Source organism: Gossypium arboreum, chromosome 13, assembly GCF_025698485.1.
Source record: "Gossypium arboreum isolate Shixiya-1 chromosome 13, ASM2569848v2, whole genome shotgun sequence".
Lineage (NCBI taxonomy): Eukaryota > Viridiplantae > Streptophyta > Magnoliopsida > Malvales > Malvaceae > Gossypium > Gossypium arboreum.
The window spans coordinates 8,757,620-8,826,129 of NC_069082.1; the positions used below are offsets into that span (position 1 = coordinate 8,757,620).

At 31.9% G+C, this 68,510-nt stretch overlaps 5 protein-coding genes and 2 long non-coding RNA genes across 9 annotated transcripts; 3 read left to right on the plus strand and 4 right to left on the minus strand.

The window, feature by feature from the left end:
• Nucleotides 1-219: 219 nt before the first annotated feature.
• Nucleotides 220-3,852, plus strand: LOC108463904 (serine/threonine-protein kinase SRK2A-like). Its single transcript, XM_017763896.2, has 9 exons — nucleotides 220-709; nucleotides 998-1,072; nucleotides 1,179-1,280; nucleotides 1,549-1,602; nucleotides 1,725-1,817; nucleotides 1,907-1,999; nucleotides 2,443-2,547; nucleotides 2,634-2,732; nucleotides 3,185-3,852. The coding sequence occupies exons 1-9, from the start codon at nucleotides 590-592 to the stop codon at nucleotides 3,506-3,508; spliced, it is 1,065 nt and encodes a 354-aa protein (XP_017619385.1). The 5' UTR covers nucleotides 220-589; the 3' UTR covers nucleotides 3,509-3,852.
• Nucleotides 3,853-3,998: 146 nt separating this feature from the next.
• LOC108463903 (thiamine biosynthetic bifunctional enzyme TH1, chloroplastic) lies at nucleotides 3,999-7,964 on the minus strand. The gene is made up of 10 exons (XM_053023849.1): nucleotides 7,783-7,964; nucleotides 7,334-7,651; nucleotides 6,272-6,346; nucleotides 6,040-6,115; nucleotides 5,884-5,959; nucleotides 5,593-5,727; nucleotides 5,408-5,472; nucleotides 5,137-5,264; nucleotides 4,808-5,064; nucleotides 3,999-4,687 (listed from the first exon to the last, which is right to left on the minus strand). Exons 1-10 carry the CDS (start codon nucleotides 7,825-7,827, stop codon nucleotides 4,156-4,158), a joined length of 1,707 nt encoding a protein of 568 aa, XP_052879809.1. The 5' UTR covers nucleotides 7,828-7,964; the 3' UTR covers nucleotides 3,999-4,155.
• Nucleotides 7,965-11,185: 3,221 nt separating this feature from the next.
• LOC128286405 (uncharacterized) lies at nucleotides 11,186-12,809 on the plus strand. The gene is made up of 3 exons (XR_008276952.1): nucleotides 11,186-11,263; nucleotides 11,733-11,818; nucleotides 12,658-12,809. It is a non-coding gene; the product is annotated as an uncharacterized LOC128286405 (long non-coding RNA).
• Nucleotides 12,810-20,485: 7,676 nt separating this feature from the next.
• Nucleotides 20,486-30,374, plus strand: LOC108463808 (ATP-dependent DNA helicase Q-like 4A). 3 transcript variants are annotated; one of them, XM_053024753.1, is made up of 28 exons: nucleotides 20,486-20,572; nucleotides 20,685-20,734; nucleotides 21,211-21,300; nucleotides 21,381-21,504; nucleotides 21,589-21,756; nucleotides 22,182-22,239; nucleotides 22,450-22,875; nucleotides 23,265-23,435; nucleotides 23,522-23,652; nucleotides 23,928-24,291; nucleotides 24,372-24,503; nucleotides 24,865-24,951; nucleotides 25,061-25,188; nucleotides 25,789-25,909; nucleotides 25,996-26,147; nucleotides 26,223-26,358; nucleotides 27,086-27,209; nucleotides 27,286-27,356; nucleotides 27,427-27,495; nucleotides 27,721-27,843; nucleotides 27,938-28,096; nucleotides 28,198-28,278; nucleotides 28,363-28,524; nucleotides 28,622-28,677; nucleotides 28,913-29,048; nucleotides 29,132-29,226; nucleotides 29,392-29,469; nucleotides 29,868-30,374. In XM_053024753.1, exons 4-28 carry the CDS (start codon nucleotides 21,497-21,499, stop codon nucleotides 30,241-30,243), a joined length of 3,612 nt encoding a protein of 1,203 aa, XP_052880713.1. In that variant the 5' UTR covers nucleotides 20,486-20,572; nucleotides 20,685-20,734; nucleotides 21,211-21,300; nucleotides 21,381-21,496; the 3' UTR covers nucleotides 30,244-30,374. The 3 variants fall into 3 exon arrangements, with proteins under 3 accessions (XP_052880713.1, XP_017619229.1, XP_017619228.1); XM_017763740.2 differs by having other exon boundaries at nucleotides 20,553-20,734; nucleotides 21,410-21,504; XM_017763739.2 differs by having other exon boundaries at nucleotides 20,567-20,734.
• Nucleotides 30,375-30,466: 92 nt separating this feature from the next.
• LOC108463809 (uncharacterized) lies at nucleotides 30,467-36,835 on the minus strand. Its single transcript, XM_017763741.2, has 11 exons — nucleotides 36,388-36,835; nucleotides 35,402-35,523; nucleotides 34,608-35,052; nucleotides 34,374-34,489; nucleotides 33,329-34,112; nucleotides 32,637-33,098; nucleotides 32,232-32,420; nucleotides 31,922-32,149; nucleotides 31,466-31,802; nucleotides 31,174-31,357; nucleotides 30,467-31,074 (listed from the first exon to the last, which is right to left on the minus strand). Exons 1-11 carry the CDS (start codon nucleotides 36,568-36,570, stop codon nucleotides 30,591-30,593), a joined length of 3,534 nt encoding a protein of 1,177 aa, XP_017619230.1. The 5' UTR covers nucleotides 36,571-36,835; the 3' UTR covers nucleotides 30,467-30,590.
• Nucleotides 36,836-48,592: 11,757 nt separating this feature from the next.
• LOC128286567 (uncharacterized) lies at nucleotides 48,593-50,376 on the minus strand. Its single transcript, XR_008277176.1, has 3 exons — nucleotides 50,296-50,376; nucleotides 49,734-49,822; nucleotides 48,593-48,876 (listed from the first exon to the last, which is right to left on the minus strand). It is a non-coding gene; the product is annotated as an uncharacterized LOC128286567 (long non-coding RNA).
• Nucleotides 50,377-53,958: 3,582 nt separating this feature from the next.
• LOC108463370 (uncharacterized) lies at nucleotides 53,959-56,627 on the minus strand. The gene is made up of 2 exons (XM_017763318.2): nucleotides 56,069-56,627; nucleotides 53,959-55,422 (listed from the first exon to the last, which is right to left on the minus strand). The coding sequence occupies exons 1-2, from the start codon at nucleotides 56,429-56,431 to the stop codon at nucleotides 54,811-54,813; spliced, it is 975 nt and encodes a 324-aa protein (XP_017618807.1). The 5' UTR covers nucleotides 56,432-56,627; the 3' UTR covers nucleotides 53,959-54,810.
• Nucleotides 56,628-68,510: the final 11,883 nt, after the last annotated feature.

The following is a 68,510-nucleotide window of genomic DNA, read 5'->3' on the forward strand; positions in this document are numbered from 1 at the left end:
TCATTATTTTTAGTCTCTAAAGTTGATAATTAATTTCACTATGAAACACGTCTAAGGATTAAAATGGAAAAAAATTATCAAATTTAAGTATCAAATTGATCTTAATTACTAAATTCATGGATAAAAAGTAAATTAACCATAATCAAAATACAATCATAGCGGAATCCAGAGGAGATCTCATGATAAGCTAGCAAGTGCCCCTCCGCAGAGAATCAAACCACCTTCTAATAAACGAAGGAAAAGGGGCAGTGCTCGGGATTTTATTATTCTTTCTAAATTATTATCCCCACACAGTTTCTTCCAAAATAAAAAAAAAATAATGGTCAAATAAAATAATTTATAAACCTTTTTTCTCTTCATAAATGCACTGATTTTTGTTGTCTTTCAAAGACTGAAAAAAAAATTCCATATTCTTTACTTTCCTTCAAATCTCTCCAAATCTCCACATCCACCGTCATCTCCGCCGTCCACCGCCGCTACGTGTTTCGATTCGTAATGTGTTGAATGTAAATCGATACGTGCTTGGATTTGTGAATAATTGAGTTAGGGTTTTGATTTATCTGATTTATTTAAAAGAAGAAAAAAAAATATGGAGAAGTACGAGCTGGTGAAAGACATAGGATCTGGGAACTTTGGTGTAGCGAGGCTGATGCGTAACAAGGAAACCAAAGAACTTGTCGCCATGAAGTATATTGACCGTGGCCACAAGGTTATCTTCTCCTTAATTTTCTTTTTCTTTTCTATTTTAAAATATTTTTTTGATACATTTTACATGTATCTATCTATGTATCACGCATGCATGTATGGTGTGTATGTAAGTTTTTTTTTTCGCAGGGAAAGATTAGCTTTTATACTTTTTTAATGAAATTATTGTCGGTAGTTCCGCAAAGATTGAAATTTGCAGTTGAATTTAATTTCTTGTTGTTTATAACTATTGTTGCATTTAAAGAAAATTGAGATTTTTTTTTTTAATTTTACATTTTACCTTTTGTGATAGATTGATGAGAATGTGGCAAGAGAGATAATAAATCATAGATCGCTTCGTCATCCAAATATAATTCGGTTCAAAGAGGTACTGTCATTTGTTATCCACTTTCTTTCTTTTTTCCTTTTACAGTCATGTGCTTAGATTAACATCTCTTTTGTTTTTTCTTTTTTTTTTCCTTTTTAATTCGCAGGTTGTTTTGACTCCTACGCATCTCGCAATTGTGATGGAGTATGCTGCTGGTGGTGAGCTCTTTGAGCGAATTTGCAACGCTGGAAGGTTCAGTGAAGATGAGGTAAGCTTAGATTTCAAAAGTTGGCTATTAAACACATGCCCTTTTGCAAAAGGGGAAAAAAAGGTGCGGGGACTGATAATGTTTACCTTTACCTTGTTGCTTGTTGGATTCATTGTGTTCCCTTTCCCCTTTTCAATTGATTTAGTGACTAGTCTGAGATGAAATGTCACATCTTATCGATTGAATAATCCTGCATTAGTTTCTAAGTGAAAGATGGACTGCTTGGTGTTTTTGAACTTTCCACAATGATAACAGATTATTTTTTCAGGCCAGATATTTTTTCCAGCAGCTGATCTCAGGAGTTAGCTACTGCCATTCCATGGTAACTAAGATTTAAGATTCCATCTATTACGAGATTTTTAGGTTGTCCTTTTTCTTTTGTTTTCTTTCTTTTTTCTTTTTTTCTGGTGAGCTTCTCATATTTTACCTTTTTTTTACTTTCAGCAAATATGCCATCGAGATTTGAAGTTAGAGAATACTTTGTTGGATGGGAGCCCTGCTCCTCGTCTGAAAATCTGTGATTTCGGTTACTCAAAGGTAATACTCAAAATAGGATTATTAGAGTAAGCATAATCAAATGCTTGCGGAAATTGTTGTTTAAGATGCTTCCTTCCGCCCCTTTTTAGTCATCTTTGCTGCATTCAAGACCCAAGTCAACTGTCGGTACTCCTGCTTATATTGCACCAGAAGTTCTTTCTCGGAGAGAATATGATGGCAAGGTAATTTAGTCTTTGTCTACTTTTGTTAAATTGCTGATAGCAGCTTGTTTATTAGACTAGGTTGTTTCAGTTATGACTATCTGCTCATGATAATTGGTTTTCTGCTAGAGTAGTTGATGCCTTAACATACTGTTCTAAAGATTGACTGATGGTACTTGGTAATATTTTAATAATTTTCGAGGGTGATTATAAACCTGGTTAAAGATCAGTGGCTCAGAATATCCATCAATTAGTTGGAAATCTACTAGTACTGCATTATTACAGGTAGAGCCACTTTATGATGAAGTTTTCATTTTAACGACCATGAAAGAAATAGCATCTGAGATATTTGGCAAAGAGTACCGTTTTCTGAGGTTTAGTAAGTCTTTCCAGAGCAGAGAGGAGATCTTTTTTTTTTCTTTTTTCTGTTTCTGATTAACTTTAGGATTGCATTTCTTTTTCAGATGGCTGATGTATGGTCATGTGGAGTGACTCTTTACGTTATGTTGGTTGGTGCTTACCCATTTGAGGACCAAGAAGATCCAAAGAATTTTAGGAAAACTATTAGCGTAAGTTACATCCTTCCAACCATCCATGTTTTAACTTATCTTCAATCATTTAATTTCTTTATGATTTTTTTTAAAATTTGTCGCAGAGAATAATGTCAGTTCAATACAAAATCCCAGACTATGTTCATATATCTCAAGATTGCAGACACCTACTTTCTCGCATATTTGTTGCTAGCCCCTCCAGGGTATGTACTGATGTTACAGAACTTGTTCAAGATGTGGACAGTTGTTATTCTCACTTTTCCCATAATTTCTTTTTCTCAATTATTGGCATGATATGAGTCTTGAATGTATATGTATGGATGTGTGTATTCTCCATCGTTTCTTTCATGTGCTAAAGCACAAGGCTTATATCTACTGTCTTCTACTCGTGCATTGAAATTATAACTTTTGGAGCATGATTGATCATAATCAAAATGACATGTTGCTTGTCCATAGCTAAATTATGAGAGACGAGGTTCTTTTTTCTGCCTATGAAGTGGATGGATAGTAAAACAAAGAGTTCCCATTTCTAAATTGGCATTCTTGGAGTAGCTCTCTATAATAACCTTCCATCCATTTGTCACCTTGATAAGCTTGCTTTTCCTTTCTGGCTTTTCCCATTTGGGACTCACTGTTTGAGCTTGTGTTTTTACAGAGGATCTCCATAAAAGATATCAAGAGCCATCCATGGTTTTTGAAGAACTTGCCCAGGGAACTGACAGAGGCAGCTCAAGCTGCCTACTATAGAAAAGAAAACCCAACTTTCTCCCTTCAATCTGTTGATGAAATCATGAAAATAGTCGAAGAGGCGAAAGTAGCTGCTCCAGTATCACGGTCTATTGGTGGCTTTGGCTGGGGCGGAGAAGAAGATGGGGATGCAAGGGAAGAAGATACAGAGCAAGAAGAAGAGGAAGAAGAAGATGAGTACGAGAAGACAGTAAAGGAGGTACATGCTAGTGGAGAAGTTCATGTCTCTTAAAACTTGTTAGTATATGCTTTTCAATTCGAGTTCTGTGTTTAGTCCTTGTGTTCATATGATGTCGGTTTCTACCTAGGACCTGGTGTCGAATAAACAAACTGTAAATTATTGTCTTGGGCCAAAGATGTTTGTGCAGTCTTTTTATGATTGTTTAGGTTGTGTTGCTATTGAAAGTCGGAAGTTGGAACTACTGGGATTTGAAGCTTTACCCAATTGGGATCAACTTCATAATTGTGGGTTGTTAATGTCTAGACTTTAGAGTATAATGGAGGGTATGCGAGTCTTGTAAGCTGATTTCTTTTCCATCATAAAATGGTATGCCAGAATGTTTGACTCGTTTAAAATTTTACAACTCACCATTATAATATGAAATATCATTTAAATATTGTTACTTGCCTTGTTCCTGCTTTTTCCTCACACTTTCCTGCAGCTTTGTTCTATTTTCATGTTGCATATGTTATTTAAGATTTAGTTGTTTCGGATGTACGAATTTAACACAATACGAGTAACATGGAAAATAGGAACTTGTCCATCCCTTCTATGATTATTACAGAAAAAATCGAGTGATGCTTAAGATTGTCAACATTCAGTTTTTGAACATCTCATATTGAGATAGTTATCTTATCAGAATCAGATCATAAAACTTGTCATGTACTACCAATGTTAGATCCCAATAGCACATCATGCAACTTCCTTGTTTCAGTCTGTACACATTCCCGATCAAAAAGGGCCGAAACAACAGCAACGCCTTTTAGATTCGGTGTGCGGATTTCCATTACAGCACGTGCATTTGACACACCGATTCCACCAATGGCCACCACTGGTAACTTCGAAGCCATGCAAACGGTTTTCAGCCCATTCAAACCAACTGTGATATTGTTTTCCTTGGTGTTGGTTGGGTAGACACCACCACACCCAATGTAATCAGCACCATCAACCCATGCTTGTTCAGCTTGCTCCGGTGTCTTGCAAGAGACACCAATAATCTTTTCTGGACCAAGAAGAGTTCGAGCAACACAAGCAGGCATGTCGGACTGGCCAACATGCACTCCATCAGCATCACAAGCAATGGCAACATCAACACGGTCGTTAATCAGCAGAGGAACTCCATGCAAACGGCAAATTCTAAGACATGCTTTTGCAGATTCAAGAAAGTCCTTTGTTTCAGCATCCTTCTCTCTGCAAAAAGTGAAGCTATTTTCATCACAGACAAACAAAATCCGCAAACAGCCTTGTGTAGCAGCAGTTCATACAATCTAGTTCATGATAACCGAGAAAAAAAATACAGCTGAAACCGACCTTAACTGGATAATAGTAGCACCTCCGTCTATGGCAGCTTTAACAGCATCAACGATAGATCGGCCCCACCGTTTGTTCATTCTTGAATCTGTAACAGCATACAGAAACAAGTCACTTGGATCAAATGGCTGCTGCCTATGACAATCTTGAGAATGACTCTTAAGTCTCAATAGATGATCAAAGGGGCCTTGAGGTCCATTTCCAATAACAATCTCTTTGCTGTAATCCAATGCAGTTTCAACAAAGCGTTTCGCTACCTGCCAAAAGACAAGTGGCTAAGAATGAGAGAGAGCTGGAAAACAGTAAGGCCATAGCAGAGATGTAATTACCTTAACAGCTGAAAGCATTGGATAGCCTTTTGCTACTTCAGCTGCTATAGATGATGCCAAACTACAACCGGTACCATGAGTGTTACGAGTTCTTATACGGGGCGAACGCAGCTCGTAGAAGTTATGACCTACGGAAAGTCGAATTTTAGAGTTCAGTCAGACATCAAAACCATTTAGTTACATCCATAAAAGAGCTCATTTGCTGCCAACAATAGCAAAGGAAGGGTGGAAACAGTTTGGCTTTGAGAACCACAAAATCTAATAAGCCTACCATTATATAGAATATCAACAGCATCTGATGAGTCAGGTAGGTCACCCCCCTTGACAAGCACATTCCTGAAAAAACAAACATTATCAGTACATAAAGTATCTGTTTAACTGTCTGTGAACATGAAGTTATAGATATTTGTAGAACATTTGTCATATTATGCAAATCAAAAGAGCTTTTCAACTCACTTTGGGCCCATATTATGCAACAATCTTGCAGCGGAGCGCATGTCATCCACCGTTTCCAATTGCATACCATTAAGCAAAGCAGATGCCTCCTTCAAATTTGGGGTTATTATGTCAGCCATTGGAAGGAGCTCCTCTCTGAAAGCATGAAACAATAATAAAAACTACTGAGAACGAACCACAGTTCACTTCGGCAAACCTCAAATGAAATGATTGTGCACAACGACGTTTGTGAAGAACCAAAAGGGTATACATATTACTGAATACTAAGAGAAAAAAAAAGCCATAACATACCGAAAAGTGGAAAGAATGGAAGGACCAGCTAGCACATCCCCACTTGTAGATACCATGACAGGATCAACCACCAAAGCTGCCTTCGGTTACCAGAGAAATGTCAACTAAAGTTGCAACTCAAAAAACACAGTTTCAAAATTTATTTCCATTGCGTACCATGGACAGGATATTCCCTGAGCGTCCTACAAAGTGTCTTGACTATGCCAACAGAAGGTAGCATGCCTGTTTTCACCTAATACCATAGTTGATAAAGCTTAAGCTGAATTATTTTGCAGTTATACCTAATACTTGAAAAGACCATAACTGGGAAACAGTAGTAAGCCCCAATTATGGCTATGAGTTACTCATAACTAAGTACTTAAAGCTCAACATATTAACTATGTCTTACCACATCAACTTGCATATCAGAGAGCACAGACTTTAACTGTTGTGCAACGAAATCCTCCGGTACGTTACTTGCACCCTGAAAATCAACCAGAAAATTAATTAATCCATGACATAAACATAAAAGATCATCAACCTTAAACATAAAAAAAGCATTCGAAGAACAGTTCATGAGCAGTTTAATTTATTTGGTTTCTTCTGCTTAACAGCTCTGTTGAACCTTGTTAAAGTTTAGATGACAAGTGCATAACCATTGAGGACAAGGGGAGAGCTCGTGAACAGTTTAGTTTCTGTTTGTTTATTAAGCTAAATAAACAAATGTTAACAAAATTTTGAAGCTCCTTTATTAAACGAACTAAACACGAACAAAGTATGGTCGGTTGATTTATGCTGATGAATAAATTTGTTTATGTTCATTTAAAGCTCGTTTATTAAATCATATAAAGCTCATTTAAAACTTGTTTATTGTTTGATTATTATATATTAATAAAATTATCATTGTTTGTGTGCTTATTTTATTTATATAAATATAAACATTTAATTATTTTATATCTAAAATATAATATATATATATATAGATATGTATGTGTTTATTCATTAATTGTTTGTTTATTATTTTATAAACATTGTTCCTGAATATGTTCTTCATGAACATTTTGTTTAATTTTCACAAATATGTTTGTTCAAGAATATAAACACATAATTTTAAATAAATTAACATGAAAACATTTTGAAATTATTTACAAATACAAACCTAACACGAACAATCTTAAAAATGAACATGAACAAAAATCTGGTTGTTCAACCTCCGTTAATTTACAATCGTAGGTAAATTCAACAATAGCAGCTAATCCTATATTCTCTACACATATTATACAAAGATATGAATCTTTTTCTATACAATCATTCTCGTTCTCTTTTTCAGGTTTCAAATGATGAAAAGTCTTCAAGCCAACGAAGCAAGATGGTTCAGAATTCATCAAATAAAGAAAAAAAAAACAAAATTCGAAGTATTGAAAAGAAAAAAAAGACAGAAAAAAGAAAAGGTTTGCGAAGAATATAAAACCTGAACCCCAACAGTGTTCTGAGCAGTGAGAGCAGTGATAACAGTAGAACAATAGACTCCACGAGCAGCGCAAGCCTTGAGATCAGCTTGAATTCCAGCCCCAGCACCCGAATCAGAGCCAGCAACAGTCAAAACATGTGGGGTTTTCGTCCTCGAATCATCGCTCAATGTTGAACCACCCTTCTCCTGCATTGCTACAAAACCTTGCGATCGAACAGAACCCTCTTTTCTTACAACAATGGAAGGTAAATTCGAAACTCTAAAGTTGTTAGTATACCCTTTTGCACAAGCATGAGTAGGAGTTAACAGCAGATAATTCTGAAAGAAAGGAAAAAGGAATTAGATTGTTAGTATCAGATTCTGCAAATGCTTATCTTCTACTACTGCAAATATTAGAGTTTATGAGTGGGTAAATGGATTAAAAAAAAAAAAAAAAAGGGTAACTTTACCTTGTTGGCCAACGAGAGAGTGGAGAGAAATGTGGCAGAGGCCATTTAGAAGAGCGGTAGGCGACTTGCTGATAGAAAATTAGATAAAATATAAAATTAAATTAAAAAACTTATTTTACATATCATTGTCTGCTCCTAGAGGTGTTGATGGACAGGTTACTTGCCTCTGACTCAAAGGCCGCTCGAAATGTGGAAAGAGTTAAATAAAAATATAAATTCAAAAAATAGATTTAGATTAAAAAATAAGGTCCGTTTTAAAAAATGAGTCCAACCTCGGGTAATGTATTTTTAGCCTCGAGCCCAGCCCGACTCGAATTTACTAAAGGACAAAAATCTATATTTTTTAATATTATTTTCTTGTTATTTTCTTCCTATTTTACTACCATTTTATTATTATGTTACTACTATTTTATTGTTATTGTTTGGATATTATATAAAACTTATTTTCTTGTTAATTTTGTTATTATTTTAAAGGTATTTGTTAAATTTTATTATTTTAGAGGCATTTACTTGCTAAGTTGCATCTATATTAGTATTATTTAAGTCTACATATTTTTAAAATTTATTTTTAATTTGTTAGGAAATATTTATTTTAATGTTTTTAGTATTTTTGATGTATTATATATTTTTAAAATAATATAAAAAATACTGGTGGTCGGACGGACCAGCTTTTTAGTATTTTTATTTGATTCGGGCTTAGAAAAAATTTTAGGCCTATTTTTTGGGCTTGGCCCGGCCCATGAACACCTCTATCTGCTCCTATCTATTCTCATTGTGTTTTATTTAGGTAAAAGTATCAAGAAGGTCCCTATATTAGAATTGAGATTGTATTTTACTCCCGAACTTAAAATAATTAATCCATATATGTTAGATCAAATAGTAAATTGGTCATTTTGTTTAAAACTATATCCATTTGTTCTGTTAAAACTTGATATGACTAACAAAAAAATCAGACAATGACACGTGGTATACCATGTGTACCTGATGCCAACATATAAAGACCAATTTTTTATAGTAAAATTGGATGAAACTAATTATAATGTTATAATGTACAATGACTAATTTTTCCATTATAATTTGGAACTAATTATACAACTTGTGTAAATAACAAAGGGTAATATACAAAAATAGTCACTTTTATTTGCCCCATATTATATTTTAGTCACTTACATTTGAAATGTTACGTTTTAGTCACTTATGTTATTATTTTGTTACGAAGTGATCACTTTACTGTTAAGTTCTGTCATCTCTCTAACGGTAATTCTACGTGGCAGTCCAACTAGATTTTAGGTGCCAACTTGGATTTTGAAATGGGAGGAAAATAGATTCTTAATTAAAAAAATTTAATTAATTAAAATTTTTAAACCTAAACCTTAACTAAAAAAATTGTTCATCTCCTCTTTTTTATTTTTCTTCCGTCTCTTCTTTTTTTTTCAATTTTTTTTCATTTGACTGGAAAAACTATTATTAAGATCAAAATAGTTGAAATCAAATTGATTTTTTCATAAAGACGGGTTGAATGGAGGGTTTAAGTATGTCTTCATTGAGCTCAGTTCAGAAATCCAAGTACTAAGCAGGTAAAACTAATAACATAGAGATACAATTTAAAGAAAACAAAAGCTACTAACCAATTAGCTGTGAACCAAAACTTACCCAAGTCCAGCAAAAATAAAATAAAATATTGCAAGATAATTCAGCACAAAATCAGCAGTAGGAAAGAATAATCTGGAATACGCACAAAGAGATTATGAACATACAAGTTGATTCAGATCAAAAAAAATTTGATTGAGAAATTAATTATTCAAGAACTGTGAAAGAACTAGAAAAATATAATTATTAGAAACAAGAACAGTGAAAGTAACAACCCTTTTTCTGAAAAATTTACAATTAGCTTGAATGAAAACGGTTCATGAAAACATATTTTTGGTTGCATTTTATGGGATGTCTACCGACCCACAAACAATTTCAAAAAGTAGAATAAAATATTAAGAATTTTAATTTAGGGTTTTCATTAAACAATAAAAAATCTAATCTTTTGTTTTTTAGTATTGAATAAAATAGATAGAGGAATGCAAAGAAAGACATACATGAACCCTCCATTGATTCCATCTTTATGAAGCAGTCAATTTGATTTAAACTATTTTGATCTTAATAATAGTTTTTCCACTCAAATGGAAAAAAAAAAACTATTGAAAAAATGAAGAGATGAATAGTTTTTTTAGTTAAGATTTAGGTTTAAAAATTTTAATTAATTAATTTTTTTAATTAAAAATCTATTTTCATCCCATTTAGAAATCCAAGTAGGCAACTAAAATCTAATTGGATTGCCACATAGGATTACCGTTAGAGAGATGGTGGAACTTAACGATAGAGTGATCACTTCGTAACAAAATAATAACATAAGTGACTAAAACGTAACATTTCAAACATAATTGACTAAAATGTAATCTGGGACAAACAAAAGTGGCTATTTTTGTAGATTATCCAATAATAAATTGTGTACATTAAAACAAAAGTATATAAAAATCATTAAAATGAAATTTTAATTGAATGATAAATTTAAGGTTTTAGTAACCCAATTGGTGTGAGTTCAACCATATACATATTTTAACTTATTTTTATTAAAATAAAAAGACTAAAACACCTTCAAATAATATACTTTTTTAATTACAAAATGGCATTTTATAATTTCCCAACTGAATTTGTGACCCGATTAATGACACCAACTCACGGGCTTAATAAATAAGTATAAATATATACAACTAATGTAGATAATAATTTGTTTATATTTAAACAAAATTGTATAAATTATATTAAAATGAATTTTTGGTTTAGTGGTAAGTTTAAGGTTTTAGTAATCGATTTAGCATAGGTTCAAATTCCGCCATAGTTATATTTTAATTGGTTTGTCTTAAAATGAAAAGATTAAAATACCATTAAATGATATAAATTTTTTTAATTATTGAAGGATATTTCTATAATTTCCTAACTGAATTGGTAATTCTATTGAGAGTAACACTGTAATATCCTGAATTAGGGCTTAATCGGAATAGTGGTTTCGTGACCACAAATCCGAGATAGAAATAATAATTTTATAATTATTTTGATGATTATGATATGATTGCATGGTTGTGTGAAAATTTCGTGATGAAATTCTATGCCTAAAGTGCTTAAATTGAAAGTAGGGACTAAATCGAATAAGTTGCAAAACTTGCATTCTAGAAGTTTTTAGTATGAAATTGTTTTGGAATATTAATGAGGAGGTCTCAAATAGCAATTTGACCAATTTTAAGTTCATGGACAAAATTAGGACATGGAAGGAATTTTTGGAAAGTTTAGTAGTAAGGGTATTTTGGTCATTTAGTTATTAAAATGAATTAAAAACAAAATTAAAAGCCAATTTTTGTCCATCTTCTTCATTAGGCCGAAATTTCAAGGGTTCTCCATAGCTAGGGTTTGTTTCAAGCTTCCAAGCTCCATAGTAAGTGATTCTAAGCCCCGTTTTTAATGTTCTTTACGTTTTTAGAATCCCGGTAGCTCGATTAAGCTTATGTTAGCAATAATTCAACCTAGGGTTTATATTTGGAAAAATACCCATAGGTGAAATTTGTGTATTTTGATGTTTTATGATAGAATATGAGGTTTTAAATTATGTTAGACAACTTGTGCTACTCGGTTTTGAGTGAAAACGAGTAAAAGAGCTTAATCGACAAAAATACCTAATAGTCACAAGTATATGTTAGAGAGAGAATTTGATGTTGCCATAGAAGGGAAAAATCATCAGCATGTTATAAAACATAAGAATAAGGAATAAAGTTTAATTCTCGAGCCTAGGGGCAAAAGTGTAATTCTGCAAAAGTTTAGGGGCAAAAGTGTAATTTTTCCAAAGTTCGTATTAAATGCTGTTTTGATGAATGTATGCATTAAATAAGATTAATCTGGTATTATAGATCAAGAAAAACGAGATTCAAGTTGCGATCGAGAAAAAGAAAAGATTGTGGACTAAATTGCAAAATCTTTATATTTTGGTACCAAGGTAAGTTCATGTGTAAATGTAGTAACATAATTGTCATTTTAAGCAATTTAATGTTGTTTATATGATATGATGCTGATTATTATCATGAAATATTATGCTTTGTGGTTATTGTTGAATAATATGTAATTATGTGAATTACTTGATGAGTATGAACTATCACCGAAGTACCGATTTCGATATTCCGTGGAAGACGGCAAAAATGTGTGATCGAGGAAAACGCCCGTTTGAACCTTAGGAATAGATTAGGATACAAGTGACATGTCACTAGGATGGTTGAGCATCCGAACTCGTTGAGTTGAGTCCGAGTTCACCTATGGATGCGAATGTCCGAACTCGTTGAGTTGAGTCCGAGTTCGTGAGATGTAACTAGGCATCCGAACTCGTTGAGTTGAGTCCGAGTTCACTTATGGATGCGAACGCCCGAGCTCGTTGAGTTGAGTTCGAGTTCACTTAGGGGCGGGTTACATGATTTCTTGATTACATATGAGGCACTTATGTGCAAATTATCCGTGTATCCGAGTTGTATTCCGATGTGTTCAACGGGTGAAATTTCTAGTGAAATGGAAGAACACTTAAGATGCAAGTGACGTTTTGGTAAGTGTTGTGAAATGGACACTTTGGACAGGTATGTTCTTAACCCTCGGGTTGAAAATAGATACAACAACGATAAGGTGGTAAGATGATGAATGATGTTTAGAAATATGACATGTTTTGGTGATACCATGCTAAAGTTGTTTGGTATATTTGTATTGTTATGTTACTTGTTATTTACATATGAACTTACTAAGCATTTATGCTTACTCCCTCCTCTTTATTTACTGTAATTTTGAACAAGCCAGCTCGGGAATCGGGACGGGTCGAAGGTTCGATCACACTATCCAAAGGACTTTTATCTGGGTAAATGGCTTGTAAAACTTAAGTATGGCATGTATAGCAATATACTTATTTTGTGTAAATAATTTTATGATATAGCCATGTTTGGTTGAGAAAATGTTTGATATTGATAAGTCATGGTGATGGCTAATTTAGATCATGTTTGATATTATGGAAGTTTAATAGGTTATCTAGTTCATAAAAATTCATGGAAAGATGAAACTTGCCTTAAAACAGAATATTGCTGCAGCAATGACATGAATTTGAAAAATCACTAAAAATAGTATAAATGGAACTAAATGATGAGTAAGTTGTGAAATTGAAGCTTAATGAGTCTATTTTCATGTGGATTGAACAAAACAGGCATATAAATTATATTTTATGAGATATTTAAACTTTTGTGAAACAGGGCTAGAGTGATTTCTGGATCCCCTGTTCTGACTTTAAAAATTCATAATAAATTTTAAAAAAATAATTAGAAGTTGTTCTTTATATGTACAGGTTCTTTATTGAGTCTAGTTTTAATAGAAACAAACCTCATAGTCATTTAATTTCTGTATAGAGAAATATCTGATTCGTAATACACAGAGGTCAGAGCAGTCAAACCCTGAAACAGGGGAGACTTTAACTAATAAACTGTACTAATTGGCCCAACCAAAAATTCTAGAAAAAAATTAGTAAATAGATATATGAGTCTATATTTAGGGAAAATTTACGGATCTTGATTTCTAGTTTCGTAACTCAAGATATGATTTTTCTTGTAACTGTGACGCGGGTAGTTAGAAAGCTGTGAATGTAGAAACAAATGATTTGAAGTTCTTAATTTGATAAATTATGTTCGGTAACCCCTCAAGCTCGACTCCGGCGACGGTTTCGGGCGTGGGGGTGTTACAAACACCAACTCAATCAATAACTTAATAAATAGTTTAAATATTTATAATTAGAAATATAAATAATTTTATATTTCATTTGTCAATATGCAAAATAATTAATAAAATTAATTATTTTGTTAAAATACTTACTTATATTTTTTAAAATAATTCCAATTCATCGTACTAACACTTTTTTTTCATTTGAAGGTTTTTTAAGACTAAATATGTTAATATTTTAATTAAAATAGTTAATAATAGAAAATTAAATAATCTCCAAAATCCAATTTTGAACATAGACAAAATTCAAGATTTGACTGAGGTTTGTTTTGCAAAAGATTTTCAATTAATTTTATATGTTAAATACAAATATAAATTATTTTTCACCATAAGTGTAAAAATCATAAGGAACAGTATATTCAGTTCATTTGATTAAAATGTAAGATTTTACAGTTTATTTGTTATAATGTAAAATTACTTTAAAGCATGTTTTATTGAATTATCTTGTAGAATTTGTCATCATTTTCATTATTGTTGTTTACCATACAAAGGTGGAGCTTTTGGTTTTATTTTACTGAAAATGAATGTTTAAATTAATTACATACCTCTTTTCTCAAATAAATAAATTAAATTTTGGGAGCAGTAATAAGATTACGTTTGGTTAGTTGAATCTTACATTAGGTCTTGTAATACTACATTTTAGAATAAAATTATATTGTTTAGATTTTTAACCTTCCTCCCACTCGATTATCTTGTGTTCTTGAATAGTGTCAAGATATCATAATATATGATTAATCTCATTAAGGCCCACTCTTTAAAGTTTTATTAGATTACGGGTATAATATTAAATTTTTCAACAAAATTTCCCATTTTTATTTTAATTGATTTAGCTTTTTTTCAATAAGATTAAAGATTAATTAAAAATAAATTTATACTTTTATTAGAGTTAAACAATAGATATCATGCTTTAACATTATAATTATTATTTTATCTATTAATTGATTTATTAGTGTATTAATTATGATCGGTGATGCAATCAGCCGATATTTTCATGAATTATTTAATTATGATTTATATATTTATTTATTAATATATAAACTGTAATAAAATGTAAGAATTATAATAATTTATCGTACTTTTATGAAAATTGTGATTAAAAAATAAAAGAGCTAGAGTTGTTAAAAATTCAATTCTATAATAATGACAATTTAGTAAAACGTGTTTCTAAGTAATCTTATATATTTTGTCAACTAAACGTTTGAATCTAACATTTCAATTAAATAAACCGAACAAGTTAATGTAACAGATCATCCGGAATCTTATTACGAAATGTAATATTACATTTCTTGAATCAAAGTATTTTATTTTACTAATAAATTATTCTACTTCTATAGCAAAATAATTATATATTTCCTTTTCCATACAAATAAATTAATATTTGAGAAGAGCAATAACCATTTAGAGTTTTATTTTCCTCAATGTGATAGAAAAATTATATATAGATTTTTTTATTCAAACATGTTATTTATTACGATTTAAGGGTGAAATTCATTAAACTGATCAAAATAACTAATAAAATTGCTATAAAAACAATATTTTAGATAAATAGTATCGACTGAATGTTAATTTTCTTTGACTTATAATGATAAAATAAATATATATGATCGACCTTCTCTATAACAATTTAATTTGTCTGCCTAAATGTTGCTTGTTATAGAGAGTTAGACTATTATAGAAAGATAACCGTTATGAGCTTACCATAGAATTTACATCGTGAACCTCCATCAAATAAAAAAAAGTGATAATTATGTTCAAAAAAGAATGAAAGTGAGAATCAAAACAACATAACTAAAAGATGCATAACAAGTGCATGTATTATTGCTTTTATGTATATTTTATTTTACATTCTACTCTCACATGTTTAATTACAAGATTCATAAATCTAACAAGTCCAATTAATCAATATATTATCAAATTAAATTAATTAATTTATCACGAGTTACTAAATTCAAGTGATCAATTTATAAGTTTATATGTCCCAAATTCATTGTGGAATATCTAACTAGGAACTTAATAGTTTATTGAACTGATATATTTAATTCCACTAATTGAAGATTATTTTCATTTAATAAAATATGATTAATATATTTCTTAACGTGAAATATAATCATTTTATTGAAATAGTATTTTAATTAATATACTTTTTATTTAATAAATGGTAATTAATAGGTTTGTTTATGTGAAATAGATATAATTTTACTTAAAAATTTAGACAATTTGTTGTTATAAATAATTAATTTAATAAATAACGTACTTTATAACTATGAATGTTGTTATTATAAATGAAAAGTTGTTACATATGATTAAAATAAAACATAAAAATTTGATTCTTCTAAAATTTAGATATTATAATGAAATGTCATTATAGTGATGATTATTATAAAAAAACTATTGTAGTTAGATATTAGGGTTTTTTTAATGTATGCCAAATAAAAGAATGAAAATATGTGATATTTGAAATTATTTAGCAAAATTTATTGAATTATATAGTAAAAAGGTGAAGTGGATTCACTTTTATTGTAGGAAGATGATGTCAATAATGGATGTTCATGGTGCTGGTTATATATATGCTATTGGTTAATGAAAAGTCTTAGTTTGATTAATAGAATTGCCAATGCTTTTTAAGCTATTCCAACTTATCAGTTCTAGCACTATAAAGCCAAAACATTATGCTTCATAACATTTTGACCCATAAGAATGGTAAATTTGGGTGAGGCTTGATGAATGAAATGAAGGATTTTAATCTTGTTACCTTTAATATATTGATATTTGTAAAGAATAAAACTTAATTTAAGAGTTAGAGCATATTTTATGGCTAGTTGTTTATCTTTTTGAAGAGTACATTCGACAAAATGATTAATCATTGCAATCGGCGGTGGATACCTTGGTTTTGACAAAAAATGAAAGAGTTCAAAAGCTTCACCATGGGTTTGTATCGGATATCATTGCTGTAACGGCCCGTTTTCAGTAGTGTTGGAAACAATGGCTTCAAAACTCCGCTTTTTGATGGTCAAGTCAATAAATATTATTTATTAGTATTTACGAGTCTATTATAAAAGTTATTTTGAATTTTAGTCTGAAAATTTTGTTGATCGAATGGCTGATTAGGGTACAAAGACTAAATTATAAAAACCGTAAAAGTTAATCGTTGTTGATTTTTATTTATTAAAAGGTATCTAAAACATAACATCAAGGTTTTAAATGGTACATCAACCATTTTAGAAAGTTAATGGACGGTTTAGTGTCATATTTAATTAAATTAATAATAAATTTTAAGAAATAAAACTATGTAATAATAAAACAAGTGAATGATGGTGGAAGGGAAGAGAAAACATTATTTTATCTTCATCCTTCCACTGAAAATCACCATTGAAGAAAGCTTGGGAGAGTTGAAGTTTCGACTACTTGCATAGGTAAGTGAATTAAGCTCGTTTCTTATAATTTTTATGTTTTTGAAATCCCACGAGCTTGATTTAGCTAATCTGAGGATTAGATCGTAAAGTTGTTAGAGTTTTAAAATGTTACCTTTGATGATTTTTGAAGTTTTTGTTGTTAAATGGATTGATTGTAAGCTTAGATGTGATTAGAGACTAATTTGTAAAATGAAATTTGTTACTTTAGAGTTTAGAGTCTAAAATACAATTATTTCGAAACTGCCATGGAATTTCTATAATTATGGATTTTAGAGAGTTATAAATGGATGAAATTGAAAATGGATTGAAAAACAAATCTTAAATGTGAAAGATGTGGTAGTTTCAATTTTAGGGACTAAATTTAATAAAATGTGAAGCTTTAGGGTTTTAATAAAAAGTAAGGAGAATAGATCCATGCATGTCATATTATCCTATTAAATTGCTAGAATTGATAAATTGAATTAGAATTATTATATAGATCAAGAATCGAACCAATCAAAGGATAATCTTGAGAAAGGAAAATTTTTTTATTAGTCCTTGGCGTCATATTTATTGTTGTTTTTAGTTAGGTAAGTTCGTATGAAGTCTATTTTTGTTAATGTGTATTCATATTTGTGTTCTATAAATTGCTTATGAGTTGAATTGTTGTGTAATAAGGAATACTTGACATCAAAATGGCTAATTTGCAAAATGAGGTGTTTGTGTCAAGTATAAATGAAAATGTGATATAAGATGGTTACGAATTGTTAATATTATCATAGTATCTATATAAGACAGACTTATAAGGGTTAAAAAGACACGTATAAAAATTTAAGGCCCATGTGAACTTAGTAAACGGTTAGGATACAAGTGGCATGCCATTAAGGTCTAGAAGGAACCAAGTGTCGGTTTTGGATGTCTTTACCAATACATGTGTTGCAGGTTTTCCTTAAAGTCCCAATTCATAGCTCGTGTGAGCAATTACATTCACAGCTCGTGTGAACAATTTAAGTCCCCGTGTATTCAAGGTTACTATAGTTCTCCAGGCAGAAACAGTAACTAAATGAAATTGGATTGAATGGCGAGATGAAATGTGAAATCAATGGTTATGTGTATGAAATGCTAATGTTATATATGCATGAATGATATTTGTAGTAATGAACTAAGTAAGTTGGTTGTGGTGCTAAATAGTGTAAAGTTGACAGGTTTTAAATCATACTTATGTTATGTGATTTGAATTACTTGTATTATTTAATGTCGAGGTAAGTTAAATTGGTTTCTGTATGAACTTACTAAACACCCAAAAATGCTTACCATTATTCTGCTTTTCTTCTCTGTAGATCGTTGGTTGATGAATGTGTCGAGTGGATCACGTTGGAGCTCATACTATCTGCTTTTCGATTCAGTAGATTTTTGATCATTTTGACTCGGTTATTTGTGGCATATACTGAGGTAATTGTACAGGTTGAACGTTAGTGGCTACATGTCTTGTACATAGGTGTAGTTGTGGATATGTTAGTATTGAGACTTGTCACTTTAGTCTACAAATGAAATTTGGTATTAAGATGGTTGTAATAGTTGTAAATGTGCATATGGTTGTTTTGGTATGCCATAATTGTTGATATGAATGGCAATTTTGAATGTGTATTGCATGTTGCTTCTAAGCGCACTTTGAAAATGATATTTGTTGCGGAAATGGTATGTTAGATAGGTTCTGAGGTTGTTGTGGCATTGATACAAACTTGGTATGTTGTTTGGTTTTAGAACTGTGGTTACTTATATGTGCTTGGAATTGGTGTTTTGATTGCATACGGTTAGTTATAGTCAAGTTTTGGTAAGTGTTGGATTAGCCACTTTGAATTGAACAAGTTGAGGTGCATTGAATGGCATATTGGGTTAATGTTTAGAGAATGATACGTGTTAGCATGGTTTTGAGGTATTTTGAACAAGTCAAGTGTTGTAAAATGCTTAATCAAGATTGTTATTTAAGGTTGGTTTTGAAAACAAACTTCAAATGACCTATTTTTGTACCAGACGATCTAGTCACATGGTTATGTGTTAGACACGGGCTGGTTGCACAGTTGTGTGATTTTTATTTAGAAAATGGGACGTGTTGGAGCCACATGATTCTCGGTTGTCACACAGGCCAGCTACACGCTTGTGTGAGTACTGTAGGTTTGGTCAATTATTTATTCACACGGTCTTAAATTGTTACACGGTCCAGCCACATGATCATGTGATTACTGAGATGAAAATTTGGTGTTTAACCTACACGGCTTCAGAGACTTACACGGCTTGGACACACAGCCGTGTGACCCTTGTTTTGCATAATTGTCATTCTTTTTGAAAAAGTTTCTAATTGGTACTTGTTCAATCTCAAGTCAACTTTATTGCATTTGTAAGCTCGTATAAAGACTCGAGAGAGATTTTAAATTGTATCAAATGATTATTATGACTAAATTTTGGTTTGAGTTTGCTGTTAAACATCTATAACTATACTGTTCTGTGCTAGAACATTTCGTAACTCTGGTATTGGCATTTTAATATCATATTATTATCGACTCGATGCAATATTCTTTATTCAAATACGAATATTTTTGTTCTTAACAATTCATAACTATATTAAATTTAGTCATCAACACTTACCCATTATGCCAATTTAATAATAATTATAAAAATAAAATGATTAAAGATAAAAAATCAATTAAGTCATTATCAATATTTTTCATCCAATTAAGCCTTTATTGACAAAAACAAATCAATTAAGCATTTACCGATACATTTTGCTGGCGTGTCAAAACACACTATCAGTGTTTATTTTGTAATTTATACTATTATTTAAGCTCCTAATTAAGTTGGTGTCACGAGTCAACCGAACACCAATTCAGTTAAGAAAATTATGAACACGTCATTTGGTAATTAGAATAAATTATATTTTTAAGGGTATTTTAATCTTTTCACTGGACACCAACCTAACTAGGTAAATATGAAAACATCGTTTCATAATTAAAATAAAATTTATCTTTAAGAGTATTTCAATCATTTCATTATAACAAAAATAAATAAAAATATGCATATAGTAAGAATTAAACTCGCACCAATTGGATTATTAAAATTTTAAATTTATCACTCAATCATAACTTCATTTTAATGTATTTTATACATTTTATTTTAATATGCAAATTTATTATTTCCATCAATTATATATATTAAAATGATATTAGTTGAGTTAATGTCATAAGTCAACTCGACATTAACCCATAATCGAAGACAAAACTAATTATAAATAATTATAATATATTTAGTATTATTTATCGATGTATTTATATGTTTAAATTTTACTTTACTCATAATTTAATCTATTTTTATTTTAATATCGTACATATTTATTACGTTATTATATGCCTATATTTTAAATCCGTATTTTCCATATATACATATACATGCGGTGATAAAACTTGTAATCTTTACAAAGAAATAGTAAAAATTGAGTGACCACAAGAGTAGGTAATTTCATGAGGGAAAAAACACACGGGTAGTAATTTCATTTTAACAAACAGGTCGAATTATCCCGCCACTCCAATGCCGCCCTGTATTTTAAAAGCGCCTTTTCTCTTTCTCTGCAATTTGGAATTTGCAAATTCATTTTTATTTTTATTTTTTTGCGTGCAGATTGTTATCTCTCAGATTAAACCCTAAAAGGAGTCCGATTGCAAAATAAGGTCAGTTCACTCTTCGATTCATTTCTCTCAATCAATTCAAATCTAGTTTCACTCATTCTCATTATTTAAGTGCATTTTCAACTTATTTTAGCCGGTGTAGCTCTTGAATACATGAAGTTTTTTTTTTTTTTTTGGATTTTATCAGTTAACTCTAACTAGGCGCTACTTGTTTAGCCATTTGTCCTTGTTTTTCTTTTCTTTGGCTTAAATTTTCAGTCTCGCTGTTTACATTTTCTGAATTTGTTTATTTATTTTTTAATTTGTATTGATTAATGCAATTGAACATGCCAGCGATTCGATAAACTTGGGAACATTTTGTTTTATCTTGACTAGTTTGGAGAAGTGATGAGTATTTTCACTGAAGCTTTTGGCAAATTTGTTACATTTAAACTATTACATTCCATTAAATGTGAGCATTTTTCGGGAAAAAGAAAGTTATTGTGTATTTCTTCTAATGCGTGAAAGCTTGATTTTAGGGCACGGGAGAAGAGCAGTTATTTTCTTTTCCTTATTTTTTGAAAAATAGATTGGATTTCGAAAATAGGGACAAATTCTCCAAGGTGCAGGTATCACTCATTCACTTAAAATTATGTCCCTTTTTGTATGTTTATCAAATTCTAATATATTTCTCTCATTTATGTTCAAGCTCGCATTAATAAGGTTTAGGGTTAGCAGGTTTATTAATGTTGAAGTTTTAGGGCAATGGGTCTTTTATCAAGAAATCAGGATCTATGTTAGTCAGTGACCAGGGGAAAGCATACCATGCCCGAGTATGTCTTTGTTCTATCTATAACGATTATCTATTATTTTTGCATTTCTTGGTTGGCTAATTCTTCATTGTTTTTTACATGCAGTCAAAGCGATTCAGTTGAATCTCAAAAATGTTATGACAAACTTCCCAATGTCAATTGGTTGCAGCATTTCGATGCACATGATAAGTTTGCATGTCAAAACAAGTTTCTGTGTACGAATTTTCTGTTCTCCCTAGAAGGGCAAAAACCTCAAGGAACAATGTTTGCACGGTAGGTTACTGTTATATACTTTGATGTTTTTCTTTGAGTAGCACTTTCTAAGTCTTTCTCCCTAATATTTTCCTTATAACATGTCTTATGCTTTGTTGGTTTAGAATTAGTACAACTAAACATTATATAAAGCAAAATTGGCTGTGGTTACTACTTACTAATGTGGGAATCTACTCTGTAAAGCTTGACATTTGGTTATTAGATGAACAACAGACTTTCTGGTAATTGTTGCTTTATATCAGAAAAAGAATAATATCAAGATGCAGCTATTAATCATGGAATGAATGTTATTATGTGATACCTTCATAAGATTTTTTTGATTGTGTTGTATTACATAATTCAAAGCATCCAAGGAATAATTTCTTAGTTTCATTCCATTGACCTACTTATTGATTCTTCTAACAAACCATTCTCATGTCTTTAAGGTTAACTTCCCGCCAGATTCAGAATTCCCAAATATTTCAGCATACGCAGGTTGAAAAGGTAAACATGATTGAAATATTAACTAGTGTTTTCACCATAGCTGGTTTTCAGGGGATATATGGCATTTTAAGTTGCTTGCTCTTCTTATTTCCAGATAATTTTCCTTCATATATTAGACTTAGATTCTGTATTCTTAGATATCCCCTGCTTGGGTTTTTATTTGTGTTCACATTTTTATGTCTTGAGCTTTTCTATGGAAATCTCTCCTAGGCTTGGAAGATTCTTTCTAGCCTACCAGCATCTTGCAGGACCTACTTAAAACCAGGAACAAGTGCTCCCGTTAAGCCTTCAACGGATGAGATTTCACATAATCGGAGAGGAAGATCTACCCTTGTAGAGCTATCAGGCATGAAGCGGTCTGAACATATGCATGTGCATCCAAACAGCAGTGAAACTGAAAGCAAGGTCAATGGATTTGGAAGGTGCATGACCAGTTCTTTTCCATCAAATAATGCCAATACCATGGAAAGCGGAAATAATTTACGAGGGAACAGCGGGATTACAACATCGATGTTCAGCCATAGCAATTCTAAAGTTTCTGGCGGATCATTAAAGAATCAAACTTTCCATGGTGTCCAACAGGAGCAGTCTGCAGATGTTTTGGCTAATGAAATTGATGATGATGACTTACTGAAGGTAATCTGCTTCACCTTGTCTGCTTTGGTGATATTTGAGTTAAAAATTGGGTATGTTCATGAAATTGATTTAGTTCTACATTTCTCTCCCCCAGTCAAATTCTTTTTTAACTTGCATTTTGCTTTCATTTGAGTGGAGCTGTTGAATCTGGGGTTTATCTTGATGCAGTCAATTGGTCATATCGACTGTATCAAGGTCATCTATTTATTGCTTTAACAATTGTACCCCTTTCTAGCTATTCTGATGTTATTAATTATGCTGGTTTTTTTGCATTTATTTGTCCTTTTTCTTTGAATTACTAGTAGGGTTCCATGACTATATCAAGCTTGAGTTATTCTTTCAGTTAATTTATACATCAGTGTTAATCTCGGCCTATTATTGGGCTTCAGGATATTGATGTGGATCAGATTGTCTCAGAACATTATCAGTCAACTTGTACACCTCAACCTTCAGTTTCTAAATTTCTGCCTATTACCCCAAGTGTCGATAAAAATGCTTTTGCAGGACAAGAAACTTGTTTGCCACCTGAATTATGCTCAAACTGCAGTCATGGGTGTAAGGTATACATTGTATCTGCTTTTTCTTTTACTCTGATGTCATTTCATTTTCTCCAAGTTTATATCCCTTATTCTGGAAATTAATGCAGTTAGGGCACTGCCCAGAAGCAGCAAGTCATGTACAGGAAATGAAAGACATGTTAATTGCCGTGTCTAATGAATTACTTGACAATGCTACCAACCTGAGTCCCGAGCAGATAGAGAAGCTTCGCCAAGATAGGTTTGTCCTGAAACCTGTTATTGTTCCGCACTTCAATTCAAGGGGATTTATTGAAATCAGGTTTGCTGTCAGGAAATCATATTGAAGAATGATATTCATAGAAGACAGAGAGACAATAAATGCAGTTAAATTAGGAATTATGGGGATGAAGTGCAATGGATGACACTTGACATTAGTCTATTTTATTTTCTACACATTCAGATCCTTTTCAAACTGATAAGAACCAAAAACTCCTATGTCTGTGCTTCTATTAATATATTCATGTTCACGGTCAGGTTGCAGCTAAATAAGCTAATTCAGCAGCTTGAGAAATATCTCTCTGATGTGGAAAGGCAAAAGTCAAATTTTTCGGCATCAACAGCAACTCTCAGCTTCCAATATGGAACACCACAAACAACATCATTACGCACTAACCCAATTCAGTTTGATACCCAGGTTCATCCCCGTAATGAACCAAATGTGTATGACAATTGGAATTCACCAACAGTTCCTTTCTCTTCTGTAAATAGTTTTGGTGTTCCATCAGGTCCTATTGAAAGAGAACCATACATTCCACAGATTATTGACATAAATTATATTGAAGGCTCAAATGACCAAAAGTGGAGTAGTAGAGATTTTCCATGGACTAGAAAGCTGGAGGTGTGTGGCTTACTTGTTTATGAGTTTTCATACTCCATATGCATGATCTTTTCTAATGTTTTTTGCCACTTTCTCTGTAGGCAAATAACAAGAAAGTGTTTGGAAACCACTCGTTTCGCCCTAACCAAAGAGAGGTTATTAATGCCACAATGAGTGGGTACGATGTTTTTGTTCTTATGCCTACAGGAGGGGGGAAGAGCCTGACATATCAGGTAAAGTGGTTTTCTCAAGGTCTGTTAGTGGTTCTTTTGTATTTAGGCAACTACTAGTTTGCTTGCCTCTCTTGGCCTCTTTTGCCATTTCAATTTGATGCTATTTTAGTGGTACAGACATGCTTTGTCTATTCTGGTCCACTTTTGTGGGGCTAAATCTTTTTGATGTCTTGCAGTAGCTTTTGGAGAAGCATATATTGTTATATGGATTAAACTTTTATTTTATTCTTCATAAGCTTTGATTCTGCTTTAGATCACTGGTAACAAGGGAAAAAGGTTTTCTTGTTTAGGCTTTGGCTGATGCCAGCATGATACTCCATAAGGATGGACTTTAAGCATGTTGTTTGTTCTTCTATTTCAGCTGCCTGCTCTTATCTGTCCAGGAATAACATTGGTGATTTCTCCCCTAGTTTCACTCATCCAAGATCAAATAATGCATTTGTTGCAGGTAATATGTTTTATACATGTCTTGATATAGTTTATCTTTTTTCTGGATGGCTGGTAAGCTGCATTAATTGATGAATGTACTTTCTTTACCCTTTTTGACTGTATGATAGGCAAATATACCTGCTGCTTACTTGAGTGCCAATATGGATTGGAGTGAACAACAGGAGATCCTTAGAGAGCTTACTTCTGATTATTGTAAATACAAGTTGTTATACGTTACACCAGAGAAAGTGGCTAAGTGAGTGTCATGTGATTCTTTTATATTATTGCATATGGTGTTTACAGATATCTGAGGTAATTACTTGGGCTGCATCACTTGCCTGTATTACTTTGAAAGAATAGAGTTCACGCAAGAAATCAAGAAGTTCAATGATGACTTTATAGAGTTACTTAAAGAACAAAGCCTTTATTTCTTCTAACTGTAAATGTGTTACATTTTACCATACTAAAAGCGAAATCTAGTATTGGTTGGTAGTTTAAAACTAAAATTTTCATAGAACATAGCATGAAGGTTATCAACAAGGAAATTGTTTTGAATAGCTTTTATAGACAAAATATTGTTACTTAACCGTTTAACTTTTGCTTGGTTCTTTTTGAAAGCATTGGATATTCCTTTCCTACCATTTGTCTTTCCTTGGAAAGAGCCCATTCTTTCTCTACCTTAAACATCCTCTCTCTGTAATTTTAGAAAAATTTCCCTTTTACAACCTTCCACAATGTGTTTCTGGTGGGTAATTATTCCCAAGTGTACTAATCAGCAGCATACACTTGGGTTTTTGTTTTCTTTTTTATTTTTATGTAGGCTTAGTTGCTTGTATAACCTCTATCTTGATTACAGGAGTGATGTCCTCTTGCGGCACCTGAACATTCTAAATTCACGTGACTTGCTTGCAAGGATTGTGATTGATGAAGCTCATTGTGTGAGTCAGTGGGGGCATGACTTTAGACCGGATTATCAGGTTGTAAACCTCTGAATTTTCTATACTATTGGCCATATTCATATAACTTTTTGTTTGACGTTAAGCCGGTCCATAAATTTGTCCAGGGCCTTGGTATCTTGAAACAGAAGTTTCCAAAGACTCCAGTTTTAGCTTTAACTGCAACTGCAACAGCCAGTGTAAAAGAAGATGTTGTGCAAGCTCTTGGTCTCATTAACTGCATCATATTCAGGCAAAGTTTTAATCGCCCAAATTTATGGTAAGTGTTGAATCAAGATTGGGTTGTAACTGAATGTTTATGTATATCAAATCATCTCTGATTTCAAGATCACAGGTATTCCGTTATCCCCAAAACCAAGAAATGTGTGGAAGATATCGATAAGTTCATCAAAGAAAACCATTTTGATGAATGTGGAATTATTTATTGTCTTTCTAGAATGGATTGTGAAAAAGTTGCGGAGAAGTTGCAGGTTTGTCTTTCTGGTTTATCTTCTTTTTCTAATTTCCTTGTTCGAAACAAGCTGTTTGTACTCTTTGAAAGCTCACAACTATGATTTTTTTTGGGGTGCAAACAAGGTACTTAGCCTCCAGCCTAGGACCTCTACCCCAAATCTAACCTTACACTTACTATTTAAGCCCAAGTGCCACAATGTAAATTAGTTGAAAGGTGTTTAAGTCTGGAGGTACAAGGAAGCATGTTTATGGCTTAACATGCTTCTGTTGACCTTTCTTGAAATCTTATTTGCTGTTTTCCTTTTGTTTTCCAATGATGGTTAATGTGATCATGAAACCCTTTTATGATGGTGGAATATAACGAAAATGGAAAAAGATTGTAAACAATTTCTGTATTCAAGCTGAGGAAACTAGTTCGAGCGCAGATAAGTATTGAAGTTGTATTTATGCCTTTTGGTTGTAACGCTTCCATTTGATCACATTAGAGTTGTATTGTCGATGTCCAAGTACTGAAGAAAATTTATCAGCTCAATGTTTTGCCCATCTGCTAGCAAAAAGACTGCTGTTTGCACTAGGAATTTTTTTAATTAAGTAGACAGGTAGAATATTATATCTACCTAATCCTTAAACTTCATACTCTAAACGAATCCGATTAACTGAAGAATTGGATTTTATGAGAAATCAAATCAATTATCCTTTTTCATCTAATTTGTCCATGCCTGTAATGGTGCATTCTGTCTTTAGGAATATGGGCATAAGGCAGCATTTTACCATGGTAATATGGATCCTGCACAACGTGCCTTTATTCAGAAGCAGTGGAGCAAAGATGAAATCAACATAATTTGTGCTACAGTGGCATTTGGAATGGGTATCATTCCCCTTTTCTTTCTTTTCTGGTTGTTTCATTCATGGAAAACAACCATGCATTAACCCTTCTTTTTCAGGTATCAACAAACCAGATGTTCGCTTTGTCATTCATCATTCTCTTCCAAAATCAATTGAAGGTTATCATCAGGTAATCATTGAGATAAAAATCATGCAGTCTGAAAATTCTGTATGCTTAATATGTTTTTGCCATGTTTTAGGAGTGTGGTCGTGCTGGTCGAGATGGTCAACGCTCATCTTGCTTATTGTATTATAGCTACAGCGATTATGTAAGTTGCTCCACTTCATGTAATGCATATTTGGGATTTTTGTTAGTTATTAAATCTTTAGGAAATGAGTTCATCCACCTTCTGATTATGCTCAACAAACTTAAAGTGACTAGTGATATCTGTTCTTTTCCTGTCTTCTTTCACATATTAAAGTCTTGGATAAATCAAGTGAAGTGGTAGTGGTATTTCTTTTCTGCCTACTTATACATATTGACTCTTTTGAAGATACGAGTCAAGCATATGATTAGTCAAGGAGCTGCAGAGCAAAGCCCCTTAATTACTGGACATAGTCGCTTTAATAATTCAGGGAGGATATTGGAAACAAATACTGAAAATCTCCTACGCATGGTATTGATATAAACTCCTGGTATATTTTCCCTTGATTTTATTATTGTTATTATAAATTTTCAATTTATCTTAAATTATGATCTTAATGTTTCAGGTTGGTTATTGTGAAAATGATGTTGATTGCAGACGTCTTTTACAGCTTCTTCATTTTGGAGAAAAATTCAATTCCACACACTGCCAAAAAACTTGTGATAATTGTTGCAAGACTAGAAGTTCTGTCGATAAGGATGTCACAAATATAGCAAAACAACTGGTTAGAAGGAATTTTGCATCTCTGTTGCATTCATTTCCCCGTCTTTATTGGGAATATGAACCTATAATTTCAATTTGCTTATATCACCCTTGCATTGCTAGGTTGAACTTATAAAATTAACAGGCCAGCAGTTTTCATCATCGCATATTTTAGAAGTCTTCAGAGGTTCCTTAAGCCAATTTGTGAGTCCTAAACACATTGTTTGGCTGTTGTTTATTCCATTACCTTCTCTGATGACAATCTTTTTGGGGTAATGCTGAAACTAGGTCAAAAAACATAGACATGAGACTTTGAGCCTGCATGGTGTGGGAAAACATCTAGCCAAGGGTGAAGCTTCCCGCATAATACATCATCTTGTTGTTGAGGAGTACCTTTTGGAAGATGTTAAAAAGAGTGATATTTATGGATCTGTGTCATCAGTGCTGAAGGTATCCCTCAATACCTACCTCTCACAATGCTCACTTGGCTGAATTGGTTCTTTTAAAAAAGAGCGAGTACATAATTGCTACTTTGATTTGTTTCCAGGTGAATGAATCCAAGGTTAAAAATCTCTTCTCTGGTAGTCAGGCAATCATAATAAGGTTTAGTGTTTCTTTTTGCTGTTTGTATTATCATAACTTGTAGCAATCAGTAGAAAGAAGTATGTATGCTAATTATAAAGCTCTTGATTGAGTTAATGCTATCAGTCGAGTTATATCAACTCCGTTGAAGAATTGATACACAGACATATATCTTTATATTCGAATCCTTGTTGCTCAGAGTTTGCTTTTAGAATACTGCAATGAAATCATCCTGACATCTGATAATACAATGTAGATTCCCTAGCACTGTAAAAGTAGGTAAACTGAGCAAACCAGAAGTGACTCCAGCGAAAGGCTCATTGACCACATCAGGGAAGCTAAGTCCTCCAATAGTTGACACACCGGCCCAATCTCAGTCCATAGTTGACTTGGTACATTTCTTTGATGCCTTCCTGCTCATATACTAGACATGATTCTGGTTTTCTTGATAACTTATTATATGTTTTTACAACAGAATCTGTCTGCAAAACTATATTCTGCTTTGCGAATGCTTCGAACCATTCTTGTTAAAGAAGCTGGTGAAGGGGTCATGGCATACCACATTTTTGGGTAATCTCTCAATATTCTGCCACTCATCTCTTATGTTTCTGTTTCACATTATTTTGTCTCAGTGAAACTGGGATAAAATGAGAGGAAAAAAGTTATTAGAAATTCTAGTTTTATGCTATCTTTATCGTTTCTTTTAAGCTTATATGTTTTTTCCTCTTCACCTAGAAATGCTACCCTGCAGCACATAAGCAAAAGGGTTCCAAGAACAAAGGAAGAACTCCTCGAGATCAATGGCATTGGGAAGTAAGTTCTGAAATTCAGATATTGTGGATATTGGACTTGCTTTTTCAGATATTTGGATTCGGATAATCCAATTATTGCCTGTAATGGGTCCAGAGAGGATGCAAAATAAACCTTCGAATATCCATTATTTGAATTGGATATTTGAATCGACTTTATTTTTGCATTTGGATTCAGATATCTGAATCTATTCACCTTTTATTTTTATACTTATTAAGTGCCAATATTTTTATTTGATTCAGGTATCTAATAGATATTTTAATTAATTCGGATTCAAGGATTCAAACATTATAAAATTACTTATATTTGACGTATTGCCATCCTTGAAAGTAGTTTCTATTATAATTTTTGTTCGTATGTGTATATGATTAATCAACAAAAATGTTTTAATCAAAATACAGGGCTAAGATACTCAAATACGGAGATCGGTTGTTGGAAACCATTGAAGCTACCATCAAGGAACACTACAAAGCAGACAAAATCAGTAGTGGCAGCAGCAATGACAGTAATGATTCTGCAAAGAGGAGAAGAAACACAAACGCAAACATAGACAACGATGACGACTTCAGTAGAAGCACTGGTCGGTCCAAGAAAAGGACAGTGGAAAGGCAGGACAAAGTTGGTAACAGTGATAATAATCATCAATACCCTGCTGATGAGAATGACCTGGATTTTGATGATCTTGATTATGTATATGATGTTGAATCGAAAGAGAACCGCCCACAGGTAGAGGTCAATATAAATGGAAGGGTGCTACCTTCTTGGCCTAGAACATGAAACATGTGTAACATCTCAACCAACATTGGTTTAATTTTGCTAATAGAATGTAAACTTTTTAACACTAAACCTACATTTCTACTAACATTTTTGTGAAATGGCCAAGGAATTTCATGAGCTGCTTCAAATAATATTCGAATAATTGTAATTAAGATCAAATCAATATAATAAAATTTAGTATAATTAGAAATATTATAATATTTAAAATTAAAAAAAACATATATAAAGCAAATTTTTAATCACGTTTTATTAAAACACAGGATACGCTACAGTTAAGTGCACACTTATATTTACAGATGTGTATTGTATTTATGCTCCTTATTCCTTCCACAAATCTACAAATACAATCACATATTGCCAATCAAGGTAATATACCAAGGCCCATGGACGTTGACAGAAACTGTAGCTGCAACCACCAACACCTCCGCCGCTTTCACAACCCTTTCAGTCAGTAAACCGCTGCCTGTCCCAGTCCCAACTTGCCGGAGGGCAATTTCCGCCAACTTTCTACCGTAGACACCACTCCCCCCAAACACAACCCCTCTAAAAGCTAAATAAACAGCACGCCATACCTTTTCAAACACCACATCCCCAGCTTGCAAGCTCTTTGCTAGCATCCTCCCCATCATAACTTTCCACATTTGAACCTTATCCTCGTCTGTTACTCTTGAGAACCCACTGATTACTTCAACAATCCCTTCAATTCCGACATCTTCAACATGGTCCAAGAGCTCCAAGAGCCGCTCAGTGCAAATCAATATTATGCTTTCCATGTCAGTAGGGCTAGCTACAACTTGCTCGCTCGAGAAAATTTGCCGACAAATAAGAATGCTGCATGTAAATGATCAGATATTTAAGATCAGATCCTTTGTTCACTGTCAGAAGGCTACAAAATATTTTTTTTTTGCAAGAAATCAATCATCCGAATACCTTGTGGATATTACAATTATCTTCTGAATCTCAGCTTGAACACCCCTCAATCTGGCGAGGTTAAGAGTAAAGGTTTCCGGCAGAAAATCCAAAGTTAGACCAGAAACTCCACTTACTAACTTCAGCAAACCAAGCCTCACCAACATATCAACTTGATCTCCATTGCATTCTGGTTGTTCATGATCTGACCAAAGAACATATGACTCATCAGTATGTTAAAACAATTGCACATGTCATTTGGCTTACACTTAGGACTTAGATTCAAACAATTTGAACAGTTTCATATCCAAACCTGTAACTTTTGAAGGGTTGACAAATTTCATTTGGCTTGCATTTGCTGAATTGTAGCTTCCACCAGTTTTAAGCGTGATGGGAGTCTGACCATCCCGAGAAGAACTATCCTGGGGCTTCAAAGTTGACACAGAATTTTGGTGTTCTCCCCATTCTTGATCTTTACAGTTCCAAACAGACGAAAGCCACCGCATTGTCAATGGTAAAGAAGACCCAGCATCGGAAGGAGACCCATAACGGTTCTGAAATGCATTCCGAAGGTAATCCAAACCTGCAGGTCCCTTCAGCAACGGCTCCATCATCCTTATACGAGCTTTGCTGATCTCTCGCTTAAGATCCTGTCAAGGAAATGCATATTATGCACCAGAACCTCCTCTTTCATAACTTTAACACCTTCAAAACTGGTGATGCATGAATTCATTCTATCAAGAAGAAAAGAAATGGGCATAAAAGATACCTGAATCTGCTCAAGGACAAAACGTAGACCCTTTATCATTGCAAGGGCAGGAGAATGATCCGGCTTCTCCTTGGCTTCACATATCTCAGTTAACTCTTTCAATAACCTCTGGTTAGCAGCTTTCATTTCATCATCATTGGCTGGAGAGGAGAGCTTCTGCAAAGTGATCAATGCAAACCCCAGAATCCTTCCAAGATAGTCAATGTCCAGGTTGCCTGACTTCAGCACCTTTGAAAAGGGGGAAAAGTAAAATAATTAGGACTGCATAGATGGAATTCTGAAACGGAAATGATAAAGGCAGGGTAGAAACCTGGGAGAGAATTTCCAGATCAATAGCATTGATTATTTCTTCTCTCCAACTCTTAGGAGCCATTTCACAAATTTCATCCCTGACTTCCTTCACAAGCTCAATAACTCGGTCATAATTGGGCTTATCCTGACTCATAGATTCCATGATCCCGTCCCAGAAAGCCTTCTCCATTGTTTCTCTTATCTTTGCCTGCAGAAGATGAAGAACTTACGATAATAAGTATCAAGCATGGCAGACAAGAAAATGATCAATTCTAAGGTAATTTCCTTTATTTGAATATTTCATAAAATCCCATCAAACCAACCATAACAGTTATAAAGCTTGCAAAAGTGTCAAAAACCCTGATGATGATTCTGAGTGTCTGCTTCAAGTACAAATAGCAATAAAAAGAAGAAATGCACAAACCTTTATGCCATTTTGATCTTCCTCGATGCCACTGATGCTATCAACAAAACCACGCTTTTCATGAAGAAATTCATTAACAATCAATTCATTCTCAGAGACTGGCTGCTTTTCAATAGAAGATGCTATCTGAGTGTTTAAATGGCTGCTGCTAGGCACAGAGGAAACAGAATTCTTGGATGAGGATGTGCTATCTTCATCTTCCTTAAACAGAGAGCGGACAACACGGTTTGGCATCTGAGTCAGATCAGTTCCATTATCAGTTCTAGCAGTCAAAGAACTAGGAGAACCATCTGTGCTTGAAGATAGGGAGGGTGTAATTGGTGATCCCGTTGGGCTGCCACCTTCCTCTGATTGAAAAAATTTAGTCCATGTTTCAGATAGTGCACATTCCATTCGTTCAATTCCAGCATCTCCACACAAATGTTGCACTTTCTCCCTTAAAAGTTTTTGATCTTCCATAACCTGTGTTTAAAAAAATTCAATGAGGATTCTCTGCAGTTTAATCTAAGAACAAGGCGGTCACTTTGGTTATAACTAAAACTTTGAACCAAAAATAAATTAGGTAATACTAATTAAAAAGTTTGAAAAACTTCTGCATCATTAAGTGTCGTCAAACTGATCAGAGTGTACTTATAAATTTGCATTGATATTCACTGGTATCAGAAAAAAGATCAATAGTGAGATAGTAAGACCTGTCTTTGAATAGCCTTCGTATCATGAGTAAGAGCAGTGTTATCTCCTTTTGGAGTCAACTTGCACTTTTGTATCATTGAGAGCTCAAGCTGGCAAGCAGCTCTTACCAAGTCCTCTTCCAATGACTGAGCATCCTTAACCTTCCACACCACGAAAGAACTAAGGTAGGAGCACCATGCTTTATCAAATGCTGCGAGCTGTGACCTAAATGTCAAATGTTTACTTAATGTAGAGTCAGACTCCTCATCAGGACTCCGCATTGGACCCTCTAAAATGATCTTTACCAACAATTCGAACTCTCGAACAAATGCTTCTGCAGACTTGGCCAAAGCAATCTCTCGCTCTCCTTGACCACTTAAAACAGCCTCAGGATGGCCCAATATCATGTATGCACAAAGAAATACTCTGACAGGATACCTTGATACGGTAGTAAGACTTTTGGCAGCCTCCTTTCCCGACACAACTCTCTTAGTCTCTCTGCTTCTCATTGAGGTCCTGGGAGTGGTCCTCCTCTTCGGAGTAGCAACTCTTTTGAGAAGATGGTCAATGTTATCCAAACTGGATAGATGATCAGTAGCACCAACTGCTCTTGCGACCTTAATGCGGCTCTCAATTCGATCGAGCAAAGCTTTCACAGTTTGAAGGGTAGTAACTGATTCAATCAGAAGAGCAAGTTGCTCAAATGGCATTTGTTTAACAGAATTCTCATTGATTTTCAAGGAATCAAAGGCTTTTGCCAAGTTTAAAGTAGTTTTTCTCTGCCTAATGAATCCCCTCCAGCACCTGAAGAATACAAAAGTATTAGATACTAGGATATTAGTAGTTTTAACCTTTTAGGTATTGACCCAAATTGATGCATGAAATCTTTTGACAAAAACGATTTTGTAATAATTCCCGGTAAGGAATTCTCTACTGCTGCAAAAGATATTTTTCAAAAGACCCTCTGAAAATTGCAACAATAGATAATAAACTGTACCGAGCACATACAGTCCATGAAACAAATACATCTCTCAAATGATCAACTAGGAAATGCTGGTCTTATACCTTGCTAATTTTCTAGAAAGCAGTTCAGCTTGCTTGTACATCCTGGTATAGTTCTCTTGAACAGATTTATGTGATCTTCCTCTCTGCCTCAAGTACTCTGCTCTCTGTCTCTTTGCCTAATTTTCAATTATTAATAAGAGAGACGAAATCTATGCAATAAAATATTAAGAAGAAACAATGACACATTTGCACTTGGGAGAACCATACAATACAAAAGTAATGGAAAATGCATACCCTTTGCAGTCTGTCTTCTAACTGGTCTTTCATTGTCCTCCTCTCAATCTCACGCTGATGAGAGATTGACTTAGCAACTCTCTTAACTTGCGAAATCCTAGCACAAGCTTTCTTCTTCTCTGCTTCAAGCAGCCCCAGTCGTTTTTTCTCAGCAGCAGCACGCTTTTGATGAATAGCAGCACGCACAAGCTCCTTATATTTACTTTCTCTAGCCATCCTTCGTAACAATGATTGTGATGATCTCTCTCTTAGGGTTGCCCTCCGCTGGCTGTAAGCCTCAAGGATAAGCATTCTATTAGCCTCTGCCTGTTGAACCCGTGATTGAACTTTCGTGCCAAGCTTCTCACGTTCCTTCTCAAAACGCATTTCTACCCCAGTTTTTGCTGCTTGCCGCAATTCATCTAACTTCGCTAGGCGCATCTGAGCCTTAGCCAAAATGCTCAACCTGTTAATTCACCAGCCTGTGAGCTTTCAACTTAAAAAAATTTACCGCCAACACAGGACTAGAATTTGTTTTATCCTTTGAAGATGTACCAGATAACTTCCATGCTGTCAAAATCCATATAGAACATAACAGCAGCACAAACAAATCACACACGAAAATATTTTGGAAACAACATAATGAACACAGCAAGCTTTGAATAGATAGTTAAAGGATGCTATAAAAAGTGTAAAGGATAATAATGAAACAACTTATACGAATAAATAATTTAAAATGCTGCAAAAAGTATAAAGAATAAGAATGAAACAACTTATAATCATCAAAGGCAGTATAACACTAGATTTGGCTGTACCTTTTCTGCTCAGCAGCTTGGAGCTTCGCTTCAAGGCGCTGACCAAGATCTTCCTCATTTGAGGACCTGGAGGGGCTTCTTGGCTTTGACCTCGCCTTGCTTGACAGGCTTTCATAGAATTGCTACAATCAAACAGCAACCACAGCAAAAATAAGTAGAGAGAAGTGCACGTACAGAAAACTAAAGTTCCGGTTCTAGTTAATTTGCCGCACATTTCAGTAGACATGCAATATATTGAACAGTTCACAGTAAGTGTAAAATAATGGAACCTAAACTACAGTTGGTTAGAGAGTAAACAAATTATTCAAAAACAACAATGGAAATTTGAGCTTTGCAAGAGAAACGAGAGAAGTCTGTACGTGAAATTTAGTACCAAAAAGTGCAAAAATAATTCAGGCAGGAACAACCCACCCCACCCGTTTACCTAACGCAAAGAAGCATACTTCAGAACAAAGATTTTATGTACGGAAGTGTTTTCATAAAATGAAATCTAGATTTCATTTAACAAAATGGAATCGTAAACTCTATATTACCCAGATAATTAAAACAACCACCGCCGAAACAAATATGAAAAATAGATTAGGAAATATAGCAGAATTATATTTCGGTTAATTTGTTCTTTATATCTAAAAAAATGACTCAATCTAAACCACCACTAAGCTAGCTGGATTCGTAGTCATATCTCTTCTAGAACCGTATGTAATTAACTTTGAAAATCATCATCAAATTCTCGGTCCTTCTTAAACCCCCCCCCCCCCCAAAAAAAAAAAATTTCAGTATTGATCTCGACTAAACCAATTACTTGTTTCAGTTTATCGCCCAAGTAGCTCATAAAATAATTATTTATAAATTAAAGATTCTTCAAAAATCCTCTTTAATTTCTCACCAACTACGCCAAAAAAATATTTCAAAAAATAAAATAAAATCAATTAGAACGGAAATCTTTAATTCAAAAAATAAAAAAGAAAAAAAAAATCTTGGCTTACCTGCCTACGAAGATCCGCATGTCGAAGCTTCGCTTCGATTTCTTCTACAGTGGAAGGATTCTTACACTCGGCAAGAAGCCTCTTCCGAATCCTCCTCGGAACACGCGAAGACGACGGAGTCTCACTCGCCGGAAATTCCAAAGCCACCGCTCTCCCACTCTCCAGCGTCTCCATCATCATCATATACACCAAATTTACACACACAAAACGTATCTATACAATTCCACAATCACGATATCCTAAAAAATTACAATCGAGCGTAGAAAACTTCTTATTGATTATAAGAAATTACAGTGTTTTTTTTTTCTTTTTCTTTTTCTTTTTCTTGTTGTTCTGGAAGTTTTGTTTGAAAGCTTTTAAAGAAACAGAGCGTTTCGGGGTTTTTTTTTTTTTAAATTACTTCTTTAAATTTGTGGGAAATGTTTTGTCAAAATAAAAGCGTGTTGGAATTGTGTGTGGTCGTCTAATCGGGAAATTACTTATCCTGATTGTACGGATGTTAGCCACGTCAGACATTACTCTAACGGCTCTTTATTATATTTTACTTTACCTTTCGAAATGACGCTATTGCCCTTTCCTTTGCATTTTTCTACTTTCTCCAAGAAGGTCGGTTTGGACGTTTGGTTTAAGTGAAATAAATTAAAGAAATACTTTAGAAAAAAATTACGTCACATCTAAGGTAAGAGTGAACAAAAGAGAAATATAAAATGAGATTTGGTTAGAAATGGTAAAATTAAAACACTAAAATGGTAGTTTTTGTTTGAATCATGTCTAGTATCGGACGTATTTTTCTAGATTTTACATAAAATGTAAAATAATAATAAAATTTATATAATTATATTTGTTATTATATAAAATAAATTAATTTTCTGTAAATTTTAACTAAATTAATACTCGATTGATAAGTTTCAACTTAATTTATCTTTTAAAAATAGTATAATTACGGAGTTGATTTTAGTTAAAATTAATTTTATTTTTCATTTTGGACTAGTTTTGGATTAAGATAATTTTGATTTTCAGTCAATTTTAGATTTTAGATAATTTAATTATTTAGGGTTAAGTTTGATGGTTAAGTTATAGTAGGTTAGTTTAAGATCATGTTAATTCAATTAGATTTTTAGATTCAATGAAAAGTGATTGGTTTATAAATACATATAAATAAGTAATCTTTTAAATAGTGTTATCAAAATTAGATCGAACTAACCGTTTGAACTAAGAATTAGTGGTCCGACTAATTTAATTAATAATATATAATAAAAAATAGAGAAATTGTTATGAATGGATCAAAATCGAAATTTAAAACAAAAGTCAACCGTTTAATTAATTTATGAATATTTTTAATTTTATTTTATTTTATTTTATTTATCATTAACCCAATAATTATCCTAAACAGATCTAATTAAATATTGAATTATATTTAATAAATTGCGTCTACTACATTTATTAATTTTCTTTGGGTATTGAAAAAAGTTGAATATCCTTAAAAGAACAAAATAATTAATTAAAATAATTAGCCTGCCTTTAAGAACACAACTTTTAGTTGCCAACCTAATAGCAATCAAAGCATGGGCACTGTGCGTTGATATGAATCTAAGGATATTCACTAACTGTAAGTTGAGTTTAAATCGTGTTAATCGCATTACTATTAAGGTATATATATATATATATATTTTATAAGAATATGTTTAATTGATAAATTATTTCGTCAATTAAATTTTAATATTTATAAAAATATTTTGAAAAATACAAAAAATGAATTCTTAAAATAATCTAAAAGGATTACTTTTTAAAAATTATAAAAGTTTGAGTCTAAATCGTACACAAATGTCACATGTGAATTCTTTTGTAACCTTTTAGGTTTAATTTTCATTATGTGCGAGCCCTATATAAATTTATTTTATGCTTTGTGCTAAATTTATTCTAATTCTAATTAATTGGACATGTATTGTTCGTGATTTATTTTGTCTTGATGATTATACATGTAGGTATACATTATTTAAGAGATTGATTGAGTTGGTATGACTCGTCATCGAATCTTAACTTGGTTATAAAATTATAAAAATTATTATTTTAAAAATAAGAAATATTATTTCGAGGTATTTTTATCTTTTATATTTTCATATAAAATATAAAAAATATATAAATATAATGAGATATGAACATGAAACATCATGATTTTTATAATATAAAATTTTATCATTTCAATCAAAACAACATTTAAATTTTATATCAATTACATAAAATTTTCACCCCATAAATCTAATATTTATAAACTAATTATATATCACTCAAACCATGATGGGAGTTTTCATTGAAGTTGTTTCCAAAGTTCAAAATTTTCAACCGGTGTAGATTTGTTGACTCAATGGGTAAAGAGTCATGAAAATTATTGTCAAAAATATCGAGCCAAGCAAGAAAAGATAGATTTCTCAATTGAGACGGAATGGTCCCTGCAAGATCTATGCTTGATAAATTCAGAACAATAACTCTATGGTGTCTAGATTCGCAGGTGACATCAATCTAGTTGCAAATTGTAACATCCCGAAATAGGGTCTAAACGGAACAGTGGTTGCGAAACCACAAATCTGAGGTAGAAAATTTTATTTTATTATTATTTTGAGGTTCATGATATGGTTGCATGATTGTGTGAAAATTTCGTGATGAAATTCTATGCATAAAGTGCTTAAGTTGAGATTAGGGACTAAATCGAATAATTTGCAAAACTTTCATTCTAGAAGTTTTTAGTATGAAATTGCTTTGGAATATTAATTAGGAGGGTTTAAATAACAATTTGACCAATTTCTAAGTTCATGGACAAAATAGGACATGGATGGAATTTTTGAAAGTTTAATAAGGAAGGGCATTTTGGTCATTTGGATATTAAATGAAATAAAAAGGGAAAAATAACACAAAATTCATCATCTTCTTCATTAGCACGAAATTTCAAGGGTTCTCCATAGCTAGGGTTTGTTTCAAGCTTTCAAGCTCCATAATCAAGAAGAGCGAAATTCGGGAGTAGATCGGGAAAAAGAAAAAGTAAAGGACTAAATTGTAAAGTTTAGTCACATTTTGTATCGAGTTTTTATCAAGCCACTCAGGGATCGAAGGAAACGTCGGAGACCCGATCACACTATCGAAGAAATCACATTGGTATAGTTAGACGTTTCGTTTTGTGTATGGCATGTATAGGAACTTGGTTTCTTTTGATATGATATGATCAATGAATGATGTGTAAATACTTGCTAGTGATTAGCTAATAGAGTGGCTGATGATATACATGTTTAATAGTATGTATGATTAATTAGTAACTATCACATGAAAACTAAGAAAAATGTGAAAGTAACTTAAAAACAGATTCAAGTATCAGAAATAACGGGATTTTGAAAAATCACAAGAAATTGTAGAGACATGGGTTGATGGTGAATAGTATATGAAAGTAAAGCTCGTTGTGTCTATTTTCATATGGAATAAGCAAAACAGGTAAAGGTTTTGTATTTTATAGGGTATCGAGTTTTGGTGAAATAGGGCGGGCGATTTCGGATCCCCTGTTCCAACTTTAGAAATTCACCATAAATTTTACAAAAATAATTAGGTGGTGTACTTTATATGGTTAGAATCCTTATTGAATCTAGTTTTAATAGAAACAAACGGTATAGTCATATGATTTTTGTACAGAGAGAAAAGTGCAGTGCAGTCGAATTCTGAAACAAGGGTAACTTTAACTAATAAACTGTATTAATTGGCTAAGTCAAAAATTCTAGAAAAAAATTAGTAGATAGATATATGAGTCTAGTTTTAGGAAAAATTTACGGATCTTAATTTCGAGTTTTGAAATTTGAGAAATGAATTTTTAAGCAACCATGACGCAGAAAAACAGTTTATTCCGAAAATTAAAATAAGTGGTTTAGAGTTGTTTAAAAGGTAAGATAAGTTTAGTAACACCTCAAGCTTGACTCCGGTGACGGTTTCGGACGTGGGGTGTTACACAAATAGAGATAGAAGTAGATCAATTGATTATTAAGAAGTTATGAGAATCATGAATTATAAGAAATTTTAGTGATTGAAAGACTGGTTGATCAAGGATGATGTTGGACGAATTCAATGACAAAATAGCCCTTGCAAGGTAGAGAATACAAATCTCAACCAATAAAAAATAAGAAACGGTTAAGGGTTAAATCTTCGTACTCTCTCGTACTCATGACATGTCATTATTTATCCCTCATCTAACTTAAGCATTGAAAAATATTTCTAAGTTGGAATGCTTATATAGTTCATCTTATTATGTGTTAGCTGGTTTTAATCATTATTAGCCTAAGATCCATCAAGCCCAGTACCATCTTGTAGTGGCTGAACAAGACTATAATAATCCCAAGTTTATTTTTAAATGAGTTAAAATAAATAAATTATAATTTTAAAAATTAATAATGGAAAATTATTTGTAATTTTCTCTCTTTTAAAACTTACATATGGTTTTTGACATTGTTTTTTTTTTCAATTATTTTCTATAAGCACTTGTTAAGGTTATAAAAATAATTAATTTTATAATTTAATTTTACGATTTTATCAAATTAATGATAAAAATGAATTATTATAGATTAACAATAAGAACAAAAAGTAAAGGGTTATAATTTTTGGGCAATATTGAGTGGGCTTAGACTAAATATGGGCTTCACTAAAGCTAGGACCGTGAACCTGTTGGGTTATTTTGGATATTCGGACCCAAATAGCCTATTTTTAATTTTTAATTTTTTTGGCACTTCTCACTGCAATTGAGTCCGATGAACCTCAAATTTTAAATCGAGTTTTACCCTTTACATCTTTGTTGATACAAAGTTTTGAGACAATGGTTAGGTTATGGTTTACACTGATGTGCCAAGACTCACTAAAGGAGATTTGAGATGATGGTTGAATATTGTTCACACTGATGTATCAAGAGTCAATAGAGGACGTTATAGAGGTTTGGATAGTTGTGTGAAGTTGAGTAGAGTTTCGATATTGTGTTTTTTGCCATAAGTTTTCTTGGAGACAAGGGGATTTTACAGAGAAGTTTGACGTGAGTTATTCTAAATAGATGTCCCATCAGGTAGGTTGATGAGGTATAACAAATAAAATCTTGGAGTATTTTATTAAGATATTATTGGATAAGTCAAACCCTACTCTTTGTAGAATTAACAACAGAATCTTAGGTGATTTATGAGATGTGATTAAAAAAACTTTCATTGAATCTAATCCTTTATAAATTATTTAATGCAATTTCAATTTCTTTTTTCATATTATTAACACATCATTCTCTCGATCCTAAACTCTATACTCTATATCATAGGTACAAGGTCCGAATCTAAAATAAAAAAAAATGACTGATAAAATGTGTCAATAACATGAAAAAATATGTTGAAATGATATTAAATAATTATTAATAGATATAAGATGATGTGGCGTTTCTATTTTATATCGTCTTTTTCCTATACTCGCATATTAAATACATACAAATTAAAATGAATTCTTCTATAAACAAATCATTTACGATTAAAGTGGTTCAAGAGACAAAAATTTATATATATATATATATATATATATATATATATATGTAAGCAAAACAACATAGTTTTATTTGAAAAGGCACAAATCTTAAAAAGCAGCAAAAAGAACTCCTCCTAGGTTGATTTTTTTTTTTTTTTTTTTGTTATGGACAATGATTTTGAATGGAACACTTATGGATGATAGAACGTTGTAATAACACAAAAGTGAATCTAAATCCCATTAAAAAGTTAAAGAAGAAAGAGAAAAAGAATATCAAAAGCTGCATCAAGAATCAAAGGGGAACACACCTCTCCTCTTGACTACAACAAGCTTCTTCACTTTCAAAACATTAATAATTTATTATTACACACACTTGAAAAGGGGCAAAAGAAAAGCCTATGAGAGACAAAGACAAGGGAGATTCTAGTTCTACAATTACAAGTTCCAATATGTATAGTCAGGAAAGTATACTTTTCCAATTTATATGTCTACTCCCTATTGGCCTTTAAAATGGAACAATATATCCTTTAGATATCATGCCAGAAGCCAAAAGGACAAGATTTCTTCTGTTCACAGCACTTGTTCACGATAAATATGATAATTTTTTTATTTGAGATAATATTGAAATATCTTATTGGTTTTAAAGGCTTTCATCTGTGTATAATGAGTTTTATATTATTAAAATGTTAATTATATACAAAATTAATAAACTTAAAGGTTAGATTAGTAAAATCGATTGAGTCTTATCTCAATTAGTATGAGTATTATTGTTAATGCAACAAGACACGAGTTTAAGTGTGTTGAAGCACATTATCTTCTTATTTATGGGTTGAAGTAAGACTATGGGTAGTTCTAGATATTGTGTCAAAAAAAGTAGATATGATCGAAACCTATAACGAGGTTATTAAAAAAAAAAAAGGGGTTAAGATGGTAAATGAAGAGATCCATTTTCGTGTGTGTGTGTGTTTTTTAAAGTTTGTTCATGTTTAGTTTGTGTTCATTATGAATTTCGAAATTGTACTCGTGTTCGTTTATTAAAAGTTGTAAGTGTTTATGTTCTTTTATCTTAGTTAAATAAACTTATTTGTGAATATTAAATCAACATGTTCACATACATGTTTTTAAACATGTTCACGAATGATGTTCGTGAATAATGAACAAACGATAATCATATATATATATATTATTTTTATATAAAACAATCAAATATAAAAGTTAATAATTATATTATAAATAAAATAAGCACATAAACAACAATAAAACTATTAATTACATACTAATCAAACAATAAATAAATTTTAAACCAATTTTAAATTATTTATTAAACGAACATAAATAAGCCTCAAATTTATTTTTATTTTCGTTTATTTAGCTTGATAAATGAACATAAACAAATAGCAAATAAATTGTTCAATAAACAATTCATTTCAATCCTACTAAAGGTCTATATTGATTTTAGCCCTCTATTATGTTGAATTTTAGTCTCTATATTAATTGACACATGATCCCTATATTTTTATTATAATAATTATTAGCAAGTCCAAATAGATAAAACTTCACTATTGCTAAAGTAATGACGTAAGGTTTTCATTGTTATTCAATTATATAATTAGAGTCACATAAAAATTTAATTAATTATGTTTAATTAATAATAAATTCACATATTAGTCAAATCTTAGGGTTGCTTTTCACATCATTACTTTAATGGTAGCAACTAATGGTGTTATAAATTTCTACCTACCAAAAACATTAAAAAATTAATGATATTATTATGCCAAATTAACGTAGAAGAATTAAATCTTAAACTTTAACATGATAAAGGGACTAAAACCAGAATTAGACCAAATCTAAAATCTGGACAACGTGTGCTAAGATTAACAAGATGAGATAGGATCCATAACAGACCAAACCAAATTTAGTTTTCAATGGCAGCCTAATTTCAACACATTACTCATATATTGCAAAATTATCAATTTTCTTTCCAATTATTCATTGTTCACGAGGTGGTAGGCAGCAAGTTTGTGGAAACTATTCAAAGATTTTCATCCATTGGCATTGCCCATTATGTGATTATGGTTTTATTTCCTCAAGCTTTACTTTAAAAGGTATAAAGTTGCATTTAACTCCAAATATTTATTCATTTTATCATTTTAGTCTTAATTCTTTTTTTTTATTGACCTTTAAAATCTAGTCAAACGACTTTCTTTTGAATGGAAAAGTTGACTAAATTGTTAAAATTTTAATCATATTAATATAGTAGCCCGCATGACCGTCTATGTGCAAATACCGCTAACATGGATAATCCGTTGAAATTTTTTGAATTTTGAATTATTTTTATTTTTTAACTTTTATGAAGTATCGTGTGCTTCCACTTCCACTTGGTGACCACGTCAGTGCCATTAAAATTTTAATGATGATTGACTTTCATAAAAAAAAAATTTAAAGAAATTTTAAAATTGAAGATCAAAGTAATCTATAAAAAGAATTAGGGCCAAAATGATCAAATATGTAAACATTAAAAATTAAATTTGTCATAATATACATGATTTAGGCATTTAAAATGGATAATGATTTAGTACATTTAATAAAGAAATTAAACATGATTAAATTGAATTATTAATTTTGAAAGGGACTAAAATTAAATTATATCATTTAAACAAGAGGACAAGATGATTGTCTGCTACCTTGATTATGAGCTTACATGAATACATTGTGCTTGATTCACATTTTAAGTTTTGGAAAAATTTGCCATCCAAAAATTAATTAAATGTAACTATTATGAAACAAAAGAATAGAGAGAGTAAAAGTAAAAGAAATAGGAAAACACATTACAACATATTTTAATGATGAATGAAAATGATTACAATGATTCTTTAAAGTCTATATTTATAGACATAAAAGGTATAAATAAAATAAAACTTCACTTCTAATGAACTTAGAGCCCTAATCTATATCAAATTTATCTTAATCTTGATGGACATCTTCTTAATAATAAAATATTCATAACACTCTACCTTGAATGTCTATTGGTAAATAATGTGTTTCGTTATTAAAAACCTTACCACGAAAACTCAATGGGATAAAACCTCAATTAAGGAAAAAAAGTACCGCAACACCCCTCACTTGACCTGATCGTTGAGTTTGAGTTACGGAATGCTACAATCATTTCCGGAGCAACTACTAATGAAAACATTGGAAATAAATCATCTAACATGCTAACATGTCATAATTATAGTCATTATATGATGAATAATATTTCTTGAGACTCAATTGAACATACGAGAACTTAATTGATAATTCGAACATGAAATAGAATCAAATTGCAAATTTTTTTGGAACAAGTATTGATATCCCTGAAGGGTACCAATAAATGTTGAAAAATTCATCCTTAAATCAACATGTATCAATACTTGATTTAAGGTACCGATACTCTCATACAATTATCGCTACTTTTTGTTAGTATCAATACCAATTTGCGATTCTGTTTCTTTGTAAAAACCAAATCAAAGTCATAGGTATCGATACCATTGCAAAATATTGGTACTCTGGTATAGAGTATCAATACTTTAGTCTGGTATTGATACCATTTTAGCATTCTGTTTATTTGAGAACTACTTAAAAAAAAAAGGCTAAGAATCGATACCTTAGTACCAAAAATGTCCAAACTTTCATTTTGGTGACCATTTCATGCCCAAACCAAATTCTATCTAATTGACATTTTAAAGCACACCTCAAACCTGCATAAACTACCCAAGATACATATACCATTTCATTATTTAACCATTACCAGAATCAACGTGTCTATTTAAGGTGCCAAACACATCTAACAACTTATTGAAAACACAACTTATTCTTCATGATTTCAAGCCACTCAAACCACATATAACTGTACCATCTCATGATCAAAATCATACCATTATGTATTCAAAGCTTACCTTTCAACTACACACATTTAGTGCCTATCATATTGCTACAACACACTTTATACATATATGGACATTAGCTTTCCGAAATTCAATCATTAGACAAGGTTTCAACCAAACTATTCATTCACCAATTAATACATATCTAAGCACCTAAGTACATGCCATAATACCGAGCTTAAAATGAATAAAAGTCTATCAAGTTGATAAAGGGATAATGTGAGCTTCGTGGAGTCCAATCAACAAGTTTTGCAAATCGATAATCTACAAACAAAGGAAAAATGACTAGGTAAGCATTACAAATGCTTAGAAAATCAAATTCTTACTTACTCTTGTGACGATTACTACACGCCCACAAGTATACGCCAAAACAAACTTTTTGGCAGATAACACTACGCCAGATAGACTATTTGCTACTATACGCCGAAACTTTGGACCCATTAAATCTGGGGTGTTACAGGTTTACCATCATATGTGATCAAACAAAATAGATATACTAGTATTGAATTGAAGAAACTATCAAATTAATAAGTCCATAGGTATTTATTGATATCATTTTTAAAGCATCCAAACTCAATACAATAAAATAAAAGCCCAAGCCACATGCATATATTGCAAGTACAATTTATCAATTTTAAAAAATGTGCACAAACAAATATTTCATTTGCATAGATATATGTGCAAAATAAACAAAGTGCATGATCACACAATAAACACACTCAACATTAATCTTATAATCAGTCTTTACATTATCTTCATTTTCCCACTTCTAGTGGGGAGAAGAATTATTATAACCATTCCTTTTACAATTATTATAAAGTCATTTACTATGTCCATGTCAAAGATTACATCTATATATATTGCTACATTCACTTTAGGGAATGAAACAACTAATACAATGGGCTTTGTGGTTTTTCATTTAATAGTTCGCTATTTAATTCAACTAAAACCAAGCATGACATTAATTCATAATATATCTTAAAAACTTTTTCATGGTATTGCTACTGCAGGAGTACATTTGAATAGTAAAAAGTTGAAAAAGTTTTCTTTAACAAGTTTTTATTAGTAATATTATTCCCACATAATTGAGAACTCATCTTAAATACTGCAGAGTTATAGTCACTTACAGATTTAAAATATTGCAACTTCGAGTACATCCAATCATAACGAGATTTAGATTGAATTATTATATTCTATTGCTCAAATCTTTCTTTTAGATTATTCCACAATTTAGGTGGATCTTTCATAGTCAAATTATATTGCTTCAACCCTTAATGGAGATGATGACAAAAGAAAATCATAGTGATAAGCACGATAAACTGAATTTAATAACAGTATTAATAATTATAATCAAGAACCTAATTTCTTTCATACTTTTCAAAATAGATATTTATAGCAATAGTGATTCATATCAAATATAATTTTTCCTCATTCACAATCTTAATAAGAGATCCATTACAATGAATATCTTTTAAAATCAATGCATTAACCCTCACAAATTTTTTATTTTAGTTATTGATGTATATGCTCCTCTAGAGATTTTACTAATTTTATACTACCAAATATTGATAATATTAGCTCTACTACCAAATATTGCAATAATATTATTTTGTTTCAGTGCTAAATAAGATAAATACTTTCTACCTGTAAGGATAATATTCATTGTCACATTGCCAGCAAGACATATATTTCCTTCCACAAAGATTTGGGCATATGATAAGTATTTGACCAATCTTCCTTAAAGAAAATTAATGGATTTTGAAAAACAAATTTAGGCATAATTTAGGTAAATGACCAATGATATTTCATTTCACATTGATAATACAAATTATCTCTATCCTTTGAAGAGTTATCTTGAGAACTTTCATTGTTCTTTCATTTATTACGGTGTTTACACTTTTAGTGGTTACTATTATGCCACTTATCGTGTTCATGATTATACTGTAACACCCCTCACCCGAGTCTGAGGCCGGGACTGGGCACGGGGTATTATCATACTTAACCACATCCATACAATCGTTTCGAGTCACCAAGACTTCAAACTTTTTAAACTCTTTCGAACTCTGTTTAAACTCTTTAAAGTGGGCCTACGAGGCTTCAAACTTTCCTTGGAAACCATTTGGAACCAATTCGGGTCCTTAAACCAACTAAATAAAAATGACTATTAAAACCAGGCACACGCCACTGTGGAAGGGCAACACGCCCGTGTGGTCATTATAACATGGTCGTGTTGATGACCCGTGTGACACACACGGCCTAAGCATCTAGGGACACACTCATGTCCCATACCCGTGTGAATTAAATTCTAAATTCGAACCTACAAGGGTTTTAACATGGCCTGACACAAGCCCGTGTCCCTCACACGGCCATGACACGCCCGTGTCTAAAAACCTTGACATTCTATTTCTGATGTCAGCATCCAATTTAGGGCACGCGGACGAGGCACACGTCCTTGGCCAGAGGCCGTGTCCTCTACACGGCTGAGTCACACGGTCGTGTCTCTGCTCGTGTGTTTACTACCATGCATACTGACTTGTAAAATTTACGTACAAGGAACACACGACCAAGCAACATGCCCATGGTGCTGACTGTGTGTCACATACGGCCTAGACATACACCCGTGTGTCTACCCGTGTGGACAATATAAGGCTATCTACAAAGCCCTTTGCCACCCTGAAACACAATCTAACACCAAACAACATAACAAAGTCTACCTTAGTATGATTTCTCGACCAAACAACCATAGCTAAGGCCCATACACATTTTATATATCCAACTATGCCAACAATTTCACATTCATGTAAAACTATCTTGCAGTTATATATAAACTTTCAATATTAGCCATTTTCTATGGCTTTATACAAAATGAATCAAATGCTAAAGCAAGCCAACACATTTGGAAAATTAACAATGACACAAAACTCAAAAGTCAAGGTCCTATACATGCCATAACTAAAAATAATAGATCTAACTATACCAAGTTCTTCGGATGATAGTGTGATCGATGCCTCCGACGTCCGATGATCCTCGAGCTAAATAGGCGACACTATAAGAAAATGGAAAGAAGAGGGAGTAAGCATAAAGCTTAGTAAGTTGCATGTAATAAATATAACAACAACTTTACCATTCATCATCATGCTCTTAGTACTAAAGTAGGCATAAGCACAACTTACTCATCACTATCCAATACACTTCACATAGCATATATTGAGCTCACATCTCAAACATTTCAAATAGGTACTTGTACCACTCACAACATGGTTATACTTTCCTCTTTTAACTTAAACTGTAACTCTCACCATTGAACCATTTGGAATGCTATCAGATATTCATTGAGCCTTAAACATAGGGTGTAATGTCGATGCCATGTCTTAGACATGGTCTTACGCTGGCTCATCCATCAAGTCGATGTCATGTCCCAGACATGGTCTTGCACTGACTATCAAAATCGAGGTCGATGCCATGTCTCAGACATAGTCTTACACTGGCTCTCACATCTCCGTGCCGATGCCATGTCCTAGACATGGTCTTACACTGACACCTCTATACGTGCCGATGCCATGTCCCAGACATGGTCTTACACTGACACATCTTGTAGCCGATGCATGTCTCAGACATGTCTTACACTAACTCTCGTCTCAATGCCAATGCCATGTCCCAGACATGGTCTTATACTGGCTCTCATAATGTGGCTGATACATGTCCCAGACATGTCTTACACTAGCACACAAATAACTCGAATGTCATAGCATAAATATCCGATTTATTTTCTAAGGTTCAAACAGGAGTTCTACAATCTCAATATTCAACGTACAAAATCATTTCCACAAACAAGCAATTTATGCTATATCAATTCAAAACCATATAATAATAATATAGTTGTATTATTTACATACAACTTACCTTGGTATTCAAAATGTAGGCAACTAGTTCGGCTTAGTACACTTGATTTGCTTTTCCTCGGTCTAGGCCCGAATTTTGTAATTCTTGATCTAAAATGATAGAAATTCATTCATTTCATCAACATATTAATCTAGGCACTCAAAAATTCATAATTAAGCAAAATGATCATTTTTCCCCTAAACTTTCACAAAATGACCATTTTATCCCTAGATTCGAAAATCGATTTTTTATCACATTTTCTCACTAACCAAGCCTAGCCGGATACTTTTTATACTAGAAGCAGCCCAAAAGTCTCATTATTACACACATGAAACATCTATTTCACAATTTATGCAAAATGGTCCTTAGTTAGGTTTCCATGAAAACTACTTCACAAAAGTTGTTTATTTCACAACCATAACTCATATTCTTCCATAAAATATTAGAAATAAACATGTCTACTATCATGGAAAAACCCTATACTTTCAACTATTTTACAAAATAGTCCCCTTGTTAGAAAGCTCATGCTACAAGGATCTCAAAAGTACAAAAATATTCAAGAAAAGCCCCCAAATTCACTTACTTGCAAAGGCTTTAAGTTGCTGAAAATTTTCAATCTTCCATGGCCATTTTCTTGGAGGAAAATCGGTGGAGAAGAAGGAGCAAAACAAAAAGATGATAGCCTTTTTCTTAGGTTTTATTTTAATCAATTTAGGCCACCTAACTTTGACTTTCTCATCCTTTTTGTCCCTATGGCCGGCCACTTCTATTTTAAGGGTCTATTTTCCCTTTAAAGGCCCCCAATTTGGTTCTCTAGCTATTTGAAACCCTTAGCTATCAAAATAGGACTTTTGCACTTTATGCGATTTAGTCCTTTTTCACAATTAAGCATGCAATCACTAAAATTAATCCATCAAAATTTTCATGCTCTCGTATAATTATGCCACAACACATAAAAAAAATTTCAAAATAATTTCTTCGACTCCGGATTTGTGGTCTTGAAACTACCATTCTGACTAGGCCCAAAATCAGGCTGTTACATATACCCTTTAACTTTTTTTAATGTTTGCATTCATTTCGGAGAATGTAACAAATCTAGCAGAGTGAACCTTAAACATTCCAATATATTATTTATTTAAAGATAAACAATGTCACAAAAGCTTATCTTTGAGTGAGCAATCAATATATGTATTTAAACAATCAATAATTTTTGAGATAATCCAAACAAAAATTACCATATGTACTCAAATAATATACTACAAAGGTTCATTAATAAACCTTATGAACCCATCAATATTTAATAATATAACTTAATAGTTTGATCAGATTTAAAACAAACAAATAATAATCATACCTCAATTAAAAAAAAAAAAGGTCGAAGCTCCTTAGCAATCTAAAATTTGCCTGATAAATCCAAGATCAAGAACTAAAATCAATGCTGAGATCAAATCTTTCACCATCCTCAAAAAATATAAATAAAATAAGTTAATCAAATTAATCATAAATTAAAATTAAAATAAATCTAGATATAAAATATTAAGAAAAACTTCATGTAAATCCTCGCATTTTGTGTCTAAGACCTTATAGAATAAATCAAAGGTTACAACTTCGAATCCTCACACTAGCGTTGGTTTTTATTTTCTTCCTTCTGGTGGCAATCGATTATAAGAATTTATTGACAAAAAATAATAATAACCCTTGAGCGGTTGTGAAAAGACAATGATGGTGCTTAAGCCTAGGTTCGTGCTTATAACGTGTTATGAAATAAAGTATAGAGAGTAAAAGCAAAAGAAATAAGAAAACACAAGAAAAAAATGTATTTCATTAATCAATGGGAATGAATACAATACGTCTCTAAAGTTTAAATAGACATAAAATTATAAATAAAATAAAACTCAATAAATATTAGAGTTTTAATGTATATTAAACTTATCTTCATATTGATAGACATCTATAAAATATTCATAACAACAACCACATTTAATCTCATTAGTAAGCATGCGCTTTGAAAATTAATAATTTAATCTAAACCTTCATAATACTAAATTTTAAAAAAACCCTTAAATTAAAAAGAAAGTACTTAAAAATAATTATAATATCAATATAAAAACATAATATAATATTAATGTACAATTTAATAATTTATATTTTTTATGAATTATAAGAGGAAGGTAAAATCTTTACATTAATGCTATTAGCACAACTCAAACTCAAACTATATCTAAAGAAATAAACATCCTTACCACTAAATTAATACATAGGGTTCATCTGTGTGTTTTCTTAAAGAAAAAAAAAAACAGAAAAAAGGGGAAAACATAGGAATCTCTGTGGGTTTGTAGTCCTTGAGGCCACTTTTTCCATCATTGTTTCACAACCGAAATCATTAGTTATTTACTATCACAACTCTAAGAGAATCTCTTATGGAAATTGCAAAAAGATATGTTTGAACCAAACATTTCCACATTTATGAGGACACTGTTTTTCTTTAAAAAATAAAATAAAAAAATATAAGATCATTAAAATAGCATTATTGAGATTTTGAGGGATTTCTTTTTCCCACTACAAATTCCTCCACCAATATATCAACTCTAACATATTCATGCACTTAAACTTCCATCAATATAATTATAAAGTATTATATTTAGATGTTTAGAAAGGTGGATTGTGACTTAATTTAATTCTTGCAATAATTAAAACCCAAATTTAAATATGTTAAAACTTCCATTATCTTCTAATTTAAAAGTTAAGATATTACGAATAGTAATAAAATTATATAAAATGTAAATTTACTCATAATTTTTGTTAATTTGTTGTACATAAATTATTGAATTGTTGATATTTGGTAATTCCTTGCACAATAAAAAATGTTGAACAATTGATTTCCAAACCGATCATTTAATGAGAAAGTTTAATAGTGTTATTTTAATTTTTTTTAAAAATATTAGGATTAAATTTTAAAAACTTAAAATTAAAGGATGGAATTTATAATTAGACCTTAAACCAAAATCAAAAGTTAAAATTGGGGGGCAACTAAAATTATTTGAAGATTTAGAGGTCAAGATCCACACATACATAAACAAAAAGTTTAGTCCTTTCATCATTAGTGAAAATGAGTCATTGTCTCATTAGATTTTTAGAGTGTCTTGTTGGCAGGTGGCATAAAAATCCCTTTTTTTAGGTGTAATCTTTTTTTTTTCTTTTTTAATTTAGTTGAAATGAGAAGGATATTTTGTTTTCTTTTTCATGAGAATTTTTTTTTCTTTTTTACATGGAAAATTGATGTTAATTTCAATGCTTAATTATTTTAATCTTCTGTCTTTTATGGATCTTGACACAATATCTAGAATTATTTATAATCTCTCTTCAATTTGTAAATAGAAAGACAATAAGGTTCGACGCATTCAAACCCACATCCTCTTGCATTGACAATAATACCTATACCAATTGAACTAAGACTTAATCAGCATTTAGAGATCAAATTGTATAAAAAGTTTTTGTATTATAAATTGCTGAGAGATTTAATCTCCTAGTTATAATTTTATAGTTTTAAGTTTTTTTGAAACAAGTATTTTCAATCCCGATATTAATTACTTTCATTAATTATATTAAATAATTTGACATGATTTATTTATTTTAAACATATGATGATGTGTTATATATATATATTAAATTTTTTGTTAATCTGGACAAAAAACAAAAGAAAAAAGTCACAATATTTGTCTTGTTGTATAAAAATGCTAAGGATGAATAAATAATCAAAGACTTAAAATATATATTTTAGAAACAAAGAGACTATAAACAATCAAATTACACTAAAGAGACTGAATCTATAAAAGATACAAAATATAGGGACTTTTCATGGAATTTTACCTTATTTATAACAATGCTTAACAAAACATTTTCATGACTAGATTTTCAAAGGCCAAAAAGCTTTAAATCTTCAAAGTTTTTGTAGTACAAATTAATTGGAATCCAAAGAAAAAGTTTTTCCATGCAAGCCACCATATGTACAATTAATCTTTTTAACCATGGAAATAAGGACAATACTCATAAAATTGTGTTTCAGAAAAAAAGGGCAAACAAGAAGCATAATTTTCTTTATGATTTGCCTGACAAAAAACTGTTAAATATGCTTTCAGTCCTTGTACTCTGCAAACTTTTGAAATTTAATCATTTTACTTGTATAATTTGAAAATTAAAGTCCAATTTATATGAATTTAAATATATAAAATTTCAAAATTCAAAGTTTTTAATTAAAAAAGCTCATCAACTTCTTCATTTCCTTATGAGTGTATATATTGAATACAAGATCAGATTGTAATATTTAGACAACAAAGAGCTCAAAAGAGCATCATTTTCCTTTTCTTCCTGGAAAATATAACATTTTCTTCTATACCAAACAGAAAAGGAAGAAGAATCTGCCCTCTGTCTCTCCTTTGGAAGATCTTGCTTTCTGTAGAAGCTAATGGCTATCTTTTATATATATATATATATATATATATATTCTTGTTTTCTTATCTTTAAGAATCATATTCTCCTTTCTCTTAAGGCATTTCCTTTTCTGGGTTTTCATTAGAAAAGGGTTTTCCTTCAAGACTATTGCTGCTCCAAACACTTGACTTCAAAGAACAATAAGTTGAAAAACTGAAAAGGTCTAGTTTGATCTCAGTCCCTGTACTCTATAGATTTGAAATTTAATCTCTCTATTTTTAAATCTAGGAATTAATCTTTTAATTGTCTAATTTAAAAATTAAAATTCATTTGAAAACATGAATAACTTACCTTCGTTAATCTAAATATATGTTATCGATTGAACTTTAATTTTAAAATCGAACAAGTAAAGAGGTTATATCTCTACAATAAAAGCAGATGGATTAAAATTTCAAAGCTCCTAAAAGTATAAAGTATGGGGTGGAATTAAACCAAACTAAAAACATGTTTTAAGAAAAAAAGGGACCAAAAGAGAAATTAAAGAAAAAAGGGGAAAAATAAACGAAGAAATTGAGTGACATGATGCCACTTTTTAACAACTGATTCTTTTCACTTCTAAAATTACTTACTACTACTGCTACTGCTAGTACAGCCTTTGAGTGCAACTTTACCTATGAGTGCACATGTCCAAAACCTTTTTCCTTCCTTCAACTATTTCATCAAAGAAATCATCAATTTGTCCAATTATAGTTTCCACCCCACATCTCAACAACCCAAAGCAACTCTTCAAGTTGTCAATCTTGTCTTGTATCTCAACTTGCAATGATGATACCCCATATTTCACCATCCTTTCAATTTCACCCTTCACTTCTTCCATCGCCACCTTTGCTTCCCTAAACTCATAAACCATGATCCCTGCTGCCTGTTGCCCTCCATTTTGTTGTTCCATTTCGTTACACACCCTTTGGTGTAGCCTTGCAATTGAAACCATGAAAGCTGACCCAAACATCACATGCCCTTCGTGCTCGCCCTGGATGAAGCTGAGTTGAGGCCAGTAATAGACGAGACCACTGAGCAAGATCATTAGGATCAATGAAGTCACATTCCTCATTGCATAAAGCACACCTCGGAACCCATTGAAACCATTCAACTTTGATTCTTTTGTAATGTTTTCATCAAATCTTAGTGATAGCTGTCTTGCTCTTGTTTCTATCAGGTTCCTATTTTCCTCTTCCAATCCTACAATTTCCCTTTGGCACCCCATCATTGCCCTTATAACCTACAACACCAAATCAAGAAAAAAAAATAAACTTCCATTGAAAACCCAATATGAAAAGGTTAGTGTGGACAAGGTTTTGGGTTTGGGTTATTTTGAGGTGAAATTATGGTTTTCGTACATTTAAAGTTAGTCGTTATACTTTAATTTAACATAATTTAATCCTCCATTTTTATAATATCATTATTTAGTTTAAATAATTAATGCACTTAATTATTTTTGAGAATTTCAGAAAAATGTCAGTGAATTTTTTTATCTCTATATTTTGATTTGACATAATTTAATTTTTTATTTTTATAATATTATTAACTTAATCTAAATAGTTAACTTTTGATCTAGATTTTTCTTAAAAACATCCCATTTAATATAAAGAAATTCTATCTATGCATGATGAGTTAGAAATATTTGGTAAAATGTTGATTTTTTCCTAAAACACCCTCTTCTAATATAAAAAAACTCTATGTTTGCATTAGAAAATATGATTTTAAAAAGAAAAATCAATGTAAATATTTTAACCGGATATAGTTAACTAATAACAATATAAATTTAGAGGGCCAAATTGCACCAAATTAACGTATAAGAATTAAATCAAATTTAATGATAATAACGGACCAAAACAGCAATTAGACCAATTTGTTTTTGCACTGACCTGGCGAGCAAACTGTGGGTTGAAGTGGTGATGATGGTCAATCGAGGAAGCAATATTGGCAGCGGAAGAACAATAGCTTTCAATCCCTGAAATGCCAGATTTGAGCAAAAGGCAAGCTTCCCATAGCCTAGTGCTTTCATCCATGTATTCATCCAGCCATTTTTCTCCTACAGGAAGGTGAAGCCTTTGAACCAAAAGGGTCAATTGGGAATGAAAAGATCGAAGCGAAGAGAGGGTTTTTTGAAGGAACTGCATCGACATGAAGTTACACGAAAGGAAAGTGCAGTCAAGGTCTTCAAGCTCTTGGTTTAGCATGGTGTAGAAGCCATTAACAGATGAAGTAGTGGTGCATGAAGGATCCATAATGGAAGAAGAAGAAGAAGGAGGAGGAGGAGGAGGTGGGTTATGGGTTATGGTGGTGGTGGTGAGGGAAAAAGTTGATGGAGATTGATGGATATTTATATTGGAAGATGAAGGGAAAAAAAGGGGTGTGTAAGAGAAGTGATGAATAGAGAGCTACACCTTAATAGCCCAGTCTTCTATGGTGAAAAGGATTGTTGGGTGCAATTATGTATGTTTCCTATACAGTGGAGGCGATGATTGGGAATCTGTTGTCTTCATTATTTTTAAACTTAAGGTCTTATTTTGTTTAAAGTCCTTCTACTATGTGTTTTTGACTTATTTAGTCCCTTTATTATAATTTGGTCTTTTAGTTATTTTTTTCGTTTCGAAGTATGTATTTTTCAATTCTGAGATCAATTTTTCCATTAATTCTACCAAATATTTTGACGTGATTCATTTCTTTAAGAAAGTACGATTACATGATATGGGGAATGTAGAATATTTATCCAACTATACAGAAATATCAACGGAATGTGTATTTTTAATCTTGAGACCAATTATGTTTCATTTTTTAATATGACATGTACAGTATATGTTTAGCCTTGCGACAGATTGTAATTAAAGGATTAAATCCATAATGAAAAGAAAAGAAATGATGGAATTGTAATTAATGGATTAAATCCATAAAGAAGGCATAGTACAAGGACCATTCATAGAATTTTACCAAAAAGAAAGTTGAAACATGAAAACTTCATGAGCTTCTTTATATAATTGCAGTACCCAAAGGGAGAGTTTTTTTTTTCCTTTGTTTTGAGTACAAGTAATAAATGGAAAATGTAATTGAAAGTAAAATCAATCAAAAACAATCTTTGCAGCTCTTTATTCTATGATATGTTAGATTTTGTTCCTTGGGGGAGCTGTAATAGTTTGACCACAACTTTGATTTAGATTCTTCTCCTTCTTCTCATTCTTCCATTTTGATTTTGGTTACCCTTTTGAATTGAGTGCCCATGCCCTTTGCCTTATTGCTTCCTTTTACCTTTTCTCCATCTTCTCCAACATACTATTTCCCCTTTTTAACTATATATATATATATAATTATTAATTTCATCCCTCTGTTTTGTAACAAATTAAAAGTTAATCCCTTTTTAATTTGTTAAATTTAAAACTTAAAAAAAAATTTCAATAATTCAAGTTCCCATGTTATCAAGGTTGTTAGAAGTTAGAACTAAATCCCCCATTGAATGTCTAACTAGTGACATATAAATGGAAATGGCCAAACCACTTGGAATTGGTTCATTCCTATCTTTGATTTTTCTTTTGTAAGTATAATTTTTATTAATTTTTAAAATTTTTAATATATATATATTTTTAATTTTTAGTTGTAACTAATTTATTCTTTTTAATTTTTTAAGCGGTTAAAGTTAAAACTAGAGGTTCAACCTAGACCTGTTCATGGGTCGGGTTATTTGTTAAGGCTTGAAGGTTTGCTCGAAATTTAAAAGGATTTAGGTAAAAATATTAGGCCAGTTTTGAAAATATGGGTCGGGCTCGAGCTTGAACATTCAAGGCTCCCGAGCCCGACTCGTTTTTAAGTTTTTAATACTTTATGTTATGTTATTTTTATATATTATGTAATTTAGAACACATTAAAAAAATAACCTATACTAGATATATAATACTACTGTAATATAAATGTTAAAATAATGTTAAGATAACTATATAAAACTTCCAATAAATAAAAAAATATAAATTTTATTAAATATTAAAATAATATAATATAAATATTTTAAAAAATTAAAAATTAATATGGGCAAACTTAAAATGAGGTTAGGTTATTTTTTTTTTGCAAATATTGGCAGATTTGGGCAAAATTTTAAGCTCATATTTTAGACTGCGCCGAGCTTAGGCAAGCATAAAATATGTTAATATCATGCTTAAGCCTGACCCGATACATGAGCACCTCTGGTCCAACCTCCAATTCAATTCTTATAACGTTGGTGTTTGTCAATGGTTTGACTATCTTCTTAATTTTTTGTGAATTACAAATGATGTTATACTCTTGCTTCAGATCCCTCCGCTAGATCAATAGACTACTTAGAAATCTAAAGAACACACATCATTCTTACTAGGAGACTGATATACCTATCCTAAACATCATGTCACACTAAACAGGCTCACACAATTCGCAAAAAATATATCAAAAATAGTTTTTAATAACACTCGTCAACCCACCAATGACAATTGCCATGTCCTAATCCTTTCAGATTGACCTTAAAAATATCTTAAACTAACATCCGTCACCCTATTACAATACTCATGAAATAGAAAATTCAAGGGGGATTGTGGGCCATGCCCGTCTATCTTTCTTTTATAAATAACCTCTCTCAAAATCTCAACCACAATATTAACTACTTTAGTAATATCATCAAGCCCCTTGTTTAACAAATTTGAAAAATTAGAGGGACTAAAATTTTAATTTTTATAAAGTAAAAGGATTCAAATATATGTTGCTTAGTTTCAATCTTTTGGGTTTTATTAATTAATATTCCTAAATCACGGTCTGTTTTTATTGGAAGTGGGAATAGAGACGATAGATTTCTTTTGAATTAGAAAGAGATTAAGCACTAATTTATGTTTACACTTTACAATGTGGATTCTTTTACTTTGCGATTTCCAAGAACCGACATTCTATTTTAGGCATCAAATTTAAGATTTATTTGTTTTAACTTTTGATAAGTAATATTATAATAATTAATTAAAGAATTCGCTCTTGTTACGCGAATAATATTATATTGCTTAATTTTAATTTTTAGGAAAAAAAATTATCACCGTTAATGGAATTATTTCTGTAATAATAAATCTTATTATGGTCAAATCGGGTTAAGTCGACCTAAAATTTTAGGCTTATTTATTTAGTTTAGGCTTAGCTTGATTTAAAAATAAGTTTAAAATTTTGTCTAACTTAATCAAATAAAAATATTAAATTCGAACTTGACCTATTTGTATTAAATTTAAAATATAATATATTAAATATACTAAAATATTAAAATAAATATTTTCCAACAATTTAAAAATACGTTAAAAAAGTTTTTATATTTAAATTACACTAAGATAATTACAACTTAGCAAACAAATTGTTTTTAAAATAATAACAAAATCAACAATAAAATAAGATTTATACGATATCTAAATAATAAAAATAAAATAGTAGCAATATCGCAGCAAAACAACACCAAACAACAACAGTAAAAAAAAATTAGGCAAATTCGGGTTGGCCCGAGTTTAGGTAAAAAATATCTTACCTGAGGCTTGATCTATTTAAAAAACGGGTCTTATTTTCGTCCAAACTCATTTTTTGAACCTATATTTTTACCAAAATTCTCCCAATTTTTAGACGAGCCTTTAAATCTAAACAGGTGGCCTAATCATGATGAATTCTAATCATATCCAATAAATATTAAATTAACCTATTGAATTAATCCTTGATCTTCACTTCATTGGAGATTAAGGAATAATTATTATTGTTGTCGTTGCGTCGACTTGCTATAGACATGTTAAAATTTAGACTAATTGGTCCTTTTTGGCCATCAAATATTCATTTTTAGAGGATGTAGTTTGGTAAACAATGTGTGTTACATATAACCACTTTGCTTGGAGGAATAGTCAACTCAAATACCCGAATCAAAGAAGAGTTTGTCCGTATGCTCCCTTAATTGAAAGGTCTTATATACTTGCCAAATTAAGGACTGTTTAGGGACATCTCTTATCAAATTTGATAAAATCTCTCATTTTATTATTGAATTTATTTAATATAATCGGGTCACATCCAATAATATTTAAGTATTTTATAATTTTATTATTAATTTTTTTTTTTAAAATCAATTACTCTCAACCCTTCGAGTGAACCATTTTTAACCGTCAACTTAATATCTTGTATCAAAAATATCTACATTTGGTCTTCAATTTTTTTTTCTTTTTTTGGTTATTAGCTAATTAAGACTGCAAGAAAAAGACAAAAAAAAAAAAAAAAGAGACAAAGAAAGTGCTTATTCATGGGAAAGGGAAAGTAATGTGGTAGAACCACATCTGCAAATTCTGTTAGTTGGAATAGATTAGGCCACAAGCTGTCATGAAATGACAACACTTTCGGCAGTGATGAGTTGCATTAATATTACATATTCTGTGGTTCAATAACGTCTTGTAACATCAGTTTGAAGGGATTATAATTTGGGCCCCAAAGATCCCCCATTCAACCTAATTCTACTTTGCACCCAATTTTCATTCTGTACACAATTTATAAGATCGATAGATTAATATGAATATTGTTATCAATATAATAAAACGTAAATTTAAAAATTTAGGTAAAATAAAATTTTAAAATTTTGGAAGTGTAAATAGAAATGTTTATGGGCTGGATTGAATCATGTTTAGATTGAGTTTAAACATGATATTAATATACTTTATGGTTAACTAAGTCTAACTTGACTCAAAATATGAGCCTAATATTTTATCTAAATCTATTCATATTTGTAAATGATTAACCCATTTTATTTTAGACTGGCCCATATTTTTTTAATTTTAAAATTATATTTATATTAATTTTAATTTAATATTTTTATTTATTAAAATTGTATATATAAAATCTTAATATTTCTTTTATATTTACATGATAGTATATATAATATTATAGATTTAGTTTTTATGTGTTATAATTAATATATTATATTATATACATAGAACATGGGTGGACTCGGGCTTAGGTCTTAAATGTCTGAGTCTAACCCATATTTTAAATATGCCTAACTTTTTTTCAAACCTATTTTTTGAGTCCAATTTTTTTGTCCCAAACCTCCCAAATTTAGGACGGATAGCTTAATCCTTGAACGTCTGATAAAAGGAAGGAACTAAAACTAATAATATATTATTTAATCAAGAGGGGAGGCCTCAACTCTTTTCAAGTTTCAACCATGCATCTATCCATTATTTAATAGATATTGAACTCGTTATAATTCGATTTAACAAATGTTGATAATCTATAAAAGAAAGAATTATAGAGATGACATGTTGAGATTCGAGGTTTACACTTATCAAATTTCAATTTATATATTTTTTTTCTACTTGCACATTCTACTAGACTAGTCCACCCTTTTCTACTTGAAATCTACTTGTTTAACAAAATGATTATGAATAGAGGTATTCATAGATTAGATCAAACTATTGTTTAAAAATAATAATATTTTATTTAAATTTAATTTATAAAATATATAAATATTAATATCAAATTATTTTATAAAATATTTATTATTGTTAACCAATAAAACAAGTTTAGTTAATTTAAAATTAAAATGTCTAATAATCTTTCACTTTCAAAAATTTATGATAAGAAATAGTCTGCTTTGTCGCACGAATTAGGGTTGGTCTGCCTTGTGGCACGAATTTACGTTTTGAGGTTTTATTAGAGTTCGGCAATCAACAAAAGGTAGATCTCAAATCTGGGAGTGGTTATGGCTAATATTCATGCAGTAGGAGCAGATCTGGCGAATCTACAAATAATGGATGAAGAGGAGGACACTTTGGTGCTGGGTGGAGAAGAAATTTCTGACAAATTTGTGTATGAGTTATGTCTAGTAGGGAAAGTACTTACGGAGAGTATTGTGAATTTTCCATCACTAAAGAATACGCTGGCAGATATATGGCATCCATTAAGAGGGGTGACGATCACGGAGATGGAGGACAAGCGCATCTTATTTCGCTTCTACAGTGAAGTTGATCTTAAGTGAGTCATTGACGGTATGCCATGGTTTTTTAACCCACACCTGATAATCTTTCATAAAGTAAAAAGGGGTAAGGATCCAACAACAATCTCATTATGGGCTACAATTTTCTGGGTACACATTCATAATTTACCGGCTGGTTTCATGTCAGAAGGAATGGCAAGACAATTAGAGAATTTTATTAGCAATTTTATGGAGTATGATGCGTCATTGATTACAAAGGGGATGAGTAAATATATGCGGATACGAGTTTTATTAGATGTTCGGAGCCCACTTAAACCGAAGAAAAAGATAAATATTGGGAAAAACTAGTTCACATATGCTTTATTCCAATATGAAAAATTGTCATTATTTTGTTTTTTATGTGGTCGTCTTGGGCATAGAGAAAGTTTTTTCCCAGTACGATTAACGTTGAGCAATCAGCAAGTTGATTTTAGATGGGATATATCCCTACGGGCAACATCAAGGAGGGGAGAACAAGTAGTCAGTAAATGGTTACGGGAGGAGATTGATAATGAAAGATGGGCAAGAATGGATATAGATGGGGAGAAAATAGTAAGAAGATTCGGTAGTGATGTTACCAATCAAAAAGAAAATATTGGAGACACTGGATTGCAGGGAAGTTCAATGCGATATTCAAGAAAGCCAGCTGAGTGGACAATAGAGAACAATAGGGGAAAATTTGAGGGAGGAGGAGAGGAAGCAAATTTGGAAGATATGTCTCTAGAAGTTGTGGACGGAAAGAAAAGGCAGAGATATAATATAGAAAAAGGGAGGATCTGATAATAGAAAGGAAGTAACGGAGGAAGGATTGAAAAATACATTATCGGCGGCCACTATCAAGCTGGCCGACCGGGCACAATGAAAATATCGAGTTGGAATGTTCGTGGCTTGGGGCAGTCACGAAGAGTAAATTGTCTCAAAAACAAAGTGAGATACATTCAACCTCAAATTTTATTTCTAATGGAAATAAAGGTTGATAGAAGAAGGATGGAAAAAATAAGGAGGAAGTGTGGATTTGATTATGGCATTGATGTGGATGCGGAGGGCACAAGAGGAGGACTATCATTAGGCTGGAGAGATGGTATGAATCTAACATTGAAAAGTTTTCGAAATCACGCATTGATGTGGAGGTAGATGAAGGAGATAGAAAGATTGTATGGAGATTTACGGGATTCTATAGAGCGCCAGTGGAGAATGACCGCAAAGAATCATGGAATTTATTACGATATCTGAAGTGGAGAAGTGACAAACTGTGGATAGTTTTGGGAGACTTTAACGAAATTTTATTCTCTTTTGAAAAACAAGGGGGACGAATAAGGAAGGAAAGACAGATGAATGCTTTTAGAGAGGTTCTCGAAGAATGTGAATTAAATGATTTAGGTTTTTCTGGACAGTGTTATATTTGGGAAAGAGGACGATTAATTGGAAATAAAATTAGGGAAAAACTAGATAGAGGGGTTGCTAATCAAGATTGGTGGGATCTTTTTAATAAATATTCGGTGCAACATTTACAGCATGATTTTTCGGATCATTTCCTAATATTAGTGGATACGGCAGGGGATGGTAGAATATAGGCTAAAGATTGTCACAGGTAATTTAGATTTAATGCAGATTGGTTGTTGGATAAAAAATTAGAGGAGCAAATTCAACAGGGGTTGTCAATAAATGAGACGAATACGTTGAGGAAGCTAAGTGGGTTGGGAGATCGATTGAGCAAATGGGCGAAGAAAGAAAAAGGGGTAAGAGAACGCAGAATAAGAGATTTGAATTCCAAAAAGTTAAAGTTGAGTGCTAAAGAAATCAATAATGAAGTTTTAGCAGAAATGACAGAGATTAAATTGGAGATGAATTTAGAGGCTGATAGGAAGGAGCTTTTTTGGGAACAACGAGCACGAGCTAATTGGCTTCAAATGGGAGATAGAAATACATCATTTTTTCATAGTTGGACCACATATCGGAGGAAAAAAAACATAATCAAAGGGCTTGAAACTGTTTCTGGAAGATGGGTGACTGAGGTTAACGAAATCTCGAATATAGCAACAAATTATCTCAAGGATCTGTTTTTGACCAGAGAAGTTGCTAACAGCGATAATTTAATCTCAACAATAACACCTTGTATCATAGAAGAGCTTAATGAGAATCTGAAGAAGGAATTTCAAGCAGAAGAGATCTTAAAAGCAATAAAATCTATAGCCCCTCTTAAAGCACTAGGGAATGATGGTTTTTCTGCAATCTTTTTTCAAAAGTATTGGAACATTATGGGAGAGGAAATCACTAGGTACTGTTTGCAAATTTTAAATGGTCAACAAAATATGGAGGAGGTGAATCGCACAAGTATAGTCTTAATTCCTAAGGTGACTTCACCAAAGAACATGAGTCAGTTTTGTCCCATTAGCCTTTGTAATGTGATTTACAAAATAATCTCAAAGGTGATTGTCAGTAGATTTCGTCAAGTTTTACACTATTGTATTGATGACAGTCAAGGAGCTTTCGTACCAGGACGATAAATTACAGATAACATTTTTGTTGCCTACGAGATTTTGCATTCTTTTAAGAAAAGAAGAGGGGGTTCGAATAGAGGATTTGCTTTAAAACTCGATATGAGCAAAGCTTATGCCAGGGTTGAATGGAGCTTTGTGGAGAGCCTGATGAGAAGAATGGGTTTTTGTGAGGATTTGATTTCTCTTATAATGAGGTGCATAACAAGTGTTACGTATACAGTGGTGACCAATGGAAAAAATGGAGAGGAGTTTAGACCTACAAGAGGATTAAGGTAAGGAGATCCATTAAGTCCGTATTTATTTCTTATATGTGTTGAAGGTTTTTCTCGACTTATTCAAAAAGCAAAGAGAGAGGAGAAGCTGCTAGGAGCAAAGGTGGGCAGAAGCAATATTTCAGTTACGCATTTATTTTTTGCTGATGATAGTATATTGTTTGGAGAAGCATCGCTTGAAGGTGCTAATATATTGAAAGGGATAATTAATGAATATGAAACTTTGTCGGGGCAAAAAGTCAATTTTGAAAAATATTTGATCTATTTTAATGGGAACGTTGAAGAAGAATTAAAGGAGCAGGTGAGCAACATTTTGGGAGTACGTATTACTAATAATCCGGAGAAGTATTTGGGGCTTCCTACAACGGTGGGTCAAAAGAAAAAGCAGGCTTTCATTGAGATTAAAGAAGGTTTCAACAAACTGATAAACAATTGGAGTATTCGATTCTTATCGGCAGGGGGAAATGAGGTATTTCTTAAATCTGTTTTACAAGCTATTCCAATTTATGCGATGCAGTGTTTTAAGCTACCAGTTTCTTTTTGCAATGAACCTGAAAATATTATGTGTAAATTTCGGTGGCATAATCGAAAAAAATAAAGGTATTCACTGGTGTAAATGGAGTGATATGTGCATCATCAAAACGAAATGAGGGTTGGGTTTTAAAAATCTATCAAGGTTTAATATGGCCCTGCTGTAACAGTTTGGTTTTGACCCTAGTCGGAATAGTGGTTTCAGGACCAAAAATTCGAGTCTAAAAAATATTTTAATATTATTTCCCGTGTCTGTGATATGTGAATTTATGTCTGTGAAATTTCTGTGATTTAATTTGTCTGTTTCTGTGCTTAATTATGAAAAAGGATTAAATCGCGTAAAGTGTAAAAGTTGTCTGTTGTTTGTTAAAAGTGCCTATTTGTTTTGGCTCATTAAAGGTAAGGTCCTTATGATGAAATAAATACAATTATATGATAGTGGAATATATGGTTTGGCATAATGGTTAATATGGTTATTTTTAAAGGGTGGTTAGGTAAATGGTTTATTAATGTATATTATAATAAAACCAAAGCATAAAATATTTCCATTATGCTTTATCTTTTCCGAAAATTAGAAGAAAAAGAAGCTATTGAAGCTTCAAGGTATTCGACCATTGCATGAGTGAATAGGTTAGTCTATTTTGTTCGATTTTTGATGATTTTTACGTTTTTGTGATCGTTGCTTTGTGTTCTTTAAAACCCATGTTTGAATTTCTGTTTTTGTTAAAGATTTCATGAAATTCCATTGTTGATATCATGAGTTTTGTGATGTTTTTGGATGAATTATAAAGGCTTGGTATAGGATTTATACGATTTGTCTTTAAATTTTGATGAAATAGAGTTATTTGGACTAATTTGTGAAAATGAGGTTTTGAAGGACTAAATTGTAAATTAAATGTGTTATTTGGACTTTTATGGAAGCCATGTATATTCGGCTAATCTATAGTCTTGGCGAATTTTGCATATTTTGTGATTTTGTGAAAAATAGATTAAATTGTCAAAGTGTGAAAATGTAAGGGCTAAAATGAAAAGTGCGCTAAATATGTGTTCATGGATTATTTTGAGTGAAATGAATGATTGAATGGTTGAATCTGAATTGTATTAGATCAAGAACAAAAAAAATCAGACTTAGATAGAGGGAAGTCCAAAATAGTTGAATAGTCGACTCGTTCCGTTCGAAATCCGTACGAGGTAAGTCAAATTACAATTACGTGTTAAACTGATTAAATTCTTCATATAAAAAATTTAATTTGTACTGAATGGCCTTGAGAGCCTGATGAATATCTTTTGAGTAAATTCTGTTAATATGTTGGTATCCGAAAAGCTCTGTATGCTTCTAAAGGAACGTTGACATCTATTTGAGATATTGTGTAAAACCGTGTCTAGAACACAGGCCTCAATTGATATTTACGTATAAGACCATGTCTGGGACATCGGCATCATATCTGATTTTGTGTAAGACCTTGTCTGGAACAGAGGCATCGATATTGAATTACATATAAGACCACGTTAGGGACGTCAGCATTGTACTTGTTTGTGAGTATCAGTATCGTATATGAACTGTCTGATGATAGAGTATGAAATATAAGAATGATTATATGAAATGTATAACCTATACATGTACGTTTGTATTGTATTAAATTTCTGAATATAAAAGACTCTGTCTCTGTGAAATATGTATGGAATTTGGAAATGAGGCACGACATATAAGCAAACAAAGGAGCATGGTTAAGTTTATGAATTATTCTATGAAATAGTTATGAATCTTTATGGTTGAATTATACTTATAAGCTTTAGTAGTTAGACAAATTGTATTTGGCTTACTAAGCTCCTTGTAGCTTACACTGTGTGAATTATGTCTGTTTTACAGTTATCGTAGCTACTAAAGGCTCGGGGATAGTCGAGGATCGTCACCATACTATCGAACTCATTTTGGTACTTTTGAAAGTGTAAAATTTAAAGTATGGCATATATAGGCTAGAATGTCTAAGTATGTAAGTTTTGAATTGTATATATGTTAGTCAATGAGAGTTGGCTAACAATGATAAGTTTGTGCATAGTTTTGGTGTATGTTTGTAATGTGCTATGTTCTAATGTGATTTGGCCATTTTGAACATAGAATTGGTTGAAAATTTTGGTATGATTGATGTATATTATTGCTTGTAGGATTGAACCCAAAAAGAGGTGGAAAATTGGCTTAAACCGATCCTACTTTGTACCACACGGTCAAAGGCAACGGACGTTCTTTGTGGCTGTGTTTGTTTGGCAGTAACCTCTTAAAAATCACACTACTTTGACACACGGGCGTGTCATATAGCCGTGGGCATAAGTCAGTAGCTAGCCAAGTATCACACGGCTATAGCACACGGGCGTGTCTATTGGCCGTGGGTGAAAGTCAGTATGCCTGCTCTGTTTTGGCACGGCTGGTTCACATGGGTGCGTTTGATGCCCGTGTAAGGCACACGGCCTGGTTGCACGGGCGTGTGACCTTAACAGTTTTGAAAGATTTGATTAAGTTCTGAAAATTCTAAATATATTCGGTTTAGTTCCGACCTTTCTTAAATGTATGTTTTAGGTCTCGTAGACCATCTTAATGAATGAATTGTTGATGAATGCCTCTGTATTAATGATATTTAATATCTGTTATTCTGTATTGTTCTGTAATATTCTGACCATCCGGTAATGCCCTTACCTATTCCGGTGCCGGTTACGGGATAGGGGTGTTACACCTACTAGTGAAACAGGGTTGGAAGATTATTATGCAGCCCAATTGTTTGTTTGCAAGAATAATGAAAGCGAAATACTTTCCAAAATAAGAGTTTATGAGTGCAAGAATCGGATCTTACCCATCATTTACCTAGCGAAGCATATGGGAAGCCAGGCATCTGTTAGAGGAGGGGACTGGCTAGAGAATCGGAAATGGATGGAGTGTCAATATTTGGAATGATGCATGGATACTGGGAGCTAAAAACGGAAGAGTTCAATGTAACAAATTGATGTTAGGTATTCCATGGTA

Coding starts and splice junctions, on each gene's coding strand:
- LOC108463904 (XM_017763896.2), top strand. CDS start 590: ATGGAGAAGTACGAGCTGGTGAAAGACATAGGATCTGGGAACTTTGGT. Junction 1,281..1,548: donor GAAGGTTCAGTGAAGATGAG/GTAAGCTTAGAT, acceptor TTATTTTTTCAG/GCCAGATATTTTTTCCAGCA. Junction 2,733..3,184: donor TTGTTGCTAGCCCCTCCAGG/GTATGTACTGAT, acceptor GTGTTTTTACAG/AGGATCTCCATAAAAGATAT.
- LOC108463903 (XM_053023849.1), bottom strand. CDS start 7,827: ATGGCCTCTGCCACATTTCTCTCCACTCTCTCGTTGGCCAACAAG. Junction 5,473..5,592: donor TTGCATAATATGGGCCCAAA/GTGAGTTGAAAA, acceptor TTGTTTTTTCAG/GAATGTGCTTGTCAAGGGGG. Junction 5,265..5,407: donor TGTTGATATTCTATATAATG/GTAGGCTTATTA, acceptor GACTTTCCGTAG/GTCATAACTTCTACGAGCTG.
- LOC108463808 (XM_053024753.1), top strand. Junction 26,359..27,085: donor AAGTTGCGGAGAAGTTGCAG/GTTTGTCTTTCT, acceptor TTCTGTCTTTAG/GAATATGGGCATAAGGCAGC. Junction 27,844..27,937: donor CTGAAAATCTCCTACGCATG/GTATTGATATAA, acceptor TTAATGTTTCAG/GTTGGTTATTGTGAAAATGA.
- LOC108463809 (XM_017763741.2), bottom strand. CDS start 36,570: ATGATGATGATGGAGACGCTGGAGAGTGGGAGAGCGGTGGCTTTGGAA. Junction 35,524..36,387: donor ATGCGGATCTTCGTAGGCAG/GTAAGCCAAGAT, acceptor GTTTGATTGTAG/CAATTCTATGAAAGCCTGTC. Junction 34,113..34,373: donor CTTTCTAGAAAATTAGCAAG/GTATAAGACCAG, acceptor TGTATTCTTCAG/GTGCTGGAGGGGATTCATTA.
- LOC108463370 (XM_017763318.2), bottom strand. CDS start 56,431: ATGGATCCTTCATGCACCACTACTTCATCTGTTAATGGCTTCTACACC. Junction 55,423..56,068: donor ACCCACAGTTTGCTCGCCAG/GTCAGTGCAAAA, acceptor TTGGTGTTGTAG/GTTATAAGGGCAATGATGGG.